This window comes from Cibotium barometz, chromosome 11, assembly GCF_041138505.1.
Source record: "Cibotium barometz isolate CiBa-2024 chromosome 11, ASM4113850v1, whole genome shotgun sequence".
NCBI lineage: Eukaryota > Viridiplantae > Streptophyta > Polypodiopsida > Cyatheales > Cibotiaceae > Cibotium > Cibotium barometz.
Window position 1 is genome coordinate 53,667,521 of NC_141056.1, and position 72,089 is coordinate 53,739,609.

At 39.7% G+C, this 72,089-nt stretch overlaps 1 protein-coding gene across 1 annotated transcript; it reads left to right on the forward strand.

Annotated features, from left to right (window-relative positions):
- Positions 1 to 39,069: 39,069 nt before the first annotated feature.
- LOC147634330 (alpha-glucan phosphorylase, H isozyme-like) lies at positions 39,070 to 48,638 on the forward strand. Its single transcript, XM_086805482.1, has 15 exons — positions 39,070 to 40,068; positions 40,250 to 40,429; positions 41,188 to 41,364; positions 41,644 to 41,729; positions 44,416 to 44,605; positions 44,687 to 44,779; positions 44,885 to 45,069; positions 45,172 to 45,289; positions 45,528 to 45,659; positions 45,920 to 46,138; positions 46,450 to 46,653; positions 46,739 to 46,897; positions 47,342 to 47,605; positions 47,856 to 48,046; positions 48,169 to 48,638. Exons 1-15 carry the CDS (start codon positions 39,850 to 39,852, stop codon positions 48,293 to 48,295), a joined length of 2,544 nt encoding a protein of 847 aa, XP_086661608.1. The 5' UTR covers positions 39,070 to 39,849; the 3' UTR covers positions 48,296 to 48,638.
- The last annotated feature ends 23,451 nt before the right edge of the window (positions 48,639 to 72,089 follow it).

Consider the following 72,089-nt stretch of genomic DNA (forward strand, 5'->3'; position numbering starts at 1 on the left):
TGGAATACATCATGTACCTTGAGATGGGGAGGCAGAAGAAGTTTGTAGGCTAGATCGCCCACTCTCTTTATGACAGCATACGGTCCATAGTATCTGGGAGAGAGCTTCTTGTACTTCCCTAAGGATAAGGAACTTCTTTTTGGTCGTACTCGAATGAAGACCATATCTGATTCTTCGAACTCTCTCTCATATCTCTTTTTATCAGCATACTGCTTTTGCCTGTCTTGGGCTGCCTTTATATCTTTACGGATTGATTGCATCTGCTGGTCTATGTCGTTAAGCATTTGTCTTGCTCCGAAGAGCCATGGCTATTGAAATGTGAATGTGAGTATCACCAGTGAGTGTATGCCAAATGCAATGCAAAAGGGTTGCTTTTGGTGGCAAACCCTTTTATAGATCCCTACCTATCCTTTTCACAAAAAGATTTGGCCTTTCAACATGTGATGTAAATAAAAATCATGGGTCTTCTGGAACTTGGCCTTTTGCATAATTGAAGGACGCCCTACACTATGATGTGTCATGTAAACCATAGTTAACTTCAACATGTAATCAAGATTGTACAGCCAAGTCCTTTCCTTTTAACATATGATCAAAATAAAAATCAAAATTTCGGCTCTTTTACTTTCAAGGCCACCATCAATTGGAACTTGGTCCTTTGCATTAAAACCAAGATTGTACAATAGAGTCCTTCCCTTTTAACATGTGATCTTAACAAAAATCATGTAAGCCGAGTGGGCAATCATTGTCTCTCTAACAAGTAGCATTCCTCACTTTTACACTCTTCAACATAATTACACAAGTTTGCATAATTCTTTGTGTATAATACTCTAAGAGCCCTAGAATTTTCCATAATAAACTTTTTTGTAGGCCTTATTGCACAAGAAGATTCATTTCTATGTAATTTTCCTTAGTAATTGTAATTTGTTTGGTAATACCAATGTCTATTGAGCTAAAAGACACTTGTATAAAGAATACACATGTCATCATATTTTTTACTAACGATTGACACTTAATTATGATTTAATAAAAATAGATATTCTATCAAAAGAATTTGAGCTATTTTTTTGACTCTGATCAATGGGTCAGACCAAGTCAACGGTGTAAGGATCTTGTCCATACAAAGCTTTGAAAGGACTCATCCCAATGCTCTGATGATAAGAAGCATTGTAAGCGAATTCGACCGAATGCAGATGACTTAACCATTTCTTGGGTTCCCTGCCACAGCATGACCGAAGGATATCTTCTATTACCTGATTCACCCTTTCCGTCTGGCCATCAGTTTTGGGGTGATAGGCTGTGCTGAGATCCAAGAAAGTTCCTACTGCTTCGAAGAACGCAGTCCAAAATTTCGATGTGAATTTGGGATCTCTGTCACTTACTATCCTCTTTGGTAAACCATGCAATCTAAAGATCTCCTTAAGCAAAACTCTGGCAACATCCACTGCAGAGTATGTTTCTTTCACTGGAATCAGATGGGCAACTTTGGTTAGCCTGTCAACTACCACAAAAATGGAGTTGTAACCTGATTGCACTGAAGGTAATCCAGTGACAAAGTCCATACTGATGCATTCCCACTTCATTTGTGGAATGTCTAGAGGCTGCAATTTCCCTGGCATCTTGACTCTCTCTGTCTTGACTCTTTCGCACATCAAGCATTTTCGCACATGATCAAGTACATCCTTTTTGAGTCCTGGCCAGAAGAAGCTTTTTTTCACAGACATATAGGTTTTTATAAACCCTGGATGTCCAGCTATCAGGCTATCATGGGCTTCTCTCAGAATTCTCCCCTTTATTCCCTCATCATTGGGGATACATAGCCGATTATTATAATACATGCATCCTTCATCCAGTTTGTACCCAAGAACTCGACTCATTTCCTGAGGAGTCTTTCTTTTCTACATCAGAAGGGTAGCAATAGGGGCAAAGAATTTGTCCTACATAATTTTATCCTTTGCTTCATTAATCAATGGATTTGACACCACTGTAATTGCAAGCAAGGAGGCTTTTCTGCTAGAGAAACATTATAAATTAAGCATAAATGGAAATTTATGTATTTCTTCATTACAATACATTAAAGAACTTCAATAGTATTCAAACGCCATTCAAATTAATGCTTCTCAAGCTTGAGAGGGGTTGAGAAGAGAAACATTTGGAGTTTTAAGAAAAAGAAGACAATAATCCACACTTTACCTCCTAAATTACTTGATTCTTTGATCACAGTAGAGGCCCCCAACCAATCAATTGGTTTGGTATGTTGTTGAGAAGAGAAACATTTGGAGTTTTAAGAAAAAGAAGACAATAATCCACACTTTACCTCCTAAATTACTTGATTCTTTGATCACAGTAGAGGCCCCCAACCAATCAATTGGTTTGGTATGTTGTTGGAGTCTCCAAGGAAGATTGAAGAGAGAGTGAAGCTCCAATCTCTTCAATTTGTAGAGGGTTTTTAGAGGATAATAGAAAATAAGCTTAACTTAGAGTAATACCGGCATAGTTTAGTTCACAGATGAGATTATATTCGATGGAGACATTGATAGTGGTAACATTAAAGAGGCATTCTCTTTCCTGTTGCATTAATGTCTTGGCCCTTTCCCATAGCGACAAGTTAGTAAATTGGCTTGACTCCCCCTCTCCCATCTGCTATACAAAATAGTCCGGATGAAGCTCCATGGGGTCCTCCAAGAAGTGTGGAATGGGTTCGACATCCACCTCATATTCTTGGTATAATATCAGTACGCTCCTCGAAGATTACTTGATTAAGGGGTGTCACCCTTGGTAAAGGTGGTTGCATTCCTAAGACTAGTGGAGGTAATGTGCATTGTGCATGCCCTTTGCTAGGAGTTATTGTGCGGGATTGCTTGATTTGTTATAGGACTGAGGGCTAGTGTTTGTGGTGGTATCGGCAAGGCTAGTTGAGGTCTTGTTGTACTAGCAATAGCATGTAGGCGTGTTCGGTAATCTCGAGCTTCGTGACACAAAAGTCACAGTTACCATTGTAACGAGCCCTTAAGATTGGAAATTTCGGTGGTATGCCCTTGATGACAAATGGAAAACCAATGAAGCTCTCTCCTTGGGCATATGTGTACATTATCCAGAGCTTTGTTGGTGTTCATTTCCTCTTGGAGAGCTTTTAAGAAGTTAGTCCAAGTCATTTTGCTAAAGGTATTACCTTTAGCCTACAGGTTTTGTAGTGGTGGTGCTACTATCGATGGCTACTTGATGCAATAGACTTAGAATTTGAAGCTTTGACTCCCCTGATCATCAAGATATCCTTCAATTGGATGGCATGAGCTATGATGTCCTCCCATGTCATGATACCTATAATGACCAAACCATTAGGGATATCTTCATGTTTTAGCTCATGGATGAATCGATCAAGAAGTTGATTATTGGAGAAGTGCTCTTGTAAAGCCCAAGAGAGTTCAAATGCTTGAGATGAATGATAATATCTCTCACTGACTCATCTTCTTCTCTCTCTCAGCTTTTATGTAACTATGAATCCACACTCCTCCACAAAGCTCCCTCACGCACAAACTTCTTTAGGAATAATTAGTGAAAGCTCGTAAAGTTTAGACATTCTTCAACTCTCAGGGTTCAATACCAACTACCAACCTTGCCATCAAGTGTAAGGCTAAAGGTATTGGTCTTTAGTACCTCACGCAAGTCAAATTCCAGGAGGTATGTAAGTTGTGGTTCTTAGTGGTACTCCAATAGGTATTGCTATAGTAGCACGGTATGAATGTGTGTATCCTACAAGGTGTGATGGCATCGCTCTAGGTCTAGGTACTAGATATGGCATATGAGCACTAGAGTGAGAGGTAACATGAGGAGGTGGCATCATGAATGCTATGCCCATGTAACAAGTGGTGTGAATGAGTTTGTGAGCAGGAGTGGTGTAAGCAGTAGCCATTGCATGTAGTACAGGGGGTGTTGTAGTAGCTACTATGGTGATGAATGGAGGTATGTGGATAGTTCCTATGGGTGCAGTCTCCGGCACATAGGTAGGGTTGTGGGTGTTTTTATACTTCGTTTGGGTTGTGCGGCCTCTCCATCTCACAAGTAGGGTTGTGGGGGTTGTTGTATTTCTTTTGGATTCTAGGATAGTAGCTACATCTGTGGTCGGATCATGACAAGCATTTGAAAATGTAAACCTAGCACTAGTTGGGTCCTGAACTCCAACATGACTTTAAACCCATTTCTAGGGTTAATAAGAGCTTCTGCCATTATCTTACATCAAGGAGTTAAGGTAGATAGACCGAAAGGTTATACATTCAAGATATGAAGCAAAAAGAGGTTGAAATTAGTGTTCTTAAGTGTTTTGAGAGCATCTTGATGCATCAAAACACCTAGTTACATCAATTTCTTCATCAATTAGAGAAATTTCGATCTCTTTTGCTTAATTTTACATAAAGAGAAGAGACTAAAATTAAGAGTTTAATTAATCTCTAATTATAAACTAATTTACACATTAGTTGATGCACATAGCTTAGCAATTTCATGCCTTATCCACCCACTGATGTTCTCAATGGTATGAATTAATTATTGATTAGTGGTTAATTAGAGTCCTTAATTAATTCAAAAAGAAAAAAGTTAAAAAAAGAGTTAATCTTTGATTAATTTCTAATTACACTTTTACACAACTCATTAGTGGCTAATGAGCATTGAATGTAAAGATACCAATGAGTTGTCAATTTCGATTTTGGGAGTCATTATGAAGGGTGTAAGGGGGTGTCATAAAAGTGTTGACTTTTTGTATTCCCACTTACCTTTTTGGAAAAACGCCCATATCTCCCCGATTTAAAATTCAAAAAATATTCCCTTCACACAAGGAAACTCAAATTTCCCTCTAGACTCCCCAAAAAAAAACCATGAAACCCCATTTCACGACATGAGACACTTGACTTTCACGACATGAAACAAGTCTACGTGGAAAAAAAAAAGAGTATAGAAAACAACCCCGTTTGAAGTCTCATATCTCCTAAACCATGAGGCCAATGAACGCGTGCTGTGCTCATTGGAAAGCCTGCATCGAGCCCTTCAAAATTGGTATAAGCGTATAAGGGAAAAATCATCGTTTTGGCCTTTGACCACCATCAGCCTCAAAATTCGACCAAGAAATCGAGGCAAAAAAACGGGCCTCAAAGCACTAAAAATCACCCAAAATAGCCTAAAAAAGATCACGTACCATATTTGGGCTACTTTTTGAGTGTCTAAACGATAAAATCATGAAAAAAATAAAATAGATAAAGTTGTAGTACTCTAAAAATACCACAACTCTCTCATATAGTGTGTTTTCACATTGCTTTTGAAACACATTCAAAAAGAGGCTACAAAATAGGAAAAATGTTTCCGGAAAAAAAAATCATCTTAAGACAGTGATGGAAAATAGATTTTGAGACCTCTTCCATTTGGGATGCTACTAGCATGCACTTTTTTTTTACAAGTTTATCCTATAGGAGCGTTCACATGCACTTTTAAGACCTCATCTTCCATTTGGGACACTAGTGGTACGTACTTTTTTTGAAAAAATATCTCTAAGAGGTCGTTCACGTGCGCTTATTAGCACCTAAGCAAATTAAGGCAAACGGACCCTTGTTTGACCTAGAGAAAGGTGCGCCAGACCTCTTGAGGCTGTAAACGGGCTGTAAGAAAACCCAAAAAAAAAACCACATATGCTTGCTCATTAAGGAGCAATTGGCAATGATATGGCAACAATAAAGGGATCATGTGGGCCCACACCTAGAATGAACCCAATGGCTAAAATCTTCGAGCCATTGAGATCCATGCCCCAAATGCATCTCCCAATCCCTTTTGCCATGCCAACCCAACGAGCGTGTCATCGAGTTTTGCACCCCCTGTCACACAACAATGCCTTTGAGATTCGGTCCCTTGCCTAGCCCTACCACAAGTCCAACCCTTCGCAACCCCTAAATGCCCAAACCTTGGATATATTGACTAATCTAGGAAGGGGGGTTTCCCAAGGACTAAATGAGGTCCTAACCACATTAACACCCACACATGGCCTTAATGGCTCATCCAAACACACGACCATATAGATTTCCAAAATCATGGGCAAATATGATGGAACAACTGATCCTGATCAATTCATGCAAATGTTTGAACAGAGATCTGAAGCCTTTGGAAATCCAAACTGCCCCACCAAGGTACATGCATTGAACCTTTGCTTAGTAGAAAAGGCTAGGTCGATGGTTCATCACATTGATGCCTGTGATTAAGATAAATTTTAGGACCTTGAAAATAGCCTTTATCTACGGCTTTTAAAGACAAGGTGATCGATGGAGTGTAACAAGAGAACTCTATTCAATTGAGTGAAAACAAAACGAAACCATTAGAGATTTTATCCTTCGGATAAAAATCTTGGACTTACGATGTAAGCCATAGGAGAAACTAAATGATGCTCAATTGAAAAGATGTTTTATGATGGGCATAAAGAAAAATAGCTTATATAACTTGATCATTGTATCCAATTCAAAAACATTCGATCAATGTTATAAAGAAGCAATACGTTTAGATGACAACATGATAGAGGATGATCATGATATGAGATGTTTCTCATCCAAACCAAGTGAAGTAATGGCTAAAGAAAAATTAATCTCGAAATTGTCATTCCCTGAATTATACACAGCCTTGCTTAAAATCTTTAAACCGGAATCTCCAAGAGAGGATGAGCTCCCTCAAAACCAAACATCCTTAATGTCTCTCAAAGTGATGGGCGAAATGCCTTGTGTTCATTGCCATCACTACATCCATCCCAATCCCCAATGTACGTACCCTATGCCTATCTTTTTGTACTGCATACATTCTAAAACCTTGGATCATGACATATCTCAATGTCCTAATTCACCTATAATTACATCAAGACTACAACCGTCCTTACCTCAAATTGAAACTTTTCAAAGGTTCTAAGTTGCCTAGGAAGCAGTTAAGCAAAAACTTCAGTGTTTATATTGTCGTGGACCACACAAAGTGGTAGACTACACAGTTTGGAATACTTCCATGCCCATAGTCCACTGACGCTTTTGCAACCTATATGTGAACGATGTGGCATCGATCACATATTCCAAGATTGCCCAAGGCGAGTTGTTTCAATGCAACCTATCTCGCAGAATACAACTCTTAACATCTTGAGTGTGCAAAATGGGCAATTGTCCATATATGGTATCCTTTGTTGAGATGTCAAGCTCAACATGAGCTGACACTCATGAGGCGCCTGCATGAGCATTTGACATTTACATCACTGGCAAGTTTGTTGGTAACTGGCACCAACATCTTTGCCAAAGATTCTACAGCTGGACTACACCGACTAGTCCACATCTACTCACTCCTCTTAGCGTGTTCACATTGTGGACCACTTGTATATACTTTATTATGTGTGTTAGTCACTTTATCTTTGTTGTAGATCTCTTTTGTTATGTGAAGAAGAAGAAGAATTTTCAGCCTCTCACTTTGTGTGTTCTCTTCTATCTAGGTTACTTTAGCTATGCTACTCAAACAATCGATGGAAATGTGAAATTTAGATTCCATGTTACCCCAGATTCCCTTGAGTATGATGTCATCCTAGGTGGAACTAGGGTACGTGACTCATGGTATTCAATTGACAAATCTATGCAAAACAGTCACCTTGAACACTCCTACAGGCATTGTGAAATTTCTCTTACAGGAGGAAGAGACCTTGGAGGAGCTGGAACTTCCAACATATCTTACTCAGAATATCCCAAGAGTTATGGTTGGATTAGAACTTTACAATAAAATCACCACAGTACAAGCACAACTTTATCCACAATGAGAACACAATTTCATGACCCTCGAGTTATGGGATTTGTTATGTCAACCAACACTCAAAGAAAATTCCATTCACAAAAGACATCAACATGCCATGTTTGGGGTATTGTAAACAAACAATGTATATAGAATCTAAGTCCCTTACGTGTAAGTTTTTTGTGGTTGAGTATGTGCTGGAAGCAGATTTGATCTTGGGGGATAAATGGACTAATGTTGCCCAACCACCACTGTGCTTTGCTAGTGATAGGGTCATCATAATGGTCAATCACACAAAGTTGACAATTGTAAGGTTCCCCCCTTCCAAAATAGGGGAAACACTTAAGATAGTCCACTAAGTCTTAACTTGGAGAAAATTTCCTACACATCAACACCTTGACCATGCAGAGATTTAAGGATACGATTCATAGGTAAGACCTAGTCCTAGCCGCTGGCATAGTCTCCCAGAATAGAGTTGCTCGAGAATCTATTTATCTAGCGTAGGGCTTTCACTTAATCTGTTGGAAAGCTACCCGACTAATCGAGTCCACTCGTCCGTGGGATGGTGCCTTCAGGGCATTCTATCCTTCCACTTTCCACCCTACTCACATGTCAATTTGTTTTCTAATTAATCCTACCACAATGTTTGACATAAATAAACATGATCCTTAATTAAGGCCCTTTCACAAGGTTCGTTAAACAGCCTCTTTCCATAGTACAATAATGCCAAAGACAAGATTTATATAATAAAAAAAGTTTATACAAGAATCAATTCCATACAAGCCAAACCGGCTCTCTTATTATTTTCCTTTATACTGTCGATGATCTAGAATTTGGCCTTCCAGCCTCTACATGCTACGTAAAACCCTACGAGACCAGACACCTCATCGTCGATCACACTGGCGAGGACTCAAGCCGGCCTGTTGCCCCCTCCGGCTCCATCGCTCGATCCTCCCACCCCTCAAAGAGGGATGTCTATGTACTAGGGTGGACTAATTCACTGCACTAGCTTGGGCCCTCAGAACTAGGCAGCATCACAATCACTCGCCTCAATCGTGTGGCGAACCTCATTCTCCCAATGGTATAAGGGATACCATGGGCCAAAACTAATGTCTCCGTCGTCCGGCTACACAAGCACAAGAACAGGGCAGCGTTAAGGCAGGGAGAGTTGTACTTATATCTTAATTTAACCAAGATAACAATCCATTTACTCAACTAAACCATAGGACTAGAATCCATGTTACCTTCTTAAGAAAACAATCCTTTTCCCAAAGATTTTAGCATTTCAACTTAAGATTGTGATAAGACATTCTTTATTAAGGCATATGCTGTTGTTTAAAAGAATACAAACTTTAACTAGTAAATCAATCAAATAGATCACTATTAACAATTAATAGAGAAGCTGGGGCCATAGCTCAACCCCTAAGAATGATATATAATTGAAAAACAAAATATATATATACCTTATAGAAATTTATCATTTATCGTTTTGTCTTTGCTCGTTAATAAGAGATTCATAACTTAATATATGATAATAGAGAGTCTTTTAATACCTTCGCTTACGATTGAAATCATCCGATCATCCCCAAGCTTTATCTCCTCTGACTCGTACTCTAACTTTTCTCTCTTTCGAAGGTCTATGGCAAAGTAGCTTTTCTCTCTTTCGAAGGTCTATGGCAAAGTAGCTTTCTCTTGCAAGGCTACGGCATACTATTCTTTCTTTAAAAGAAAAGCTAGGGAGTAGTAGTCTCTTCCTCATAAAGGTCATAGCAATCTAGCTTTCTTTTCCAAGAGATTAGATAAGAATGAAGGCATATATGCATCTCAAGGTCTAGAATCACCTTGTGGCTACTAGCTGCATTCTTACAGTTTCTCTGTGTAGAGACCTTGACAGAACCAGCGAATTGTTTCAGCCCCATAACTCTCTGAACAAAACTCAGAGTATGGTCGTATAACCAATCAAAAGAACTGGAAGGCATCTAATCTAATCTATAAGCCAACGTGGGTAGAATAGGTAAAAACGTCTGTATATAGCCGTAAACGTGCCATCTTTAGAAACGCATTGCTTTTCCACATTTTTAGTATGTATGGACTCTAAATATGTAAAAGTATTCTAAATACAATCTCCTATCAACTAAATTCAAATTTCTGTTTTTGGAGATACTTATCTCTTAATAGAACTATTCTTGTCTTCTTGTTTTTTTAGGATTTTTGGAGCTAATATTTTTATTCTATAACTTTCCTAATGTTTCTAGCCTTATTGTCTCACTCTTCTCTAAGTGCACTCTCTTTCCTTCTTGAAATCTATATTAAAAGAGACACATACATGGCTTGGGAGTGACCTTACAATCTCCCCCACACTTAAAAGATTCGAGATGTCCTCATCTCATGAGCTGGGGTAGTATCTAAGTAAATCCTCCTGTCTCTTCCAAAGTGGTGTCCCCACTAAGTAGAAATCTTCTTTTATCTAAACATTGTTCCTAAAGAGTCCCTTATTTCATGTGTTTGGCTCGTTTTGTTGTGCCCCCACCAAAAGGTCTTTATTAGTGTAAAGCTAATTAGCCTTATTATCCTAAGTTCATGCATCCATATACTTCTCATAAGATATGAACCTTTGAATTCCTTATTCTATACCCCATGTAATATGGTACTTAACAAATTGTCATGGAAAAACGTAAGGGAATCAATCCTTTACGCAATCTAGCCTATGATAGCAATTGCATAATCTTAATATCGTCTTCTAGAATACCTCTATTCTTCATGTACATTACTTCACATGAATCTTGCACCAATCCTCTTCTATTTACTCATAGAAATACTTGTTGAATTTGGTTATCTTTAACCCTGCTATCCCTATTCCTTGACCTAATTTTACTCTAGCTCATGATTCCTTGTAGCCAAGGGAGGGCTTGATGTTCCTCTTGAATTAGGGGACCTCTTCTTGATTAACATGGAAGGACTCATGTCCTTCTCGACACTTTCTATATATAAAAACTTTATCATAGTCTCTGGCTATAATTATGGTTTCTGAAATAAAGGATGGTTTTGCATTCTTGACGAGATTATTCAATGGTAGATTAAGCTTCCAAGTTGTAAGATTCCTCCCCAGCCTCTCAAGATGTCCAACATCTTCCCCTGTAATCAAATCCCTCTTCAGAAATATAAAAGATCTTGTTTCTACCAATTTTGGCCTAGAGAGAGAGTAAATATTCTAGAGAGAGAATATTCAGATCTTAAATATTTTTGGATAGAAAAATACCTCATTTTATTAAAATAAGTTTCCCTAAAACAGAAGTTCAAAAAACATTAGAAATTAAGTATAATCTGTTCAAAAGGTATTATCCTAGGATTCAAGATTTTTTTAAAATTTTAAATTAAGGTTCCTATGGACCAATAAGATTCATCCAAATGTAGGAAGGAGATAAATAGAAGAATCAAAGGAAAATCCCTCAAAAATGAGTAAATACTCACATAAAATGCTAAGGACAAGGTTAATAGTTAAAAAAGAGAGATATTTAGATGAAATGATACATTTTTGACACCTCAGTATGGGGGAATTCCCCTCATGAAGGAGGCGCCTATTTCACATGCTTGAATGAGTTTTAAACTCCCAAATAATGAGATATTTTTATCTCTCCTCTCTCCTGTTTCAACTAGATCTAAAAAGAATACTAAACTGACCCAAAAATGGTCAAAAATTGACCAAACTGATCTGGAAAATTCTAGAATCGGTTGGCTTGGTTAGAAGCTCACTTTTTCCTATAAATAGAAGCCTTCCCCTTTGTTGAAACTCAATAGTGTTTTGCACTATTACCCTGCCTCTCCCAAGTGCCAAAAACTATGAATTTTACTCATAATTCATTAGTTTTTTACCTTCCCTCTTCTAAAAGATTGGTGTGCCACTCTTGTTTCAAACAAGAGTAGAACCCTCAAACCATCAAGCCAAAGGAAAGCTCTCAAATTATCTATGTAAGTTGGAGATTCTTCTCTTTTCTATTTCTTTTATGGTTTTTTATGATTTTTGTCTTCTCTAAAATGAAATGATGTTATGCCTCATTGAAAAAAAGGCATTCCCCTCTCTTCTTTAGTAAATCCAACCATTCTTTATCCTAGATGATTGATTATTGGATAAAATCAAGTTTTTTCATAATGTTTCTCTTAAATAAGTAGAAAATGTTTACAATAGAATGATTTAGATACTCTTGGTAAACTTCTAATTAAATTTAGGGAGTTGAAAATTAAAAAATGGTCAGCCATACAAAGGAGGTTATGGTGAAATTTTGTGAAATAAATTTTATCTTTTATTAATCAAAAAGAGTAATCCCCATTGTTAGAGTATTCTAAAAGTGAGGAAAGATGTATATTGATTAATTTTTATAAAAGAATGATTTTCAATAGAATTTAATTCTATTAGAATTTAATTCAATAGAATTAAATTCTATGTATAAAAAGATACATATTGATAAATTTTTTTAATGAAAGTGTTACTTTCTTCATTATGGATTTTTATGCATAAAATAATGCATAAAAGTATTTTTTTTTTTATAAAAGAGTTACTTTCATCATATTGATTTTTATGCATAAAAGAATATTTTATTATTATAAAAGTGTTACTTTTATCATTAAGCATAAAAGAATATTTTTTTATTATAAAAAAGTTACTTTTATCATTATTGATTTCTATGCATAAAAGTATGCATAAAAGAATATTTTTTTATTATAAAAGTGTTACTTTTATCATTATTGATTTCTATGCATAAAAGTATGCATAAAAGAATTTTTTTTAATTATAAAAGTGTTACTTTTATCATAAATGATTTTTATGCAGAAATGGGTGCATAAAAGATATTTTTTATATTAAAAGTGTGATTTTTATCATAAATGATTTTCATGCATAAATGGATGCATAAAAGATATTTTTTTATATTAAAAGTGTGATTTTCATCATAAATGATTTTTATGCATAAATGGGTGCATAAAAGATATTTTTTATATATCAAAAGTGTGATTTGCATCATAAATGATTTTTATGCACAAACATATGCATAAAAGATATTTTTTATATCAAAAGTGTGATTTTTATCATAAATGATTTTTATGCACAAACATATGCATAAAAGATATTTTTTAATATTAAAAGTGTGATTTTCATCATAAATGATTTTTATCCATAAAAGATATTTTTTTATATTAAAAGTGTGATTTTCATCATAAATGATTTTTATGCATATTAACATATGCATAAAAGATATTTTTTATGTTAAAAGTGTGATTTTCATCATAAATGATTTTTATGCATAAATGGGTGCATAAAAGATATTTTTTAATATTAAAAGTGTGATTTTCATCATAAATGATTTTTATGCATAAACATATGCATAAAAGATATTTTTTATATTAAAAGTGTGATTTTCATCATAAATGATTTTTATGCATAAATGGGTGCATAAAAGATATTGTTTTTACATTAAAAGTGTGATTTTCATCATAAATGATTTTTATGCATAAACATATACATAAAAGATATTTTTTTATATTAAAAGATTGATTTTCATCATAAATGATTTTTATGATGATAAAAGTGTGACTTTCATCAGAATTAGATTTTATGCATAAATAGATGCATATAGAATGATTATATTTGAATAAGGATTCTCATAATCCTCTGTTTAATATTTGCAAAAATTAAAAAAATGAATAAGTAGATAATCTGTGAGAAGAAATGCTACCGTTTCATATTCACTAAGATGGTAATGAGAAAATTCAATTAAACTATCGAAGTCGGAGATCGAGATAAATGATTATTTTATTCTTCATAAGAAATTCATATTTTAGAAATTTGTAAGAAAATATTCATATAACGAAATTTAGAAAAAGAGAAATTGAAATAGTACCTTTCGAGAAAGATAGTTTAGGAAGAACCTTTCCAGACCCAAACTCTGATTGAGATTATTGACCAAGACCTAATTCCTTCGTCAATGACGATGTGCTCAATTCAGGAAAAATGTACTCAAATCCCCCACCGATCCGAAACTAAGTTCAGACTTTTTGATTTTGATCTGAGGATCAAGTTAACAGAATTCAAGGAATTCTGTTTGGAATTCAGACCTAGATCTAGAAGTATTGAGATACGGATTTAAGATTATTCAAATGCTGGGAGGGAGCATTTGGCATATATGTTTATCTAAGGGAAGTTCGGTTACAACAGCTGGTGGGGAGTGTTCGAGGGATAGCTCACGCGACAAAAACCTGCCTAGGTCTTGACCAGCCTGGGTATGGTAAAAAATGGTGTGCTTCCGGTACGATGGGCGAGGGCTGATAAAGCGATCCCTGAGTGAAGTACCAGGACACCTAAGGAGGATCTTGGAGGGTTCTGACCAGGCGATGCACGGGCTCGTGGTGCTTAGGACACCCATTCGTATGTCGAGGAAGATATGTTGATGAAATGATTATTGTAATCTGTGTTACTGGATCTCGTTTGCTGACCAACGGAGAGTCCAAAGTGGTACTGTTTTTGTGAAACAAGGGATTGAATGGAAATTTTTAGTTATGAAATCTATGATCATATCTGTTTTGTCAATGGATTATTTTTTTATATTAAAGTTTTAAAGAGGAGTGTGTGCGTATCTGTTTTCTAAAGCTAAAGTTAAGAACGGCATTTCAATTACGCAGCAAACTAGCAAAGTTCAGATGACCAAAACGAGCATGCCATAGTTTTGCATCTGAAACTGCCTTTTCATCTGCATTTGCTGAATCTTCCACACACTTGTCATAAGAATTGAGCCTATATAGCCCACGAAACAAGGTGCCAGATACAATAATCGTATCACCAGAAGTCAAATCATGAACAGTACATCTGTCATCCACAAATTTGACTACAAGTCCAAGTCTAGCAAGCTTAGAGATAGACAATAGATTCTTCTTTATCTCTGGCACATACAAAGCATCTGAAAGTGTGAAAGCGCTGCCATTTGCAGCCGTAAGCATAATTTTACCAACGCCCTTCACTGGGTAAGAAGCATTATTGGCACATGTGACAGTATTCCCATTAGGAACAGCCTCAAGAGAAGTGAACATATCACGATGCGAGGTAATGTGCTTTGTAGCACCACTGTCAAAATACCAAACATGAGAGTCAACAGAAACTGCCAAACATGCATCATGTACAGATTTGTCATACTGGCAATACACGCTAAACACCCATTCTATATCCTGCACAACATTTGCAGAATTTGCATTTGTAGAAGCATCCGCTATTGTGGCTGCATTTGACTCTTTCTTCTTTGCCTCTTTAGCCTTTAGCTTAGGGCAATTTTTAATGACATGATCATTTGCCTTACAATAGTTGCACCTGGTCTTTTTCTTGCCTTTATCAAGAGCCTTCTCAGACTTATTGTTGCTACCTGTGGAAGGAGAAGAAGTTGCAGACCTACTAATAGGAGAAGAAACAGTGGAAAGGGCTGCCTTACCACTTCTTCTCTACTGCTGCTGGGCAACAATAAATGCTTGATCAACTGCATGCTGCCTGGCCCTGTTTTGCCTGGACTGCGCTTCTTGCAAGAGCTTGTTGACTAAAGTATCATACTTGACAGCATGAGGTCTGTCCTCATTAAGAAGTCTCCACGTGGAAGCAAAAGTCTGATATGTCTCAGGTAAAGCATCAAGAACAGTCTGCACAAGAGAATGATCAGGAATAATCTCACCTGCAAAAATCAACTGTTCTTTGAGATCTTTAATCTCAGCAAGAAAAACATTCATGTCATCATCTTCTTGCATAATCTTCAATTCTAGCTCTTTACGTAGGTAAGCGATTTTTGCCTCGTTACGACCTGCATACAAACCAGCTAGAATATCCCAAGTCTATTTTGCTGTTTTAGCTGAACGAATATGTGGGGTGATGTTACATTTGACAAAAAGTGCAATCAAGGCATGAGCCTACGCATCTTTACCATCCCAAAATGAGCTTGTTCAGCAGTGGGTAAAATAGCAGCAACAGTAGAGCTGCTAGAACCTGCAACATCCTCAACAGATCCTACATCCACAGAACCTGGACGTACATCCATACCCTGCACAATGTTCCACACTCCTTTTGCAACCAAAACATGCTGCATCATGTATGCCCAAAGTGGGTAGTTGCTGTCTCCATCCAATTTATCATCACCAGATAACATGCAAAATACATCATTGTTGTTATCAGCCACCATGGCCACTGAGACTGAAACTGATACAAAAGCTACCTGTAAATGAAGCAAAGACTGAACAGAAAACAACTCGTGCTATGTAGCACGGTCCACAATAGAGTACGTATGCCTGTTTTGCAGAAAACTGCACTGTCGAAATTTCTGCAGAAAATGACGAAAACACCTGTGCAGAACTTGAAATGCAAAAACGGAGCCCGAAACGACCTCAGATGCGATTTCTGAGAACGCAAAGGCCTTCGAACTTATTTGCAGAGTATAGGGACCTGGAAGCGCTCATGAAAGCTCACCTCAATCGGAGAACGTGAGTCGGAGGGTGCTGGCGGCGTAGCCCTGGGAGCCGATGCCTGCTCTGATACCAATTCTTAGAATTAGGGTTGCAGGAAAGCACACAAAGCTTGGAGAAGAAGAAGCAAGAATGCACACAACACACAATGTATTAGATTGTGTCAATGTACAAAAGATTAGTTAGCCCTAGAGTGATGGGCGTATATACAAGCCGGGGGAAAAAACCTCCTAAAGAGGGAAAAAGTGCCCCGGCTGTCCTAAGTGTGTTCACACACATCACTGCCTATATATATGGCAACAATAGAAGGAATATCTTTGGATAATTTAATTGGTAAAATCACTAAATGGATATTTACCCAAAACTAGATGTTTATCTGAAGGGAATTCTTGTAAAAATAAACCGAATGAATTTGGTTAGACTGATGGATAGTAAACCCACTTGTCCATCTCTTGATCTGAATAAAAACTTCGTGGACCAATTCCAGTTTTTAATCACAAAGAATAGACTATCGGAACTAAAGTAGTTTTTCCTGACCCAACTCACCAAGAATCTAGTTGGACAATCAGATTGAATGATGGGTAGATTACCCTGATGAGAGATCGAGGATCCTCTATGAAACTGGGAATTATGAAAAAGGATTTTTGGAACCAATCTCAAATTGGAATTTTACTTGCATTGGAACCTCTATTTTTTTTAATTCAAAGGACTGTTTTACGCCAGAATGTTGGTTGGAGGAAGCATTTGGCTTATGTTTTCTAAGAGGAGGTTCATTGGAACAGCTGGCGGGGAGTCGTCAAGGGACGTCGCTCGTGGCAAAGCCTATCGAGGTCTTGACCAGCCTCGGTACGGTTAAAATGGTGCGCTTCCGATATACGATAGGCGAGGACCGACGAATCCATCCCTGAGTGAAGTGCTAGGACACCTAAGGAGGATCTTAGAGGATTCTGACCAGGCGATGCATGGGCTCGCGGTTGCTAGGACACCCATGCGTACGTCGAGGAAGATTTCGGATGGACTAAAAGGAAAGATTTTTTGGAACCAAATTTTGATACTGGATCTCGTTGGTTGGCTAGCTTGTCTTCAACGGAGATTCCAGAGGATATTATTGTAATACGATGGACTCGGAATTTTGGAACATGATGATCATAAATATTATGATTTCTATTGAAGGATTGTTTTTGAAGGATTGTTTTAAAGCCAGTCGAATCTATTATGGTAATTTCATATTGGGTGTGTACGTGGTATGCCTACCTTAATTTTTTGCATGAATCGCTGGCTAGGGGGCCTGGGAACTCTTTTCCTCAGTACCCTGGCAAAAACACAACCAAATCTTTATAAAAGAATCCCACCAATATAGTGGTCGAGTGGTTGGCTAATGGGTGGTTGGCTAACCCATAGGCTGGATCAGAGGATTCCTGAGAAACAACTAGATACGATTAGTTACGTTAATTAGTTTAAATCCTGAGAAGACCTTATTCTGTGGGAGGGGATCAGCGGGACTGTGCCTGGTAAATGAGGAAAAAAGTGGTGATTCCATGGACCAAGTGCAAGTCTCTTCTTGATCTGACTATGTGACTTCAGGTTTGGTCAGATCAGTTTAACTAGTTAAGACTTTGACTCGTTAGAGTAATTCCCTCGTTAGAAGATTTTTCCTATGGCGGAATCGCTGGTGCCTTTCGGGCGAGGGGAGTCTTCTGGGCCGGTCTTAGAGGGATCGCCCAGGCTAGCCTCTCGTCCCGGACATCTGCACAGCAGTCGAGGCCCCGAGTGTATCCCCACCTCTCGCGGGAGGCCGACGCCGCTTCCGCCGCGCCGGTAGGGCACCGCGGAGGGGGCAGGGACCTCACAGCAATCTCCTGAAAGAAGATGTTGGCCCCATCAGTGTGGATGCCTAAGTTTAGTCTAGAATTAAACACAATGTTTCCCCTCATGTTTAGGCTATCTGGCCCTACTCTTTGGCAGAGGTTGTGTCTAAGTGGCTCGAGTTACTATTGTGGTTAATCTTTGTTCGCCATTGCACAGAACCTCTATTTCAAAAGCTCTCATTAGCTTCAATATGAGCTTCTATCCTCTGTAACTCGTGTTGTGTTCTCCCATTAGGAACAAATCTTGTCTTAGGCACTACTCAAATGGAGCCTATGAGACAGGTACATCAAGGTCAGTTTGATTGGGAATATTTACAATATAGAATAGATCTCCTATGGTCTACTGAGTTCTATGTGGGATAGCTTTGGAGCTTACTTTACCCTCCCCATGGGTTGATAAGAGTTTAAAAAAAGCAAGTTTATAGGCTGCAACAATAGTAATCATAGTCCATTGGAAATAGCTAGCTACTCTTCCCAACTAGCTTGCAAGCAGGAGCAGAGGCTGCTTGGGTGTTTTCCTCTCTTCCAAAGTTTTCTAGTCCTTCCATCGAGCTTAGCTCAGAGGAGGTGTCATTCACCGCTATTCTAATGTCTTGCACTACGCTAAATTGGGTCGCAGGGCTAAAGAACCATACCCTAGGGTAGGTGCGCATGTTGTTCCTAGATCATATGATTCCGGAGTTTCTACTCCCTGGGGCAATAGGGTGGAGTCCTAGTTGAGAGGCCGACAATGTTAGGCTTTCCATATTTCAAGGTTATGCTACGAGAACCCTACTCTATTTGCTAAGCATAATGCATAGCTTCCTTGCTTGATTCGGTTTACTAACAAGTTTGGGATGGAGGAAATCAACTAACAAACTCCCCATGAATGTGTTTTTTTAATGCAATTTCATGTTATTCATTTGCACTTCAATTTTGCATTGTTATTTCAAATTTTAGCACTTTTTTCTCTTTTATTTGCATAAAAAAGAAAACAAAGTTACTCAATTGAGCACCTACTTGGAAAAATTGGGTGAGACAAACACCGCCATTGTGTGCGGAGCATGCCAATTAGTCTATTTGCATGTGCACACGAATCAATAAAATTTAAGCATTAATTTGATGTGTGTAGCAAAAGGGGGTTTTTTAAATAAACATTTTTGGTTTTTTACCCAAAAAAAAAAAAGAGAGAGCAAAAACTCTCATTTGGCTCTCGAATTGTCAAAATAGGGAAAAACAAACATTGCCATTGTGTCTAGAGCATGCTAATTAGTCTAATTAGTTATGTGTGTGTGTGTGCATGTTTTGGTAACATTTATCCTTGATTGGGTACTTCATTTAAAGAGGGTTGTAAAATTGTAAATTTTTGGATTTTCGTGAAAAAAAAGAGAACACAAAATCACTCAATCAAGTCCTTAATTATTGGAATTGGGCAAAATGAACATCACCATTGTGCTTGAAATGTTTGATTTTGTCTGATTTGACCTCTTGGATCACAATTTTGGATTTGTTATTGCATTAGGAGGTGGATTGATCTCTCTTTTGAATTTAAATTTTTGGTTTTTTGCTTAGGGAGTTATTAATTCCTAGTTCCTAATTAGACAGAGGCTAGCTTAATTTGGGGGAAGGGAGAAGTGGTCAAAGTCTTCCTAACCATACCCCATGGGTCGTCCACACACACACTCTCTCTTATTGTTTATGATTCTCGCTCATCCAATCTCTCTCCCTCCCAACTCCCTAACTCTCTCTCTCTCTCTTTGCCTACTCTCTCTCTCTCTCTCTCTCTCTCTCTCTCTCTCTCTCTCCAATCTCCATTTCTAGCTCATCCAATCTCTCCCCCTCCCAACTCCCTAACTCTCTCTCTCTCTTTGCCTACTCTCTCTCTCTCTCTCTCTCTCTCTCTCTCTCTCTCTCTCTCTCTCCAATCTCCATTTCTCTCATCTCGTTCCGTAGTCTCTATGGCATTGGGACATCTATAAGAAAAGTGTTGCCTTTTGTTTTGGCCAACTTGCAAAAAGGGGGGTGGGAAGCCGTTTTAAAGGGCCGCGGCGCACTAAGGACAACCCTCCCAAAGGGAGGTCGGGGCAGCTCAGGCCTTAAATTTGACGCCCGTTTGGGCATCCAAGGCCATTCGAAGCGTCATATGAAACCTCAAAACGAGTAGCCAGGCTTCACGAGGAAGCCCAATTATATGTATAAGGCTTCAAAGGACACCCATATAAATGACGTAGGCTTCACAGGGTTACAGGTATATATATGTGTGTGTGTGTGTGTGTGTGTGTGTGTGTGTGTGTGTGTGTGTGTGGTCACAAAAAACAAGCACAGAGATAAGCCTGGTTGCCGTCAATATTAAGGCCTGGGCGCTGAACCTTCTAAAGCTTTAAAAGGGCTTATATTAAAAAAAACGCAGCTTTAAAAGAGCGAATAAATTTAAACGTTGCTGGGAGCTTTGCGCGCACCGTGAGGAGCATGCTGCGGAGCCTGGGAGTAAAATCGTCTTTGCTGGCATCTTTGCCGAGTGGAAGGGAGGCTCTCAATTTAGCACTGCTCTGGTCGTGTGTGGAGGTGGTACTCAGGCTTTTTTTTACAGGCACGGTGACGGCAACCAAGCCTTTTGCCCAGATATACATATATCGAGGGATTCTAGGTACTTTTAGACTAGTTGTTTGGTCTGAAAAGCTGCACACACTTTGAAGTTTGAGCACAAGCGTGATAGTGCAGTAGAGAAGATACATGTGTGGTAATGTGGGAAGCTCGAGTTTTAAGGCAGAGAGTCATTTGAAGCCCAAGATTTTGACACAAGGTGTCACCAGTACATCGAGGAAGCCCGACATTGGGCTTCAAATTTAAGGCCTGCCGGGGCTGGCCCAAGTTCCAACTGGGTAGCCTATTGGAGTAGGTGCCCATAAGCACAAGGGCCCAGCTCATGTCACCAAGGACCTCGACCAGCACACGTGTGTAGTTAAGCGCACAGCATCGGTAGAGGTGTCAGGTCTCCACCACTCACTGAATGTTGAAACTTGAGGTTATTCAATCTTCCCATTTCATTTGTCTCCTCTCTCAACACACACACACTTTTTACATAACTCCCTCTCTCTCATGCTTTCTCTGTTTTTCTCTCTTCCTCGCGTCTCCCCCACACACACACCGACAAAATCGCTCTCACACACACTACATGTCACATGCATCAAATTTTTTTTAAAAGGGTATCGAAAGTTCAAAAAATCCCGACCAATGAAAAGGAGGATGTTTTTTTCCCATGCCGATTTTCCCTTTGGAAATCGAAGGTTGTATCCGATGTTATGACTAAAATAGGTTAAATTCCTTTAAGGCTAGCCTCAATGACAGCCGGACTTTGACAATTTGAATCGGTTATGTCAAGGCTAATCTCAATGATAGCAGAGTTTTGAAAGTTTCAACTCGTCCTCTTTTACATTGAGTGGCTTATATATATATATATATATGAAAAATGGGACCCACAGCTGCTCCTTTCGGCCCTTGACTGGGTGGGCTGACCCTACAAAGAACCTCATTTCTTGAGATGAGAAATCTACTGAATCTGTGGTCGCATGTGAACCGGGCTAAACGTGACACGTTCGAATAGAAAATTTATGAGCAGTTCTCACATGTCCCAACACGCTTGTATCGTCTTGCAGCCAAAAACTCTGTGTTAGCTTGCGTTCACGCACTGTACGCAGTATTTTGGCCACAAACACTCTCGGCTTGGTGAACATGATCAAACAGAGGAAGAACTAAACTGAGTGCTTTTCACACTAAGGACCCACCACTTGACTGAAACAAGCCCATTAGGCTACGTTCACGCGCTGCGTTCCCTCCAGCATGCGTGGCATAACAAAAGCCACCCCTAGCAGTGTCAAACTCAATTAAAATTTTGCAGTTTGCCTTGCAGTAGCATGTATTAGTTGGCTAAGATTTCATCGGCCCAAATTCTTGAGATTAAACCATGTTCATGTATGCATGCAACCTGCGCATGCGACCAAAAATCATAGAACTAGGCATTACCCACTTCGAGCAACTTACTCGGACAAACCATTTAATTGGGATTGTCATCGAATTGGCCAAAGTGAGTGGAATTTGTTGGTGGGTGACCGCCGCCATCGACATCGTACAAGCTATAAGGTTCTCTGGCAGGGATTAACATCGGTTAACAACTCCTATTTTTGTTATTATGAGGGAGTATTCTATTTGATATGGTTCCCTCTTCTTCTAAAAGGGAAAGGTCTGTGTACTCGAAGTTGATGGTGCAAGGAGTCACATCATGTTGTGTCATGACATGTGAGGGGAGAATCCCAAGCCCACCCAAAGCACAATGTATAGATGTAAGAAGTGTACATATGATAGTATGAAATGGGTCCTACATGGCGAAAGCAACGTGGTGGCCAAGAGGATAAGCGTGCAGGTGCGCTAATAGAAAATGGAAAGTGCATGGAAGATCCAAGGAAGATGGGTGTGGCGAATTGTTCCATAAGAAATTGAGGCGGCAACGTGGTTCAAGAAGCGTAATTGAGTTTTATTTTTTATGGGACTCTCCAAGACGCGGTAGCTAGAGATCACTAGAGAGAGAGGATAGTGTCGATTGCAGTGGAGTGGACTCCTATAGTTCCATTTTCTTCGTGAGGGTTGCAGACTAGAGCCGAATCAGAGAGGCTCTAAGGGTCAAATCTCGAGGTTAGTTGATGTTTGAGGAAGGTTAGAGAGCCTAAAGGACATTTACCTAACTAGGTCCAAGGGGAGGAATTGTGAGTCAAAATCCAAATCGGCTAAAGGTTAGCTGGAGCTATTCAGGTCAGCTCTGCTCATGATCAACAGTGTTGTGAGGTAAAGATCAGGGTGGTAGGAGCCTTAGGCTGACTTGGGTAGATGTTTAGAGGAATCAATTAAGTCTGTTTGTGGTGGACAAGGTGTCCAATTGGGTCAGAAGATTAGCAGGGAGTTAGCTAAGGGGTGCTAATAGGTTCAATGAAGATCTGGAGCAAGGTTTTAAGATTGGCTGACATTGGAGAACAATCTCAGAGTTAGGCAGACAGATTTTTGACTAGAATCAGTAGTCTTCTTCCAAATGAGGTTACAGTCAGAACCTGATCTATTCTATCTCAGCTAGAGAGGATTTTGATCAACTGGATGTTAGCTATGGTCAGTTGAGGCATATAGGTGTATGGTCAGAGTTGCTGGAGGACAATGTTGACCTGAGAAGACAACTCCCCATTCAGATAAAAGCAATGTTATCCATGTCCTCTTTCGTCATAAAAACCTAGTTATAGCCTGAAAACCCATCCAAGAAACTATACATCTCATGACCAACTACATCATCAAATAGAGTGTGAGCAATAGGCAAAGGAAATGGTTTGAAATGGTTGCTGCATTTAGCTTCCTATAATCTACACACACCATGTTCTTACCATTTTACTTCAGTACTACCACAATCGGTGATAACCAAGTCACTTTATCAACAAGTTTGAAGAATCCTACCCTCAACAACTTATCAATTTCTTCCTTCACCAATTTGGCGTAATTTGGATTCGTCCTATACCAATGCTGGATCATTAGAACCGCATCTATCTTAAGATTAATTATATGCTAGTATATAGTAGGATCTATACATTTCATATCGGAATACTCCCAAGAAAAAATGTTTTTGAACTCCATCAACGGATTAAACAGATCGTCAAGGAACTGACCTCCAACAAAGACACTTACTTTCATCGGTTTTGGTTCTTCCTGAGAGCCAAGATTCAGCTCTTGCAAATCATATGCACAAACATGGGAAGACTTTTGCATATACTACTTAAATCTCTGCTCAGCCTCCCTAATGGATTTTTGATCATTTTTCGCCAACTTCTCACCTGGATCATCCAGGACTGATTCAGAACTCTGACCCGGATCTTCCATAATCGTTTGTGAGCTCTAACCTGGATTAGTAGACTGAGCTGAGATGGTTTAAGAAAACCCCCCATATTCCTGCAAAATCTTCTCAGCATCAATCTCAAAGACAGGCACCACTGTTGGATTAGTAGCCAGATACATATCCTCCTCTCATGAGCTACCAATGGCCTACGGCATTGCTTTAGGAGAACCTTATGTTCCAAGGAAAGCTTAATTTCCTTCTTACCAAATTGGATCAGAGAACAGTGTCAGCACCCCAATCATGGTTAAGCTTGGCCGATCTAAACTAGGGTATTCCCAACAACATATATCATATGAATGCTCTTCACTATCCATCTTGAGAACCACAAAATTTACTCTAAATTTCCAACCTGCCACTCTAATGTCCTGATTCCTCAAAATTCCAAGCGCGGTCGCAGTCTCCTTTAGTCTGCCATTTTAACCTTAAATGGAGCTAGCTGTAAGACACCCAACTTATTATTCCTATAAACCGCCTTGGCCAATATGTTGACTCGGAACCACCATCTAATAGAACCTCCTTCAATATTTTACCCCTTCAATTCAGCCTGGATGGTTGCTACTTTATATTCCACCACATCAGTTTCTACCTGGGTCAACAAGGCTATTGGATCCTCCTTCGGACTACACAGATTTTTTGCCTAACTCCTTCTACTTCATCCGATGTCAGAAGTTTTGCTACCAGATTCTCTTGAAAACTAGGGATTAGATTCGGTACTTGCTCAAAGGTTAGATGAATTTGAGACTTTAACAAAGCTTCAAAAAGTTCTGACAAACCACTCCTACCTTCCCTCATGTGGGTAGGTTCCTACTTAAAACCTAATGGACCGCTATTGCCTTCAGGCACATCTTGAAGGGGTATCAGGAGGAGGTACTACTTTTCTTTGGATCATCCTATTGATCTCCTTCTCAGCACCCCTTTTTGAACCTCGTCCTATTCCAGCCAATCCAGTGGTCCCTTAACTTTCGTTGTTGGTCACTGCAAAAGCTCGCGCTTCCTCCGAACACTCTTCAATCTAAACAATCACAATTATAGTGATCTCTTGAATTTGTTTTAAGAGAACCAGCTACCAATTCTCCCGTTGCCCCTAACACTGAAGGGTGACTGCACCTCCAAGTATAGCAAATTTAGACAATCTTGGACGCTCCATGGAGTCACCTTCTGAATGCATCTCCACCAACACCGCATTCGCTGAAGTTGGTGGTTGTTGTTGTTGTTGAGGCACCGGACGAGTTGGTCTGAACCCAGCCTGATTTCTGACCACTGGCATCCGGACCAGTTGGTCTGAACCCAGCCTGATTTTTGACCACTGGCATCCCTCTTTCATCCCTATTCCTAACCCATAGCAGACAAAATGGCCCAACCCTGTGACCTCTAAGACAACAATAATCACAAGTTTGCACCCCTGGTGGACCCTCTTTTGCTAACCTTGTGATCTTTGCCAATTAGGTCTATTCTGGAACCTTTGTGGTGGCTGATTAAATTTTTTACCTTGTTGATCAAGCATGACCTGATTTGCTACTACTGGGAATCTATTCTACTCCCACTAAGGTAGCTGGAACCCTTCCTCTAAAGCTAGGATTATACCAACATCCCACTGTTTCATGACCTGGTTTTTAACATATGTCACAAAACTTCTCCTTTACACTTGCTACACTAAAGCCTAACATCTTCAAGCTTTGTTTTATTTGCTTCTCCAAAGCAATTCCATCCACTTTTGTGGGAGACCTCTTCCTCTTGGTCTTTTTAGCCTTCCTAGGAGAGTGTTGCCTTTTCTTCTTATCCTCCTCATTGGATTCATCCGAACTGAGATCAATATTTGCTTCTTCCAAACTTGAACTTTCATCCTTAAAATCCGCATCTGAATCTGAATCAAAGGGATGCTCCTTCTTCTTTTCCTTTGACTTTCATGTTCCCAACCTCTTCTTAACTCTGGTGGGGTTTCCCTAACTAATTCATCGAGACCACTAGCAATATCCACATTTGCACATCCCCTTTAATTTCCTTTCTCAACCCTTTGAGAAAATATGTAGCCAACATCTCTATTGAAGGTCTCTCAGCTGCATCCAATCTCTGGAACAAGCTCCGAAACTTTTGTGCATAATCTTCCACCAACATGCTTTTCTGCTTCATCTTTTTCAATTTCTGAAGGATATCATTTGTTGTTTTCTCCTTCTTGAATCTTCCTAGAAAGGATATCTTCAACACATCATAAGTGTTAAAATGGGCTTACCCATATTGGCATGGGAGCATGGGAACAAGCTCTAGTGGAGCATGGGTGTTCGGACTAACCTTAAGGGTTAAGGTTAGGGTCAGGCATCCAAGGGTCACACATGGGAAATGGAGAGTCAAGAGTCACTTGAGGGCCCTCCTATATAATAGGGGCATGGGGCACACTCAAGGGAGGCTTGCGGCTTGGAGGCTTGGGAGGCCAAGGCTATGTTATCTTGAGGCTTAGGCTATGGTCTCTTGATGTTAGCTTGACGCTAGGTTATGTTATGCTCTCTTGTGTAGAGGATCATATCTACTCACCTACCATTTCACACTGTTGGAATTAGGGTTGCAGGAAAGCACACAAAGCTTGGAGAAGAAGAAGCAAGAATGCACACAACAGACAGTGTATTAAATTGCGTCAATGTACAAAGATTAATTAGCCCTAGAATGATGGGCGTATATACAAGCCGGGGGAAAAAAACTCCTAAGGAGGGAAAAAGTGCCCTGGCGGTCCTAAGTGTGTTCACACACATCACTGCCTATATATATGCCTATATATATGGCAACAAATCTCCCCTGGGAGTGATGGTGTGAACGAGAGCTGGCACTCATGTATAGGGAAGTGCCATGCCCAAAGTAGATCAGTCCACAAGGGGAGCAAGCCCGAAAAGCTTCAAACTTCTCACGAGGAAGCGCCTTTCTGAAAAGATTGGCGAGATTGTCCTGTGTTGGCACATATGCCAAGCTGATCTCTCCTGCTGAGAGCCTCTCCCTGACATAGTGATAATGCACCTCAATGTGCTTTGTGCAAGCATGAAAAACTGGGTTTCTCGCAACTACCAAATGCACTCTGACTGTCAGTGTAGATAGAGGTGGCAAACTCCTGTCCAACACCCAAGTCAGCCATAAACCGTCTGAGCCACACACACTCAACCGTAGCTGTGAAAGCTGCCCTGTACTCAGCTTCACAACTAGAAGTGGCCACAGTAGGTTGCTTCTTGCTCAACCAAGATATGCATGAGCTACCGAGCATGAAACAAAAACCACTTGTGGACACTCTTGTGTCATGGCAACCAGCCCAATCTGAGTCCGAAAAAGCACGTAAATCTGGCGGCAACGATCCCCCCTTGGGAAAAAACAACCCAAGATGTATGGTGCCACTCAAGTAGCAAAAGATGCGTTTAACTGCCTTCCAATGCTGAGACCCTGGGCTATGCATAAGCCTGCTCACATGTGAGACTGCAAACTGAATGTCCGGCCTCGTAATGTATACATAAATGAGGCAACCAACAGCTGTCTGATAGAGTGTGACATCAAAGTGATCTCCAGCATCATGAAGACTCAACTTCAAACCTGTCTCCATTGGAGTAGCAATAGGCTTGCAATCTTCAAGGCCAAATCTCTGCAACAATGTCTCAATATACTTTGTCTGACACGAAGCAATACCTCCATCACACTGCTTAAATTGTATCCCCAAATAATGATGCAAATGCCCCAAATCTGACATCTCAAAAGAGGCATTCAAATCAGCCTTAAAATCAGCAATATGACTCTCATTTGGTCCTGTGAGCAGCATGTCATCGACATAGAGAGCAATGATTAGATGTACATCATCCACACGTTTAACATACAAAGTGCTTTTTCTGTTGGACTATTTTGAAAACCATGTGCAGTCAAATATGCATGTATCTTTTCATACCAAGCTCGTGGAGCTTGCTTTAAACCATACAAAGCCTTTTTCAACCTGCACACTTTGTTTTTCTACCCTCTTTGAACAAAACCACGAGGTTGCGATACATACACCTCCTCATGCAAATCTCCATTCAAGAACGCAGTCTTTATGTCCAATTGATGTACATTCCAACCATTATGAGCTACCAATGCACAAATGCTACGAATGGTAGTCATACGGCAAGTGGGAGCAAAGGTCTCATCAAAATCAATGCCCTTTTCTTGAGCATAACCTTTTGCAACAAGTCTAGCCTTATCGCGATCAACACTGCCATCTGGCTTTCGTTTCAACTTAAAAACCCACTTACATGCAATGACCTTTTTACCAATAGGCAAATCACACAAAGACCATGTACCATTCTTCATTATAGCATCATATTCAGTTTGCATTACAGCCAACCAATTTTCTGATTTTTGTGCCTCATCAAATGAAAGACGTTCTTCCTCTTCACACATACTAGACATAGCCAAAGCATAACAATCTGATGCATAGGAGGCATGCTGAAAACTTGAACGAGTACAACTAGAAATAGATGCATCAATTTTACTATCACGCAAGGTTTGCACCAGCCATTTAGGCATACCTCTAGCCTGCTCATTTTCAGCCCTATCCTCATACATCCTGTAAATCTGCATCAGAAATAGGCTGATCTATGATGTCGTTTGAAATCTGCATAGGCTGAATATTTGCCTCATTAGGACTTACATTTGAATTCCCACCTGTAAACAGAGGCAACAACGTATCAAATACATCCCGTGAGCTCACACCTGTCTCTTTGGTACATGATAACAAAGGCTGCATAGCATCTTCCACAAAAATAACATCTCGACTAATCAAGATACGCTTTGACTGCGGATGATACAATCTGTAACCCTTGCTCTCAGCACTGTAACCAACAAAAACGCATTTGACAGCCTTATCATCCAATTTTCTATGTTGTTGCACAGGCACTAAAGCATAGGCCAAGCAACCAAAGACACGCAAGTGACCAATAGAAGGCTTCCTGCCATGCCAAGCTTTGTATGGAGTAACACACTGCAAGGCCTTAGTGGGACATCTGTTGAGTACATATGAAGCACACATGACAGCCTCAAGCCAAAACGCATGTGGCAAAGCTTGGCTCTTGACCATACATCGTGCCATCTCCATAAGTGACCTGTTTTTCCTCTCAGCAACACCATTTTGCTGAGGAGTATACGGCACTGTACATTGGTGTTTTATCCCACGACTAGCCAGAAATGCATCAAACTCTTTAGACATGTACTCCCCCCCTCGATCAGAACGGAGGGTGCCCACATTACAATTGGATACATTTTCAACCATAAGCAAAAACTGTTTGAAGCACAAAAACACTTCGGACTTTGCCTTCAGTGGATATACCCATGCATGCCTTGAGTAATCACATCAATGAAAGTCACGAAGTACAAGTGTTTACCAAATGACGGAGTTTGCATAGGCCCACATACATCACTATGTAAGTATAAGTTGCAATTTGCGAGTGGCCCGCACAGAACCATCCTTTGGAAACGCAGAACGCTGCATTTTGCCCGAAATACAGCTTTCACAAACATGTTTTAATGGTGCCTCAAGAGGGGGCAATGAAGCAACCATATCAAATTTCTACAAACGCAGCAAACTAGCAAAGTTCAGATGACCAAAACGAGCATGCCATAGTTTTGCATCTGAAACTGCCTTTTCATCACAGAAACTGCATTTGCTGAATCTTCCACACACTTGTCATAAGAATTGACCCTATACTGCCCACGAAACAAGGTGCCAAATGCAATAATCGTATCACTAGAAGTCAAATCATGAACAGTACATCTGTCATCCACAAATTTGACTACAAGTTCAAGTCTAGCAAGCGCAGAGACAGACAATAGATTCTTCTTTATCCCTGGCACATACAAAGCATCTGAAAGTGTGAAAGCGCTGCCATTTGCAGCAGTAAGCATAATTTTACCAACGCCCTTCACTGGGTAAGAAGCATTATTGGCACATGTGACAGTATTCCCATTAGGGACAGCCTCAAGACAAGTGAACATATCACGATGCGAGGTAATGTGCTTTGTAGCACCACTGTCAAAATACCATACATCAGAGTTAACAAAAATTGCCAAACATGCATCATATACAGATGGGTCATACTGGCAATACACGCTAAACTCCCATTTTGTATCCTCCACAACATTGCATTTGTAGAAGCATCCGCTATTATGGCTGCATTGGACTCTTTCTTCTTTGCCTCTTTAGCCTTTAGCTTAGGGCAATTCTTAATGACATGATCAGTTGCCTTACAATAGTTGCACCTGATTTTTTTCTTGCCTTTATCAAGAGCCTTCTCAGACCTATTGTTGCTACCTGTGGAAGGAGAAGAAGTTGCAGACCTACTAATAGGAGAAGAAACAGTGGAAGGGGCTGCCTTACCACTTCTTCTCTGCTAGTGGGCAGCAACAAATGCCTGATCAACTGCATGACGCTGCCTAGCCCTTTTTTGCCTGGACTGCGCTTCTTGCAAAAGCTTGTTGACTAAAGTATCATACTTGACAACATCAGGTTTATCCTTAGTAAAACAAGTCTCCACGTGGAAGCAAAAGTCTGATATGACTCAGGTAAAGCATCAAGAACAATCTGCACAAGAGAATGAATAATCTCACCTGTAGAAATCAACTGTTCCTTGAGATCTTTAATCTCAGCAATAAAAACATTCATGTCATCATCTTCCTGCATAATCTTTGATTCTAGCTCTTTACGCAGGTAAGAGATTTTTACCTCGTTACGACCTGCATACAAACCAGCTAGAATATCCCAAGCTTGTTTTGCTGTTTTAGCTGAATGAATATGTGGAGTGATGTTACGTTTGACAGAAAGTGCAATCAAGGCATGAGCCTGCGCATCTTTACCATCCCAATGAGCTTGTTCAGCAGTGGGTAAAACAAGAGCAACAGTAGAGCTACTAGAACCTACAACATCCTCAACAGATCCTACATCCACAGAACCTGGACGTACATCCATACCCTGCACAATGTTCCACACTCCTTTTGTAACCAAAACATGCTGCATCATGTATGCCCAAAGTAGGTAGTTGATTTGTGTTGATGATTTGTACGTGGATTGTTGATATGGCGATTGGAACGCATGTTACTACTATTCAATGGACGAATCCACGTTGCGGGGGAATTTCGTGAGTTTAATGCTAATTTTTTCCTATTTTTTGTGGTTTAACGCTATTTTTTCCTATTTTTTTGTGGTTTAAAATAAGTATTAATAGAAATTTTTACAAAAATACCACATATTTTATTGTGGATATTTTTGGTAGAATGTATTCCCTAAATTTCTAGGATTTTTTTTCTAATTTTAGAAATTATTTGAGCATTTTTATGGTTAAAAATGTATTTTTTGCGGGTTTTTTCGCGTATATGCTATCAAATTTCTACCGATTTTCTGTTGAAATGCAGTAGAGGGTAGCATGTTGATGCATGGAATGCTCTCCCGTGTGCGTGGGACCCTCTTCGCCTCTCAAATTTGATTTTCTCTTCTATTTTCCTCCCACGTGTGTGAACGCCTTTTAGTTGGCATAATTTGATTAACTTTTAATCATAATTAACTTTTACTTATGATTAATCAAAAAAGATTAATTAAAAAGTTAATCAATCTCCTCTAACAGAGAAGGAGAGGGTGGTGAGAGAATGGAGTGGAGAAGATGGAGAGGAGTGGAGTGAGGAGTGAAGAGGAGAGGAGAATCAACCTTCTCTCACTCTCAACATTTTTCGCGCAGGCGAGGGGGGGGAGGGCTGCGCTGCAGCCTGCCGGGCAAAATTCGCCCCCCCCATAAAAGGTTTTTTTAAAAAACCTTAGTTATAAAAGTTTTTTTTAAAAGCTTACAAAAAGCTTTACTAAAAAAAAAGAGGCTTTAAAATATATTACAAAATAGTTTTTATTTTTAAAAAATCTTGAAAAAGGGATAAGAGATATTGGAAATTTTTTACCTCTGAGATATTTTATTTTCCCTCTGGAAATTTATTTTTTTCTTGGAATCTCTTGGCTTTCCGCATTCCCGGGAAACCTTTTGGCTTTCTGAATTCCAGAAAATCTTTTGATCTTTCGGATTCCGGAAACTTTTGATCTTTCACATTCTGTTTTTTTTTTGTCTTTTCATTTTCCCGAAACTGTTGGCTTTTCGTATTTTGGGAAAACCGTTGGATTTCGAAATTTATGATCGTTCGTATTCTAAATGCGTTCGGGGTAAATTAAAAATTTAAAAAAATTCATGAAAATTAGTGGAAAATTAGACAAAGGTTATTTTAAATTTTTGGAAAAGGTGGGGTTGGTGTTTGGCATGTGGTGTGTCCATTTGGGCGTCCGTGACCATTCAAATTCCTTTAAAAATATATATTTTGACCCAAAAAATGAGAAAATCCATTAAAATTGTAAATTTTCATTGGATTTGAGAATTGTCGGGTGGAATTGGAAATTTCGTGAACAACGGGATTCTCAGGAAAAATTAGGAAATTTCTAGAAATTATTTTTAAAAATCTTAAAAATTGGTATTTTTTTAAAATATCAATGGTATTTTGGCAAAATTAATTGCTAATTTTTTTTTAAGAAAAATATAGGTTTGGAATGCTATAAGATAGGTTTGGTGGAATTCAAAATTATCGTATTTTGAGGCCCTATAAAATTAGAAAAAATTAGAAAAAAATCATGATAATTCTTTTTCTCAAGAATTTATAAATTTTGAGGATTATTTAATGTTGAAGTACGTTTTCTCATGTTGACATTAGATAGATGCGGGTTATTTGCATATTATAAATACGATTATACCTCGTATTAATAGTTATTTCTATTTGGATTAATTCTAAACGATGTTTTCATGAATTTTTACCATTGTTTAGCCATTCTTTTTGGACATGTTCCTTAATTTCTTTTGATGGCTATAATCTGCGTTCAAAGTGTGTTTCACCTTTGACACTTTTCCATGATAATTTATTTTGCACTTATTTAAGTGTGGTTTATGCTTTATTTCTTAAGCCTAAGACAAATTCTATCATGGGTTAGTTGATCGGTTTGTTTTGGTGGATTTTATTGGATGTTTTCCAAGTTTTATATGGACTCATCAGGTTCTACCTAGATCACTTGTATCTAGGGGTTTTTTAATGAGTGTTACGCACATGTGTTTCACTTGCTTAATTTGGAGTTTTTCTTGAATGTATACTCCGAATTGATGAGTTGGCTACCAATTTTAATGCTTCTTTTGGCGCATGATTAATGTTCATTAGATGGTATGCATTGATTTTTATGATCAACTATGGTTTTCATGGATTCGAGGAGCTTCTATGATTTTATCCATGGTTTTATAAGGATCTTTTGATCTTTTGGATAATTTCATGTGCTTTGAGGGTAGCATTTGCCTTTGTTTTTTGCACTTAATTTTGGAGTAAATTTCTTGTACTCTTGTACATATTCCATCTCGGATACCTAGTTACTTATGTATCTAGGTGAGTTATTTTTCTACCCTAACTTTATTGTGTTTTGGGTAGTTATCATTAGAAAGGCGCCAATAATTCAAAATTCTTTTCTAATGATGTACTCGGAAAGAATTATTCCTTGATGTGGTTTCAGGAATATAGAGAAAGATTTTAGTATGTGAAAGTCTGGGATAAGGCCATTTTATTCCTTTTATACAGGATTTTATTCATATTTCCTAGACGACATACTAGGGAGTTTCAGATTGGTATGTATGGGTGGTATCATGGTGGTATGGGACACTAGTGATCCCTCATATATATTATCTTATGGGATAATTTAGGCTCAAGATTGTTACTTTGCTAACATCACTTAGCATGTTGACCTCAACATTCAAAGACAATCTCATTTTTTGACTTCACTTGAAGTTGTAGTGAAGACATTTTCTAGATAAACTTATTTTATCTCTAGCCTACATGTATTGATGAGTGTAATCTTGTCGGCATATTCACTTGCTGAAATCTTTTTCTTTAGAGTTCAACGAGTTTATGTCGCTGGAAAAGCATCAAATTGGGAAAAATATCTTCCGATGATGGAATTTGCCTATAATAGTTTTAAACATCAGCTATTGGTTTTAGTCCGTTCATGCTTATGTATGGGTATTAACCCAGGGCACCTATTGATGTTGGTCTTAAGGACATTGAGCTTGATGCATCGCAGGATTTCTTGCGTGATATGCAGGAAATGCTGACCGAAGTTCGGGACTCTATCAGGAGTGCTCAGGATAGGACACGTTTTTATGGTGATAGGGGATGCTCATCTCGGTCTTTTGAACCAGGAGCGTTGGTTTATTTTATGTTCCTAAAGATTCTCAGACTTTGTCAAAAGGAAAATGCTCGAATTTATCTCCTAGATATTGTGGTCTATTTCGAGTTATACATCGGATTGGCATGGTTGCGTATGAACTAAAACTACTTCCATAAGTTAGAGTTCATCCAGTCTTTCATGTCAGTAGATTGAAAGGGAAATTGGGAGGTGAGGATAACACAGTTACTCCTCAAGAACTCGTTGAAGTCAAAAATTTATCCTATGTTCCACATGAACCTGAAAAGGTACTTGAATTCAGGGAAAGGAAACTTTGTAGTTGACTAATCCCTGAGGTTAAAATTATGTGGAAAGATAGGGAAATAGAGGTTTTGACTTGGGAGTCGGTTGAGACTGTTCAGTGCAGTTCTCCTTCTTTTCATTGCAAGAGTGCAATGTTTTGAGAGAGGGAAAGTATGTTATATGCACATTATGTGTGCATATACTAGGAGGCTAACCCACATTAGGCTTGTGAGCATGGGAGCATGGGAACAAGCTCTAGTGGAGCATGGGTTAAGACTAACCTTAACAAGCTCTTGTGAGCATGGGAGCATGGGAACAAGCTCTAGTGGAGCATGGGTTAAGACTAACCTTAAGGGTTAAGGTTAGGGTCAGGCATCTAAGGGTCCACATGGGAAATAGAGAAGAGTCAAGAGTCAAGGGAGGCTTGAGGCTTGGAGGCTTGGGAGGCCAAGGCTATGTTATCTTGAGGCTTAGGCTATGGTCTCTTGATGTTAGCTTGAGGCTAGGTTATGTTATGCTCTCTTGTGTAGAGGATCATATCTACTCACCTACCATTTCACACTATAGCTACATGCTATTGGATTGGAGTTATACCTCTTGATGGTATGGGACATCAAGGTAAAGGTATGATGTATTTCATTATATTTCATGTGTGCATCCCTTGGGCTCGGGGGTGGTCGGGTGGATGAGTTTATGCCTGATTTATGCATGTTTATGCATAACAATTATCTAGAGAGATCTTAGGGTTTTAACATATGCTCAGCTGAGGCATATAGGTGTATGGCCAGAGGTGCTGAAGGTCAGTGCTGACTTGAGAGGACAACTGGATCAGATAGGGAGGTTGGGAGGGTGTTGAGGTATCCCCTTGAGTCAGCTGAAAGGCTGGGGACAGCAGCAAAGTTTATTGGTACCCTTGGAACTAGGGTTTTAGTGTCCCCAGTTCTAATCCCATAGTGTTGTTTTCTTCTTGTGTGTTTGTAGGTGGTGTAGTAGAGGCCATCACCCAGCTACCACACATGCTTTGGTGACCCCACTGAGGACCAAAAGGTTATTTAGGGCCTTGATTGCCAAGTGGGAGACCACTTGGGAGTCAGCTCCAAGCCTTTTGATGTGATCATGGACTGTCCAAGGTTTAGGGGAGTTGATGAAGAGGATCCAGCTAGGTGCATCCGTTTTACCTTTGAGGAATAGGGATTGTGAAGCAGAATGGTTGAAGGATTTTTCTTTGTTTCTGGAGGATCATGCATGTAGGTGGTTTGAAGATTTGCCGAACGATGTGAGAGACATTTGAGCATTGTTGGAAGCAAGGTTTCTTCAAAGGTTTGCAAAAATGTTGTCTCCAAATGAAGCTTGGAGGAAGGTAGTCATGAGGACGTGTGATGATGAATGTGTAGCTAATTTTTGGCAAAGATTTTAAAAAGCATGGCATTCATGGGAGAGAGAAATTATGCATGCTAAAGAGGTGTCTTTGCCTAAGTTGTATGGTGGTTATATGAAGATGCTTAAGATGTAGAAATATCAGTCAGTTGAGCCCTATCTTGAGAGAGAAGTTATGCATGCTAAAGAGGTGTCTTTGCCTAAGTTGTATGGTGGTTATATGAAGATGCTTAAGATGTAGAAATATCAGTCAGTTGAGCCCTATCTTGAGAGAGAAGTTGGAATCTAAGAGACTTAAGAGATTTAAAGAAGCTCTTGAGATTGCTTGCGGGAAGGAGAGGAAGCTGAGGTTTTATGCTGGTTTGAGTCGCCCGCCGACTATTCAAGATTTAGAGTTTATAGATGAAACTTATGATAGAGGATTGGTCAAAAGGATTGTAGGTATAGGAAGAAGTTGGGATGTCAGATTTGGTGGAGGATCATGTTGTGTGTCATGTTTCTGTGAGCCTCGATGCAGTGTCATGTGACCTAGAGTTTGATGATGAAGAGGTTGCTGCTAGCACAGTGCTTGAGTGTGAAGAGAATGAAAGCTTGGTTGAGAGTGAAGGTGATCAGCTATTAGATGATGTGGAAGACAATGCATGTGACAATGTGGATTTAGGTTAGGTGAGCTTGGATGAGGCTGAATATGTTGTGCAAGGTATGAAGAGATGCCTAAGGTCTTGAAGTTGAAGATGCCAAAAGGAGGTGGCAGTGAAGAGATAGAAGTGTCTGAGGTTTTTTAGAGTGATAAGAGTGTGTGGACATGGCTACTGACACGTGCTTTTTGTTTTTTTCCTTCTTTGTGTGATGATGATGATTTGTCTTCCTTGGATGGTTTGGGAGATGATTCCTTTGAGGAAGAGAATATGGAGGTTGTTTGCTCTGAGCTTATTGAGCACAAGGGTGTGAGTGACATAACTTGTTGACATGGCTGATAGGTGCTTTTTGTTTTTTTCCTTCTTTGTGTGATGATCATGATTTGCCTTCTTTGGATGGTTTGGGAGATGATTCCTTTGAGGAAGAGAATATGGAGGTTGTTTGCTCTGAGCTTGCTAAGCACAAGTGTGTGAATGGCATAATTGGTTGATAGAGATAGGTCATACTTTGAGTATAAGGATGAAGCGGGAAATGTTGAGCATTGTTCAAGGAAGACCTTGTAATTGTGCCTCATAGCGGGTTGTTAGGTGCGGTTGTTGTAGAGAGCATAAAGGATATTTTTTTGTTTGATAATGATAATGCATACAATGATATTGGTGTGAGTGCTTATGAGAGGATTTGCAGGTATAGAAAGCGCAAATGATGGGTCATGATAAAGAAGATGATTTGGGTGTTTTTTTTCACAGATGTGTGCCTTAGTTTGGGCAAATGATGCCATTTAACCCAGGGGGATGGGCTACCATAAAATCTCTTTGTGCATGGTATGTGTTTTCATTGTGGCAATTGGTCTTGGAAAGATGGAGCTGTAGGTTGCCAGGAAGGAGACTTGCAGCAAATGAAGAATGAAAACATGAATGTTTTCATCCAGGGGGTTGGGCTATATGTGAGGGGAATCCCGAGCCCACCCAAAGCACAATGTATAGATGTAAGAAGTGTACACATGATAGTATGAAATGGGTCCTAGATGGTGAAAGCAACGTGGTGGCCAAGAGGATAAGCACATGTGCGCTAATAGAAAATGGAAAGCACATGGAAGATTCAAGGAAGACGGGTAGAGAATTGTTTTAGAAGAAATTGAGGCGACGGCGGGGTTCAAGAAGCACAATTAAGTTTTATTACGGGACTCTCCAAGACGTGGTGGCTAGAGATCACTAGAGAGAGAGGAGAGCACTAATTGCAATGGAGTGGACTCCTGCATTTCCATTTTCTTTGTGAGGGTTATAGGCTAGAGTACTTGCATTTTTTCAAGTTTGCAGAAGAGGAGAAGAGAATGCAGTGAGAGGGGAGCTGTTTGGATCAGAGTAGAGACAGAGCTAGAGACCAAAGTCAGCCCAGGAGGTGTGTCCCCTGGGACTTTTGTGCAGCGCCTTTATTAGAGACTTGATCCATTTCGATTCGTCCTCAACAACTAGCTGTTAAAGCTTATGCTTTGAAGTGTTGTCGCTAAGGTCTTCCTGAGGGGGATCCTTAGGTTTTGTGTTTTCTTTTGAAATGTTTGTGCCGCCCAAGTCTCAGGGTTGTTGAGATGCTAATATGATTTTGTATATGAATAAGATAGAGAGTTGGGTTTATGATTTTGTATATGAATAAGATAGAGAGTTGGGTTTATGTCAGTTGTGTCAGTTTGTGAATGGATACATAGTCTTCTGTTTTAATGTTTTAGCTGTGATATGTGTGTTGTTTTCATTAAGTTTATGAAGGTTGAACCCCTGAGGGTGTCAATCTGATGATTGGGAAGCTATTTCTGGGTCAATTTTCAGTCAACATTTGTTGGGAGGGTACAGAGTCAGTTCTGAGTTAACTGAGAGAAGTTAGTCACGGACATTTGTAAAAGGGGTCTTACATACAATGTTCAAGAATTTGGTCTTTGCAAAAGCAAAACAACTTGGGTTTGATCATTCCTCACGCATTGTTGTTGTGCATTAATTAACTGAGAGAAGTTAGTCACGGACATTTGTAAAAGGGGTCTTACATACAATGTTCAAGAATTTGGTCTTTGCAAAAGCAAAACAACTTGGGTTTGATCATTCCTCACGCATTGTTGTTGTGCATTAATTATCCCCCCTTCGGCTTGTTTCAATTTTTAGGATGTCGGCTTTGGATGTGCAATCTTTCCATGTGCATCTATCCTTCATATAGATGAGTAACATTGCTTAGTGCTCACGCATCCGTCCGTTTGCCCACCGTGGTGAGTCACCCCTCCTTCCCTGCCTGCCCAAGGACTTTGCTCTACATTTTAAAGACCAAGCAAAGTGTTTGGTTGGGTAAGTGGGACAAGAGTCCTTGGCCACTTTTAACTAGGGACAAGAGTGTTCGCTCTCACAAAAAAATCTGGGCATATGCCATCGATGATCCATGGCCAATAGACAAGCCATTAAAAAAATATATACGCAAAGGGGGATATGCCATGGCCGATATATGTAAAGATTTAATACCAAAAGGGGCATATGCCATGGCCAATACATGTAAAGATTTAATACCTCCAGGAGAAACCAGGGCAAGAAAGAAAAATAAGGGCAAGAAAAGACTCGAGAAGCAGAATAAAGGGAAAAGGGAGGCAAAGGATCTGGCTACAAGGAGGGAGGGCCATCCATTTCGATGACACCGTAGCTACATCCATCGCCATCGCCAATCACTCATCTGTTGTCTTTTTTCTTCTCGTTTCTTTCTACCCCACTCTTTGTCTGTCCCGGAACTTGCAAGTAAGTACGTTTTTCACTGTTTGCTTTTAACTGTCGCTCAAAAGCAGTTGGGAGCTGGGACTCCCTGAATCTCCTCTGCTTTTTAGCGTTTATCCCAAAAACTACAAGCAAAAAGGACACCCTTTTCCTCCTGTGTAATGTAGCATCTCTTTCCCACGTTCATCTGAATGCTCAATATTTGCTGCAGCCCATCTCAAAAGCTGAGCTTAACCAAGCATCTGGGTATACTTTTCACCTCATTTCGGGTACTCAGTCTCTCTTTTTCTTCTTGAAAGCCCCATCACCCATTTCAGAATGTGAGCTCTCTCGGTTTTTTCTCCTGAAATTCCTATCGCCCATCTCAGAATTTGAGCAAATCTGCTCATCTCAAGCATTTGGGTCTTCTTTGATGGGTCTCTCTCTTTGCCCTTGAAAGCCGCCCATTTCTTTCAAGAGGCCCATAATCAGGAGCAAATCTGCTTTCATTTGCTCTCCCTTGAAGGCTTTGAGGTTGGCTTTGTGCTTACTCTTCTCTTTGCAATGGCCTCTGGATCTGATGCCAATGGAGACTTTGCCACTAAGGCTACCCCCTCTTCCACAGTGCCTGCCATTGCCCACCCCACCCCTGAGGATGCCTTTGGTGTAGCTGCAAACATCAAGTACCATGCCCAATTCTCCCCCCACTTTTCTCCCATCAAGTTTGAGCCAGAGCAGGCTTTCTATGCAACTGCAGAGAGCGTTAGAGACACTCTAATTCAGGTTTGTTATTGAAGCTTCCCTGTGGTCTAATCACAGCTTTCCAACCTCTTCGTTTGTCATCAATTTATAGTTTTGGGTCATACTGAATGGCAATTCAGCGATCTGTTCTGCCACATTATGCCTTTTTCGTGGGTAATTTAGAGACTCCCGTGTTAATAGTAAGGTTTTTATTTTCTCACAGAGATGGAACGAAACTTATATCCACTTCCATGAAACGGATCCGAAGCAGACTTACTACTTGTCTATGGAATACTTGCAAGGCAGAGCGCTTACAAATGCTGTGGGCAACCTTGGTTTGACAGATGCCTATGCTGCAGCTCTCAACAAACTTGGTTACGAGATGGAGAGCATTGTTGAGCAGGTGGCTCCTGTTGCTTATCTCATTTTCCATGCATTTTAACTGTTAGTGTAGGTCATCTGGGATATTTAAATGAAACCTTTTATGTGCTGATGTTCATGCAGCTATTCATTATGCTGGCTTTAAAGCCTGTTTCAAGGCTGTGTGCAGAAACAATGCTTGCCCGTTAGTGCAGACACATCGAGGCCGCCTGTCGGGCAATCTCGGGGCAGATTCAGGCTACCTGTGAGAGATGGACAGGCAATCCTATCCATCCAAGTCCTAGAAGTATATTGAGAAGTTCTAGGAGAGTTTTATCACAGGAGCTTGAGGAAGCGTGCGTAGGTTGATTACACGTAAAGGGCATCCCTAGTAAGAAGACCCTTCATGACCGCTGGAAAGGCAAGCTTGACCATTCAAGCAGGGATGCATGTGTATCCAGCCTTATTTTCATTGGTAAAGGAGCCTTGCATATCTGTCCTCCTGCGAATAATCAATTCCATTCACATAGTGGCTAATTTGAACCACTTTAGGTTTGCTTCTATAGTGCAGTATTAAGATTCTGTAGCGGCATGAAGCTCTAACCCATATGTTGGATTTTCCCTCAAGGAAGTTTTGAAGCTAGTTGATGGGAGGTGGTTCATCTGTGCACCTTTGAATCATCGAGTATCACTACGTATAGTTTTGTAAAGATGGAGGAGGCGTGTTCTCACACTTTTGGTTGTCTTGCTAATTTTACCACGTCAACTTCCTCTCCTTATTTTTGTGTTTGTGATCTTCAGGAGAGAGATGCGGCTCTTGGAAATGGAGGTCTTGGAAGACTTGCCTCTTGTTTCTTGGACTCCATGGCAACCCTGAACCTTCCTGCTTGGGGTTATGGACTTCGGTATAGGTTTGGTTTATTCATGCAGAAAATCACCAGCAAGGGCCAAGAAGAGTATGCAGAAGATTGGCTGGAGGTACTTTTCTTCTTACACCTTCATCACTCAGAAGAGAGAGAGAGAGAGAGAGAGAGAGAGAGAGAGAGAGAGAGAGAGAGGATCTTAAGGGTCTCTGAGACCAGAATGAGTTACAATGGTTCCATGAGGTAACTAGATCATGGGGCAAAAAAAGAAACAACTAGCTACATATACAATAGTGATCATGTGAAAAGACAAGATAATCATCTCTGAGAGAGAGAGAGAGAGAGAGAGAGAGAGAGATCTATGTAACTCTTGTGCTCTTTGACTGGCCTGCAGAAATTCAGTCCCTGGGAAGTTGTGAGGCATGACATTATGTATCCTGTGCGCTTTTTTGGTGAAGTCCAAGTTCAATCTGATGGCAGGTAATTGGCACATTATATATGTATGCACAGAGAGAGAGAGAGAGAGAGAGAGAGAGAGAGAGAGAGAGAGATTTTATAAACGTCTACTCAAGACTCAATGGGTCTATATGACCAAAAAGTGTTACATATGTTCCATGTGTAAATTATAAACGTGGAAACAACAAAGTGCGAAGGAAAAGAAAATGGGTAGACCTCACATGTACAATGAACGAACGCGGCTCATCATGTGTCATCCTTTTTTGATATAGTATACACTGGTTGAGGTGGTGCTGCACTATGGTGATAGAAAATGTACCCTAATTGGGATGCTCATGGACATGGTCTTCTTCTGCAGTTGCCTAAAGGGCAAGTTACGGGGGTGTGTGGGCCAGAAGGGCAGTATTTGGGCAGCCAGTGCTCATGGTCAGGACAGGTGTGGGAAGACTTTTGCACATTTATCGTAGTTGTGGAGATGATCAGCCCTGAAAGCACCTATAAATAGGCAGGTAGAGGGTCATCCTCAAGTGTGAGAGACAGGGTTTACAGGCTAGAGACTCAGGCAGCAACAAAGGCATCTCATCAGCACTTTGCATAGTCTTGATATACAGATCCCAGATAATATTTTCATGTTCTGGCATTATACCATAGGTTAGGTTCTCTATTGTGTACTTGTAGTTCATTATGCATGTGATTAGCATTTCTTAATGATTTTTAAATAGCATTAACTTTCTCTCAGAGCCTAGGGCAGTCCTTTGTCTAGGTGGTTACCTAGGGAGTCCTACAACAAGCTTGCGAAGGGGTTTGCAGGCAGTTATGGGCAGCCCAGGTCGTTTTTGCATGTAGTCCTTGTGCTAGGTTTTTTTTCCCAATTGTTTTCCATTACACCATGGTTTTTCCAACCTTAGGGACAATAACCTTTGCTGCATTAATTAATTTCATGTACTCTTTCACACATATAGCCCTATTTAATTTTTCTGCCACGTGAACCTTATGAATTGTGTCCCAAACAATTTTGCCCTTTAATTAATTAATTCTTTCAACTCTAATTTACACATTTCTTCAAAGGCTAATGTGCACACACGTGTGTACATGTGCATATGTGCACACAGGCACTCCTAGGTCTTAATTAATTTTTCCATGTATGTGACCTTTAGTAATTATGGTCAAAACCAATGCTCCTACCTTAGTAAAATTATTTACAAGGCTTACTCATAATTACACGTGCACACACCCAAATTTGGACATCTTCTTTCTCCTACATGTGCACACGTAAAGTAACAAAATTTTTATTTGATGATTTCTACAAAGGGTAAGAGGGATCTTACAAATAGGTGCTTGGAGGTGCTGAGGACATGGACCATTAGTTGAGACACAAGTTGGGCACCATATGAGGGCCTTTTTGATGACTTTTTGGGATCATAAAAGTCCTTACTGATTTGAATACGACTTGTTGTCAATTCCCTATAGAAAGGAAGGTCAAGGGTCATTCATATGCATCTCCTTGCACATGCCACACATAGATGTCAATACCACTGGCTAGAAAGCAATCGCCAACTCCCAAATTCAAGCATCTAGAGATCACCACAGAACCTGTGGATCAGCAAGTCAACTTTGTATGCATCAATAGATAGGTATGCATAACCAGGACCTTGGTCAAGATCCAAGTTCATCATTGTAAATATTCATGTTCTGTGATATACAATAGATTAGGTCTATCTCTTCTTTTGTATTATGCTTTGCTAAGCTTTGATTAGCAGTAGCATCTCATTTGCGTAGTGTTAAGCATACGTTTAAGTCTTTCTGCTGCGTCACTCGTGTGACATCTCTGGTCATGCATAGCCTGTATAGTCGTGCCTCCTGTGGTATGCCCTCTGCTCTCCAGTCTCTATCCGGATGAAGTGGGAAGACTCTGTCAGCTGACCAATGGCAATCCTCAAGGCAAGGGATGTGCGTATATAGAACGCCAGGTTTTGCAATGAAGCCATCCTCCGTAACTTTCAATTATGCTCTCTGTAAAACTAGAGCTTCATGGGAAGGCTGATGGAGATAACCATGTTTGGACGTGTGTGTATAGATTGCCAGGTTTCTCAATGAAGCCAATCTCTATAACTTTCAAAATTGCTCTCTGTAAAATAAGATCTTGGGAAGCCTGATGGAGATAGCCATGTTTGCCTTCTGTGAAGGCCAGCTAGGTCTAGGCAGATGATGCAGTTGATTTCCTGCGAAGAGAGATCTAGGACAGTGCATTTAAGCCTTTCTGAAAGAAGGGGAGGCGATCCACCTGGAGACCATAGGAATTGAACCTGAGGGTGATGGGAGAAAACCAACATGTATGATGTTCCTCCTTTGCCAGCTGCCTGGAAGACTGAAGTGCCAATCTTAGGTGACAGTCTCTATCTGGCGCGTATACATTGGTACTCGTAAGTGATGGTCTGGAGACTTGAAAAGAGCATCAAGGACCAAGGGGTTCACCCTAAACTCAGCAAGGATAATCTCATGTGGCACTGATGTCTTACTCCGGATCATGCTGGAAAACATTATCACCTGCAATCTCTGAATCCTCCTCCAGTTTGCCTCATCCAAATCTGGACCCCCAAACAAGGTACCATACATCACTACAAGTCTCACCAAGTGTCAAACAACCAGCTCTTAGAGAGAGAGAGAGAGAGAGAGAGAGAGAGAGAGAGAGACCTGCAATGTTGAGCAGGCGAAAATGGGTTGGTGGTGAAGTGCTGCAAGCTCTGGCTTATGACATACCCATTCCTGGTTACAATACAAAAAATACTATAAGCCTCCGAATCTGGGATGCAAAGGCATCTGCTAAAGACTTTGACTTGTATGCTTTCAATGAGGGGCAGCACGACAAAGCAGCATATCTACATTCGAAGGCCTCTCAGGTACTGGTATTTCATGCATGTAAGGAGATTGTTTTTGTAATTGATGTAATCTTAATGGGTAATGGATCATTAAAACTCCAGATATGTACTATATTGTACCCCGGGGATGCCACAGAAGAGGGGAAGCTTCTTAGGTTGAAGCAGCAATACTTTTTATGCAGTGCTTCCTTGCAGGTATCAAATTTAAGCTCTCAACGCTTGTTTCTATACATGTACACATTTAAACTATGAGCTTCTCTAATTTGTAATGGAGCTTGAGGCTTGCAAGTGTTTTGTTAGGACATAATTGCAAGGTTTAAAGAGAGGCGCCTGAAAAACACAGCTCTGGATTGGAAAGTTTTCCCGACCAAAGTTGCTGTGCAAATGAATGATACACACCCTACATTAGCTATACCTGAGCTAATGCGTCTCCTCATGGATGTAGAAGGGCTGGGATGGAATCAAGCATGGGCTGTAACAAGCAGGTGTGTACCATGTGCCTTTGAGCTTTAATGTGAGGCTGATCACTTTGGATTTGATTAGATTGAAACATGTGGGTTCTTGTGTGGCTTTGTACATGTGCTCAGCACTGTGGCATATACAAACCATACAGTACTTCCAGAAGCACTGGAGAAGTGGCCACAGAGTGTGATCGCAAAGCTTCTGCCTCGGCATATGGAAATCATAGCTGAAATTGATAAGCAGGTTTGCCATCTCATCTGTTATCGAAAACTTAAAGATGCAAGGTACATCGGAGCTGCAGTCGTGTGAGAATCACAGCCTAGTGTGTTAGGCCTGCTAGGCAGGGTGTTTTACAGGCTCTTGCCCAAGTCCCTGAAGAAGTCGTTAGTTCGAACCCCGACGTCTCCTGGAAAAAAAAGAAAGAATAGACTGGTTTGTCTGAAGACTGATACAAATTTTATTTGATTATTTTGCTGTGCAGTTTCAAGCTCTGTTACACTTGAAAAGACCAGATCTTGAACGTAAGCTTGCTGATTTGAGAGTGATCGACTATTCAAATCCACAGAAGGTTCTAGTCCGTATGGCGCATTTGTGTGTGGTCTCCTCTCACACTGTAAGTCTGTCTTTAGTTTACTGCAAATGCAGATCCGTGCATGTGTATGTGCATGCACCTGTGTATATACATCTGTCGTAAGTGCCTGCAAGCGTGTGTTGAATGTGTGTGCGCTTGCGTCTGAATGTTTGTGCACATTTGTGTGTGCGCATGCGTCTGAATGTTTGTGCACATACACATGTGTGTATACGTGCATATGTGCTGTGTATGGGTTTGCTTGTGCATGGATCTTTGACAAGTAATACTGACTGTTATTCCAGGTAAATGGTGTTGCTGAACTCCACAGTAATATCTTGAAGGATGAACTCTTTGCTGACTTCTACTCATTGTGGCCAAGCAAGTTTCAGAACAAGACAAATGGGATAACACCCAGACGTTGGTTGCGCTATTGTAGCCCTGAGCTGAGTACTATTATCACGAAATGGTTGCGAACAGATGAATGGGTCACGAACCTTGACCTTCTAACAGGGCTTCGTCAGGTATGTGATGTTTCATGTTTAGCGCAATTAAAATCTGGAGACTACAAGGGAGAGCACTCTATAAGGGGAAAGGTCGGCTGAAGCGCACAGGATTTGTATCAACCTAAAAGCCATTAAAAAGATTTGCAAATTAGTCTGGATAATGTGCAAGGGGCGGTGGGGGCTTGGACCGCCATATGGGTTATGGCTTGTAACCAGCCTTACTTGCTCTTTCTTTTGTCTACATGCTGTTTGTGCTGATGCTCCACATCTTACCTGCAAGAGTGCCATCATTCTATTTTCTAAATAGATGTCTTGTTGGAATGTGCTAGTTTGCTGATGACAAACAGCTTCAAAGTGAGTGGGCACAGGCTAAGCAAACCAACAAGATTCGTCTGGCAGATTACATACTTGAGGTGACCGGAATTGAGGTGGATCCAAGCACTTTGTTTGATACCCAAATCAAGCGCATACATGAATACAAGAGGCAGTTCATGAACATCATGAGTGTGATTTATCGATACAAGAAAATCAAGGTAAAAAAATAATAAACTTTTTTGAGCATCCTTGGTGGTGTGGAGCTAGATGGTCTGACATCTTGCCTACACTTTCAAAATGAAGGAAATGACTCTGCAACAAAGAAAGGCAGTTGTGCCACGCACTGTAATGATTGGCGGAAAGGCCTTTGCAACGTATGCTCAGGCGAAAAGGATTGTCAAGCTTGTAACCGACGTTGGAGCTCTTGTGAACAAAGACCCTGAAGTTGGGGGTCTGCTCAAGGTTGGTAAACAATCCACACAACTGCCTTAGTAAAAGAGAGATTTAAGAGAGTTTTTTTTGTTTGCTTAGCGACTGCTTGAAAAAATTGGCCCAAGTAAAAACATCTCATTTTTATTCTCTCTTTTTGGTTCTTTAGTAGATGGTGGTATAGTTTTCTTTCTTTCTTTCTTTCTTTCTGCTTCTCTCTCTCTCCTCTCTCTCTCTCTCTCTCTCTCCCCCCCCCCCCCCCCCCCAAGAATGTCCTCTATAAAACCTTTCTTTTATTTGTTTGGTGAGATTACTCTCTCTCTCTCTCTCTCTCTCTCTCTCTCTCTCTCTCTCTATACCCTACAAAGGCAGGCCCCTTATAGAGAAATTTTCTTCTCTGATGAGTTTATGTAAAGCACCACGCCCAAGGTGAAGAACTATAACTTAGCTTGAATGCAACCATGGTGGTTTTTGCAGGTTGTTTTCATTCCCAACTACAACGTAACGGTAGCTGAGCTTGCCATTCCTGGGAGTGAGTTATCACAACATATAAGTACTGCAGGCATGGAAGCCAGTGGGACGAGCAACATGAAGTTTGCTCTAAATGGGTGTCTTATCATTGGCACTCTTGATGGAGCAAATGTGGAGATTCGGGAGGAGATTGGAGAGGAAAACTTCTTCTTATTTGGGGCACGGGCTGATGATATATTAAGGCTGCGAAAGGAGAGAGAAGAAGGCAATGTACGGTGATGTTGGGATTTTGTGGGATTTTCCCTCGTTGAAGTTGATGGTAACTGAGGCTGGTTACAGATGTTCCTCCGCCCGCCAGAGTGGGAAGATCCATCTTGGCCGCCTGTCAATGATGGACGAGCAAGATCGCTTGTCAACTCCCCGCTTGTCCCCAAGGGTGGGGGAAAATCTGCACCTGACCTGAGCTACTATCATGAAATTGTTTGGGTTCTAATTGCAAACTTACATGCTACCTTTACAGTTTAAGCCGGATCCTCGCTTCCAGGAAACAAAGGACTTCATCAAGAGTGGTGTGTTTGGTGACTATGACTATCAGCCTCTTCTTGATTCTCTGGAGGGTAATAGTGGGTTTGGAAGAGGGGACTATTTTTTGGTTGGTTATGACTTCCCATCCTACTTGGAAGCTCAAGCCAAGGTTGATGAAGCCTACAAGTAAGTGTTCTGATTTCACAAACTCGCTATCAGCCTCGGTATAAAGCCGAGATATTACCCTTGTATTTGTCCTGCTATATTTTGTGCACATTTTCAAACTGCTGTGCCAACTGGTCTTGCAGGGACAAAGCGAAATGGACCAAAATGTCTATCTTGAGTACTGCAGGGTCGGGGAAGTTCAGTAGTGACCGGACTATTCAGCAGTATGCGAATGATATTTGGCACATTCAAGAATGCCGAGTTCCATGAACAGTTGCCGAAAGGGGAGTCCTTGATAACCCACTTGAGTTGGAAGGGTGGTATCCCCAGGTGTGTGAGTGTGACTCTCCTCCCCCCCCCAAACAAAAAACCACTAGAATTCCTTGTATATCGACCCTACCCCTGAGAATGCTGGGCATCTTCAGGTAGCAGCTATGACTGATTGTGATGCACTTGTAACTTGGCTGCGAGTGTGAAGGTCTTAGACCCCACGTTGGAGAACTTCAAAGACCTTATGTTGGCGAACCTTTGTCATCCCTTTGCAATTTTGGCAGGTTGTATTCTTGATTTTTCATGTTAAAATCTACGTACATGAAGAAGGGTGCATTTGGCTCTGCCAGGTGAGTCTCTCTCTCTCTCTCTCTCGGCTCTTTGGCGACCCCAGACCATGACGATATTAATACAATCCTCTCTCTTAATCAAGTGCCCTTGATTAAGAGAGGATCTTTTAAGTATCTCAAAAGGTCCAAGTTGTTAACTTCCCACACAATCTTCCAACAAGTGAACTCAATTGCACCATTGATGGCATTGTTACACTATAAATGAACATGAGTTGCAAAAAGTAACAATGCAAAGACCTCAAGCCAAAAGAGAAGAAGCAAACAAAAAAACAGAAGCACACAAGGCAAATATGCGTTCACATTCTTGAGGCTTACATGGTTCTATAGCTAGTTGTTGAAATACTAATTGCACAACAATTCATTGTAAGGCTAATTCGTAGCTTGATCGAACATCCAGCTTGGAAGCAAATCGAAGGCTAGGCATATAATGGTTGCAAAGTCTGATTCCATTAGCGAATCTTAAGGGCAAGGCCAACACTTGGCATATAATGGTTGCAAAGTTTGATTCCATTAGCAAATCTTGAGGGCAAGGTGTAGCAATTACTAGCTTTATGTAAGGACTTAAATCTTGCCTTAAACCACAGTTGCTTAAACTGTTAAAGGATTGGAGAAAATAAGCATTGTTGGTTTTTGAATATGGTCAATACACTAAACAATGGGGGTAAGTTGCCTTGAGACAAAGGTGTGTGTCTAGATTGAGAAGCACTTGACCACACTAAGGTATGCATATTGATTTTATGAGGTGTGCATTTGAGTTTATGAGGTGTGCATTTGAGTTGTGTGGGAGTTGTCACAAACTAGCTAACCTAAGGGATGAGCACCATGATTAAATGCTAATAAAGATCAACTCTTAATCAAAGACATTAAACATCACTAATTTTTATATAAATTCATATCCTAAGGAAATGACAAAAAAGGTGCTCCAAGATCTTCTACTGATAGAAGATGAAGTTGGCAACAAAGGCCTTCAACAACTCGAGAATATAATGTTTGGAGAGGTTCATAGACACATTTTGCCCACCCTCCAACAAATGTGCATTGATCAAAAGCTAGGACGGAAGGGCAAATCTTCTAGGTAGGCTCTATGACACTTTGAATGAATCTAGGGGATAAATATGGTAAGCAACACTGTTGAACAAATCGTTTTAGGAACAAGGCTCTAAACAAAAATATATTCTTATCTCCCTATAGATATGTTCATAGACACATGAGCCACCACTCTGATCAAGCTAGGGTTAATTCAGTCTAGAAAATGGATAAATGTAAAGTATGCTAATGGAGCAAGAGGGTTAATTACATAATCAGTTGTAATAGTTATCTTGATCAATAACCTAATTTTTCTAGTTAGGTTATATGCCCATGAAAAACATGATTATGATGTTCTTACTGGAACAAATTTCATGTTCAACTTTGAGATGAGGATGAAAGGAATGGCCACCCTCACTAGCACAACTTTCGTAATAGTTATCTTGACCAATAACCGAAATTTTTAAGTTAGGTATATGCCCACGAAAAACATGATTATGATGTTATGATTGGAACAAATTTCGTGCACAACTTTGAGATGTGAAGATTTGAGGATGAAGGGAATGGCCTCGATTGAGGATATGGACAACCGTAGCCACAGCCTCTCCCCAAAGTGGACGAGGAAGGTTACGATGCTCCAACATCGTCCTCACCACATCTCCACCATAGTTCGGTTCTTTGGCTCATCCACTCCATTATCTAAAGGAGGCTCAATATTGGCTAGCTCCTGCTTGATGCCATTCTTTGCACAAAACCACACAAAAGCATTGGAAGAGAACTCCCTTTCTTTGTCAGCCGCCCGAACAGTCTTCACCTTCAATCCACTCCTTTTCCACCAAAGCATACCAGTCCTTGAACCGAGTGAAGGCTTGGTCCTTATGTGGCAGAAAGTACATCCATGTGAACTTGCTACAATCATTCAGCATGAAATACAAGGCTCCTCCCAAAGATGGGGTCTACATAGGCCCACATAAGTCAGTGTGAACCAACTCCAGTGGTTTCGAAGCCCGCGTGGTAGCTTGCTTCAGAAAAGTCTCCCCATGCTGCTTCCCATGAAGGCAAGAACTGCAGTGTGAAAAGATGCAAGGGGAGAAACGAGATTGAGCTCTTGCAAGTACACACACACTCACAAACCCTAGAAGAGAACACACAAGGTGAGAGACTGAAAATTGTTCTTCTTCTCCAACAAAAGAGGTCTACCAAAGAGATAAAGTGACTGACACACATACTAGAGTATATACAAGCAGTCCATAATGTGAACACACCAAAGTGAAGTGGGTAGATGTGGACTAGTCGGTGTAGTCCAACTGTAGAATCTTTGGCGGAAATATGTCAGTGGTAGCTACCAAACCCGCCAGTGATGTAAATGTCAAACGGCCATGCAGGCGCCTCATGAGTGTCAGCTCATGTTGAGCTTGACATCTCAACACTCCCCCTCAAGCTCAACTCCAGCTCGTGAACTCCAAGCATATCTCAAAATCTGCAGAGCTTCTCAGCTCCCAAGGCCTTCGTGAAGATGTCAGCGACTTGATTCTGTGTGGTGCTGACGTAGGCCAAGTCGATGTTGCCTACCAAGACTCTCTCCTTGATGAAGTGGTAGTGTACCTCAATGTGTTTCATCTGCGCATGGAAAACTAGTTCCTGACCAACTGTATATTACTAAGATTGTCACAATATATGACAACCTTTCTCTCCACATGCAACCCCAAATCAACACAAGTAGCTTGCATAACCAAACTACCTCACACGTTGCCACCATAGCTCCTCTGTACTCTGCCTCTGTAGTACACGACAAGGCAATTGTGCGCTGCTTCTTGTTGCTCCATGTCATAGTAGCAAAACATAAATCCACTGGTAGATCTCTTGTCTGAGATGCTAACTGCCCAATCTGCATTAATGTACCCATATAGCTCCAATGGTACACCTGCTGCTAAAACAATGCATAATCAACAATGGGCCTCAAATACCTAAGTGTGCGTTGCACACTGTCAAGATGTGGTTTGTGTGGAACCTACATAAATTGGCTCTCTAAGCCAACAGTGTAACTCAAATATGGCATGCTAATCACAGGACATGGATCAAACTCCCCACAATCTTCGTGTACATAGTGGAGTCTCCAACACATAACTTACTTCCTCACCGAGCTTGCCATTTTGATCTAATGACACTGAGATTGGCTTACAACCAGCCATACCATACTTGGACAACATGTCCAATACATACTATCTCTAATACCATCAGGTGCGTGAATGACCTCAATGCCCAAAACGTAGCGTAGATCTCCCAAATCCTTCATGTCAAACTTCCTTTTGAGAAGACTTTTGATATCCTCAATCTCTTCCAAGCTGTCACCCCCAACAATAAGATCATCTACATAGATGGTGATGATCACAATACCCTTATCACTCTTGCGCACATACAAAGAGTGATTTGCACCTGCCATATGAAAACCAATAGTGACAAGATACTCAACAATCTTGTCATGCCATGCTTGTGGAGCTTGCTTCAGCCCATACAAGGCCTTACGAAACTTAAATACATACTCTGGGTGACATGTATCCTCAAAACTAGGTGGCTAATCCATATACACTTCTTCTTGCAAGTCACCATGCAAGAACACATTTTTTACATCCATCTGATGTAAAAACCAGCCTTTAGCTGTAGCCACCGTAATCACAGCTCTCACAGTTGCCATCTGATGTAAAAACCAGCCTGTTTGCGCATATCCTTTGGCTACCAATCTAGCCTTGTACTTGCTCATGCTACCATCATTGTTATGTTTCACTTTATACACCCACTTACATCCAATAGCTTTCTTGCCTTTATGCAATGGCACCAAATCCCAAGTCTCATTTCCATACAATGCATCCATCTCCTCATCCATAGCGTTCTCCCAATACACATTTCCAATAGCCTCATCAAAACACGTGGGCTCTACAACCTACAACGTGCCACATAACCATTGTAAGTCAACCTCTGCACAGGGTTTTTGATTCTTCCTGATCTTCGTAACTTTGCATTCATGTCTTACAAAGCCTTCTTTACACCAGGTTTCCTCATTGTTGGAATTCAAAGATCCTCATCAAGGCTAATCTCTCTAAGCCAGTAGAATCTCCATCAACAAGAGAATGCCCTGCAGAAATATCAGGCATACCGAGGGGCTCAACCACTTTCTCTTTGCCTATGTGATATACCAACTATATTTCCAAGAGTAGTATTATGACATAGCTTGCCACTCCATGGTTCATCAACAGAACTGCTGCATGAGGACTCTCCTGGTCCACTAAATGACTATGATGCTGACTTGCATTCTGTGCATTGACCACATTTCCACTTACATTAGCCCCAATAGCATCTTTTTCAGCAGCATACCAGCTACTCATCTCATCAAGTACAACATCCTTGCTTACCCTCAATTAACGTCGTGTAGCAGGATTATAACATCTATATTCCTTTTGCTCAAGGGAATACCCAATAAAAACATATTTTTCTGCCTTTGGATCCAGCTTAGTACGCAACTCATCTGGCACATGCACATAAGCAATACATCCAAAAACTTTCAAGTGAGATGAATCAGGTTTCTTGCCAGTAAACTTCTCCTCTAGCATTGCATCATGTATGGCTACAATAGAAGTCATGTTCATGATAGAAATTGCTATAGACACAGCCTCAGCCCAATAGCTATGCGGCATATTCGTCTCTGCCATCAATGCTCGTGCTATCTCTGCAATGTGCTTGTTTTTTTGCTCACAGCAACTCCATTTTGCTGTGGAGTGTATCTACATGTAAACTGTCTTTGAATGCCATTCTTCCGCAATAAATTAGAGAACTCATTAGATAAGTATTCTCCCTCTCCATCTGACCTTAGGACTCTGAAATTCTAAAAATGAGTGAAAACTTCACTCTTCTCCTTCATGAAATACACCCACACTTTCCTCGTGTGGACACTTTCATCAATGAATGTTACATAGTACCTATAGCCACCCATAGACATAGTTTTTGTAGGACCCCATACATATGAATGCACAACATCTAGTACATTTATGCTCACATTTCTGTCATGTGAAAATACATGCTTTGTTTCCTTTCCAACTTGACATACTTCACATACTTTTTTGCATACCTTCAACCTTAAACTTAGGCAGCCCTATCAAAATTTCTTTAGTCTGCATAGACTTCATTCTTTGTACATTTAGTTGGCCAATTCTCTTATGCCAAATGTTTGTATCTACAAAAACTCCTGAACCATTTGCAAACATTTCAGCACTTATTTCAAGCATATTTATATTCAGTGTAAACATTATGCCCACTCTTTTCCCTTTTGCAATCAACTTGCACTTATCTTTAAAGTCTTCTACATAATAATCATCAGGGTTAAACTGCACCTGCAAACCTTGCTCAATCATATCTGGCCAACAGAAACCAGATTCTTTGTAATTTCTGGAACATGAAGTACATTTGCAAGGCACTTCACCTTACCATCCTGCATAGACAATGGAACATCTCCAACATGGGCAATCAGATGAGAAGTGTCATCCCCTGTTTCAACAAAACTTGGTCTATGAAGACTTACCTTTGCCCTTGGTGTTGTTGCGACCTTTCGATCGTCGCTAGCCAGTCAAAGCCTCAAAACCTCTGCGCTTATGGAGGGTTTAGAAACTGCTCCTCCTAGTCCAAGAGCATCGGCACAAGCTCCTCCCAAGTAATGGTGCTAAGCCTCCCGCTGGTGACTAAAGAGGAATAGAAAGTTGAGTACTGAGAGAACATATGAGGAGACAATAGGGTGATGGCCATGTCCTTTAATGATATCTACTTCCCAACCTAAAGAACCTTCTGCTGAAGATCCTGGAGTTTGTTGATGTGCTCCTGCATTGTCGTGTGAAGACTTTACAGGATTCATCACTCGCATCTACACTTCCAAGGAAACTCTCTTCATGGGTGATATCCGATTGTACAGAGAGGCCAAGTTTTGCCAAATCCCTCAACCTAGCAACACGTGTTTGATATGATTGATCACTTGGGGTGGTGTGAAGTTGAGGAAGATGAAAGAGCACACATGGGCATTGACATGACCCCACAATTTTGCATGGGCCTCCCACTCTTTTGTGGCTGACAGTAGAGAAATTTCCTCCTCCTTAGGATCTGGCCTTGGAACTCCAACCGTGATGAAGTTAGCCAAATTATAAGATTCCAAAACAGACTCCATCCTCACCTTTCAAATGCCATAGTTTTTTTCGTCCAACTGGCAATCCAGGGAACATCGAGAGGGTGGGGATTTTCACAGGTTTATCCGCCATCTCGAGCAAATCGCAATGATTCACGTGGTCTTGTGTCAAGGGACGGTGGGTGGGAAAAAATTAGAAGAAGAGGCTACATTTTCTTGCAAGGTAGCTATCTAGCAGTGACACCTGCCTTGTACGTGCTTCTCCACGTCCCGTACGGCCCGATCACTCTCCAATCAGTACCAAACACGGCAGCCCCAAAAGTTCCCACCATCTCCAAAGCTTTAAGAAACCTTGAGCTCTGATACCATGTTAGAATGTGTAGCAAAAACGAGATTGAAAACTCAGAGCAGAATATGCCAAAGTACAAGAGAAGAGATGTGCTATGAAACTCTAATCTATACAGTCTATATCCGGTACAATGATGTGGGGGGGGGACAAGATGCCCATATATATATGGGCTAGGGCAGCCAATCGGCCCTGTAAAAATAGGCCCACAGCCCCAACATGGGCACCATGACCAGCACCTGCTCGACTGGCCCCACGACCAACATAACCTGGTCGAGTGACCCATGACTAGGTTGGCCTGGTCGTGGCCTCATAGGCCAACCTCTAGGCAGGCCTCCATAGCCAGCTGCCTCCTATAGGCCGACTCCTATAGGCTGACCATATAAAAAATAACCCCCCCACATACGCCTACACAATCGGGAACAAATAGGAAAAAAATATGGACATCATCGGGGGGACTCCTCCCATGGGTGGGCACACCCACATCACAGGCCCTCACTCCCTATGGTATAATATACTACAAACAGGAGATGAATGCTAACACTTTGTCCCATACTTATTTTCTAATGGCCTCATCAAAACAAGAAGGCTCCACATGCTTAACCATAGATGTCATATATGCATAATGTAAAGCATGCCCACTCTATGTGAATCTCACTCTTTGTGATGTCCTCAATGGATATGGGTCACTTTGAACTCCCTGACCTCGAGCATGTGGTGGTACATACGTGTCATTTCTCACACCTAGAGTTGTTACCATTGAAATTCATAACTCATCATCAAGACTTTCCGAACTTGATGAGTCATAACAACCTGTATTCCCAATACCAATGTCTTCAACTTTCTTTTTACCCTTTTCCAATGCACTACTCTCAGTGCTCACCTCATGTCTCAATCTTTCTAACCATGGGCTCACATTGTCACTACTAGATGTCTCATGTGGGGGGCCAGACATACTAGTCCTCCAAAGTTAAATGAACATCCTCATTTTTGCATCAATGTCATCAATCATGACACTCTGACTTTGCTTATACCAACTGGCCATCTCATCAAATATCACATCTCTACTAATGAGAACCTGCTTTGCCACTGGGTTGTAGCATTTGTATGCTTTTCTATCCTGCGCATACCTAATGAACACACATTTATTAACTTTTGGATCTAACTTCCTCCTCTTCTCATATGGCACATGCACATAAGCAATGTATCCAAAAACTTTCAAATGTCCAATGTTGGGCTAAAACCTGTCATCCTCATCTCAAGAGTACTCTCATGTATGGAAGCTATAGGTGTCTTATTCAAGATGTACACCGTTGTAACACATGCTTCTATCCAATAATACAAAGGCATACTCTTCTCATTCATCAATTCTCTTGCCACTTCACCTATCACTCTATTCTTTCTCTAAGAAATCCCATTTTTTGCTAAGGAGTATACCTGCATGTGAGCTACCATCTAATACCATGCTCTCTTAAGAACCCATCAAATGCATGTGAGGTATACTCACCACCACCATTTGTCCTCAAACATTTAATCCAATGACCGTATTACTTTTTCACAAGTGCTTTGAACTCTTTAAACTTGCCTAACCTTTCAAGAAATAAATCCATGTCATCATGCTGAAATCATCAATAAATGTAATGTAGTACCTACTCCCATTTATTGATTGTGTTTGAGTGGGACCCCAAATGTCACTATACACAACCTCAAGTGGTCTTCTACTCATTTGACTATGTGTGGGAAATGGTAACCTTGCTTGTTTCCTTGACATGCATCACAAACATGTGTACTCCCATCATATTTGAATCTTGGTAGACTACTATTTTGTACCACTATTTCTCAATTTGTAGCCATGCTTAAAGTTCTCAAAAAAGCATCCATTTCTCATTGAATCTCACATGTAATCCTTGTTCTACCATTTATCCACCAAATTAAAATAAATTTTCCAAGAGGCAATTGGAATTAATTAAAAATTATTTAAAAGACCTTAGCCTAAGGGTCAAGATTTTCTGAAAATTTTGGATTATGGTCCAATTAAGCTTCCTATGGACCAATAAGATTAATGCAAGTGTTGGGATGAGATAAATCCAATGAATAAAAGTAAATACCCAAAAATGAGTAAATGCCCACATAAGATGAAGAGTTGACTGAGTACAAGATTTATTAGTTAAAAATTATGAAATATTACTAAAAAATGAGATATTTTGGAGTAATCATTCATTTTTGACAGCTTGGTAAGGAAAGGGGGAGCCTTCAAGGAGGCACCTATTTCACACATGTGAAGGAGTTTTAAACTAAAAAATATTAAGATATTTTTATCTCTCCTCTCTCCTGGATCAAACCAAATAAAAAAGGAAGCCAAACTGGTCCAAATCTTGTCCAAATTCAGCCAAACTGAAGCTGGAAAATTCTAGAACTTAGTTGGATTCAGTTAGTGGCCTCCCTCACCTATAAATAGACCCTAATTCTTTTGTATTCTCATCTGTGAACTAGACCATGCCAGTATTACTCTAAAATAAGCATATTTTCTATTATCCTCTAAAAATCCTCTACAATTTAGAGAGATTGGAGCTTCTCTCTCTCTTCAACCTTCTTCGGAGTTTTCACCAACATGCAAAACCAATTGATTGGTTGGGGGCCTCTCCTAAGACTAAAGAATCAAGCAAAACAAGAGGTAAAGTGTGACTTTATGATTTTTTTTTCTTCTTCTAAATGTTTTTCACTTCTCAACCCCTCTCAAGCTTGAGAAGTATTCAATTGAATGATTCTTCAATGCAAAGGAAGCTCTCTAATGAATTTTAGTGATAAATCATATAAAGTTTACATTTATGCTTAAATTAAAATATTTTTTAAGCATATCTCTCTCTCCCCCAAAGAATGGTCATTCCTATGACCTATTCTACATTCAAATGATGCTTCTCATGGAGAAATTCTTAATTTTAAAAGTAAACTTTATGCTAGTCAAATTAGAGGCTAAAGAAATGGCTTTTTAATGCTTTTATGCTACTTAATTTATGAACAACTTAGGAATCAAGTCCATAATTGGATATTGATCCAAATGATAGTTATTATATTATATTATATTATTAAACTTTATGCTTTTCAAAATTATTAAAAATTATCAGTAATAGCAGACAGCGGAGCTATGGTAATTTTTTTTAAAAATTAACACATGAATCATTTTCATGCATAATATGAAAAGGGGACTTCCTACCATATTCTAGGATTAGTCATCCTAGGTTAATTGAATAATTCTCATCATAACCATGGAAAAATTAATTTTTAATGTTTATACATAAATAGTTAATTAGAAAAAAGAGAAATTTCTAGTAATTCATTTTTATGATAAAAGATAAATTCCCATGACAATGGAAATCCATGTGTTCCAATGAAGAAAGAGAAAATTTGGAATACTAAAATAATGGATATTTTATATAAAAATTAAATTAAAGAAGAATTTTAGTTAAATTTATTATTATGCATAAATAAATTTAAATTATGAAAGAGGAATTTCCACCATATTTAGAATTCAATCATTTAAATGAGAAAAGTGAAATTTCTAGTTTAATGGAATTAATGGAAAATTTTAATTTAAATTTTAAGAGAAAATTTAGTTAAATTTAATTTTTATGCATAGATAAATTTAAATGATGAAAGAGGAATTCCCACCATATTTGGAATTCAATCATTTAAATGAGAAAAGTGGATTTTCTAGCATAATGAAATTAATGGATATTTTTATGTAATTTTTAAGAGAAATTTTAGTTAAAATTATTTTATCCATGAATAGATTTAAATGATGAAAGAGGAATTCCCATCATATTTGGAATTCAATCATTTAAATGGAAAAAGAAGAATTCTTGGTATATATTAGAATATTAAATATTTTTATTTAATTTAAAGAGAAATTTTAGATAGATTTAATTTATGATAAAAAAGAAATTCCCATGATAATTGGATTGGGCTCATTAAATGAGAAAAAGAGAGATTTCAAGTGTATTAAAAAAAATAGATATTGGTATTTAGTCAAAAGAAGAATTTTTATGATATTTAAGAAAATAAGGTTTTGAATTAATTTTTAGTGTCAAAAGATGAATTTCCACCATAGTTCTACCTAAGGAATTAAGGTCGAGAAATTATGTGGCAAAAAGAATATATTTAGATATTTTAATTGGTAAAATCACTAAATTGGTATTTACCCAAAATGAAATGTTTATCTGAAGGGAATCCTTGTTAGAACTAAACCGAATGAATTTGGTTAAACTACGAGAGGGATGGACAGTAAACCTACTTGTCCATCTCTCGATTTGAATTAGCAAAAACTTCATGACCAATTCCAGTTCCTAAATAAGACTACTGTTGAACTAAACTAGTTTTTCCTTTGACTGAACTCACCAAGAATCTAGTTGGATAATCAGACAAAATGATGGGTAGATTACCCTGATGAGAGATCAAGGATCCTCATTATAAAACTGGGAATTATGGAAAAAGCGGTTTTGTGGAAGCAATCTCAAACTGGGAATTTTACTTGCATTGGAACCTCTATTTTTCATTTCAACGACTGTTTTATGCCAGAATGCTGGAGGAAGCATTTGGCATGTGTTTTACTAAGAGGAGGTTCGTTGGAACAACTATCAGGGAGTTGTCCAGGGATGTCGCTCGCGGCAAAGTTTGCCGAGCTCTCGACCAGCCTCGGTACGGTTAAAATGGTGCGCTTCCGGTACGATGGGTGAGGACCGACGAAGCGATCCCTGAGTGAAGTGCTCGAACACCTAAGGAGGATCCTAGAGGGTTCTGACCAGGCAATGCACGGGCTCGCGGTTGCTAGAAAACCCATGTGTACGTCGAGGAAGATTCGGATGGACTAAAAGGAAAGATTTTTGTGAATCAAATTTTGATACTGGATCTCGTTGGTTGGCCAGCTAGTCTTCAACGGAGAGTCCAGAGGATACATTTTGTAATACAATGGACTCAAAATTTTGGAGGATGATGATCAATAATATTATGATTTTCATTGAAGGATTGTTTTAAAGTCAACTGAATCTGTTATAAATGGTAATTTCATATTGGGTGTACGTGGTATGCCTACCTTAATTTTTGCATGAATCGTTGGCTAGGGGGCCTGGGAAATCTTTTCCTCGGTACCCGGGCAAAAACACAACCAAATCTTTATAAAGGAATCCCACCAATACAGTGGTCGGGTGGTTGGCTAAACCCATGGGCCGGTTGGGGTAGGCTGGATTGAAGAATTCTTGCGAAACAACTAGATGCGATTAGTTACGTTAGTTAGATTAAGTCCTGAGAAGACCTTGTTCTGTGGGAGGGGATCAGTGGGGCGGCTGTGTCGTTAAAGGAGGAAAACAGTGGTAATTCCATGGACTAAGTGCAAGTCTCTTCTTGATACCATGCGACTTCAGGTTTGGTGAGATTAGTTTAACTAGTTAAGACTTTGACTCGTTACAGTAAATTCCCCGTTAGAAGATTTTCCCATGGCAAAATCACCCGTGCCTTCCGGGCGAGGGGAGTTTTTTCGGGCTCAGTTTCGGAGGAACCGCCGGGCTAGGGACATCCACGGGCGAGGCCCCGAGTGTGGATCCCCGCCCTGCGCGAGAGGCTGACGCCGCTTCCGTCGCCGTCCGAACCTCGGAGAGGGGGCAGGGGTCTCACAGCTTGTATCAGAGCTTTGTTGGAAGCTAATAAGGAGAAACAAATTCTTATCAAAAATTGATAAATAGAAACTCAAAAAAAGCATTTACATATTGTATTTTCATTCCGTAAGCTTCATTAATGAAGAATTGTTAATCAAAGAATTTGATTTTATAGATGAAAGTTCCACACTTATCTGGTGTTCCCGACCTCACAAGACATACTGCGTTCGCCTTCGAGCATCTCATGTCTTCCGCTACAACTCGAACGAGCCGAGCCAGACTCGCATGCCATTTCGAGGATCTATATTTTCCTGACTCGGAGAGACGGCAGCACAAGTGGTTTGCAGGGCAGTATGTCCAGCGTGCGATGCTGAGGTAGAATCTCTCATTGGCCATGATACTGATGAAGCTGAAAGTGATACATGGTGTCATTTTATATCACGCCATGCCAGGCCTCAAAATTTTAGAGTTTCCTGCCAAATCTATAGACTCCTTAGTCGCTTTATTCCTAAAAGGAGAAGATAGTAGCTCCCTTGGCAGTAAGGGAACGTTTGTATCAGGGCATGGCTATGGCCCAGTACCGTCGTCTTATGCGTCTCCCGAGGAGATTTTGATTTCTAGAGCCGAACTGCTCTATGTACATATTCCAATCTTTCTATAAATAAAGAAATATTTTGTGAAAAAAATCCCTGTTGTATAAGTGATTGTTTATGGACGAACTGATAAAGTAAAATCTGTTACCAGACATATGTCATAGATCTCCAATAAGATCATTTATCTTGTTTAAGAAATTATTTTCGGAACCTGTTAAGTCTTAGGATCTTGTGGACGATATCAAAATAAAAATTTAATAATATATCATTTTTGGGAGAATCATGAGACGAGGAAACCGTGGCCGTCAACCAGACCCTCTCTCTCTGAAGAGGAAGAGCTTGACCCCGACGTTCGCTCTTCACAGAACTCAGCTATAGGACCCTTCAAAGGAGAAGGGGAGAACCTGGGCAAGGCTGTGGAGAAATGGTGGAAGCTATGGAAGAGTATTTTGATGTCACATGCTATGGCTCTTGCCAGGCTGAAAATTGTGGAAACAGCCAGGGTGGCATGGAGGAACCATTGTGACACTAACCATCTGGACAGGAATACTCAGTCCTGGAACGACCTGAAAACCTAGAAAACTTATAAATTGAACTGGATTTTTACATGGATATCCCAAATTTGTCCTAGCATTCCCTGGACTCTCCCAGAGTCAGGATATAATCGCCTTTGCCTTCAAAAATCTCATCAACTCCGCTACAACCCGAGAAAGCAGAGTGAGACTCGTTCGTCACTTTGAGAATCTATACTTTCCTAATCCAGTAGAGCGACGTCAACATATGTGGTTCTTTGGTGGAGGGCGAAGTATTAACGTCAATACCAATCAACGTCAAAGACTCAGATAGAATATTTCGCTAGCCATGATCTTGATAAGGCTAGGAGTTATTCATTATGTCCAACTCTATAATCATTCACCCCAGAATTTTAGAATTTCTTGCCGTATTTTTAGACTTCTTAGCCGCTTTATTCCTAGGAGTAGAATTGCAGCACCTTTATCAGTGATGAATCGTGTATATCATAGCATGTCTCCATCGCAGTATCACCTTTTTATGCGTACGTGATTGAGACACTGACTTTTGGAGCCGAGACGCTCTATGTATATATCAAAAACTTTTGATAATAAATGATGTTTTGCAAAAGATTCCAAATTGATTTCGTGGTTGTGAATATTGGTTAATAAAATTATCAGAATGAGTCTTGTTTTTAAGAATTATGATGGAATATTTATTTGTTTAAGAAATAAATCTCAAAAATTAAATAGTCATAAATCTGATGTGACAAAGTTAAGTTGACAAAAATCTCGTTTTGTCAGAATCATGAGGCGTGCGGCCCGTGCTAGGCAGCCCGGATCCTCTTACCGATGATGAAGCCGATGATGAAGAGTTGGATCCGGACATTCTTAAAGCCCTGCACCAATCCCAACTTGGTCCATTCAAGGGTGAAGGGCAACAATTAGGAGAAACAGTGGAAAAATGGATCGAGGTAATAGAAGAATATTTTGATGTAACCGGTTATAATGAGAGGAGCAAGATGGCTCTCGCCAGATTGAAAATTGTGGAAACGGCCAGGGTCGCATGGAGGAACCATTGCGAGACAAACCGTCTCGACCAAAATACCCAGGCTTGGTCATTAAAGCATACCTCAGGAAGAGGTTCTGTCTTCCGGGCTTCCTGGGAACCAAAATGAATGAGTTCTTGGAATTGAAGTAGGATAGCCGGATAATTGAAGAATACCATCAGGCATTTGCCCTTCTCCTCAAATATTCTCCACTTTTGGATGAAGAGTAGCTAATGCCAGATTTATTCGAGGGATGAACGAGCCATTGGATACTTTAGTGAAAAATGCCAAACCAGTCTCAAAATGGCAAAAGCTGTCAGAATGGCAAAGGACTTTGCCAAAGCATTTGTTGTTAAGGTCCCGCCAAAACCTGCACCCTCAAACTTTAAAAGGTTGCAAACCCCGAGAAGTGCTTCAAACTTTTCACCCCCAAAGTGGCAGCAAGGCCCTAATCAGAATCAAGATGCTGGGAGATTCCGAAGTGAAGGAAGACCCTTCCCTCAGAACAGCAGGAGCCCCACCTTTCTCAAGAGGATGAGCTTAGAAGTGAGAACAGGTGTTTTGGGTGTCAACGTTTCGGTCACCAGCTTAAAGACTGCCCAACTCCTGCCATGTCAAGAGGACAGGGAAGTCAAGGACCCAGAGTGCACAGACCAGCCACTTCGTATCAGTTGCCACCGTCTCGCCAAAATCAGGGCAACAAAATCAGGGCAATCCCAGGAGGAATCCAGCTCAGCCATCTACCTCTGTTCAGAGTAATCTCAGAACTCCCTCCCAGAACTGGGGTAACCAAAGAGAAAGAGTCACGTCCCAGTCCAGCAGCAGCCAGAGCAGTTACGATAGCAAAAGTAGTGGAAGAGGAAAGAGGTCAAATTTATGCCGCAATTAAAAACCAAGGGCCAAATCATCAATTCTTTGTCATCCATACTCCAGCTGAGTATAAGGGTAAGCCATTTAAGCTTTTGATTGATTCAGGCAGTACTCATTCATTTATTTCCCTAGGATGCTTGCGTAAGCTAGTCTTAGAACATAAATCAGGGAAACCTATGCAAGTTAAATTGGCCAGTGGGAAGATTCTTTTCACTCACCATGAGACAGATCGTATTCAGTTTAATCTTGATGGGAATGTAACTGACTGCTAGTTCAGAGTCTTACCTGGGAGTTTTCGATGGAATCGCTGGAATGGATTGGCTCCACTCAAATCAAGCTGACATTCACTGTCACAATTGGAACCATTTCCTTCCGTAACCTTCACGGGAACAAAGTTCAAGGAACCAGAATTTCAGGATCCCTAGATCTGCAATTAGTAAAAGCTTCTAAGTTACTAAAAGGACTTAGAAAGAAGCAACTCATTTATGTTGTCAAAATGAATCCGGTAGACACAAGGTTAAAAGCTAAAGGACCAAAATGGTTAAGTGAGTATGATGATTTATTCCCAGCAAAGCTAACTGAGATGCCTCCGATTCGGGAAGTAGATCATGTGATAGAATTGACCCCCAGATCTCAACCAGTAGCCCAACGCACGTACAAAATGCCAGTCCCTAAAGCCATTGAAATCAAGGAACAGCTTGGGCAGCTGTTAGAACAAGGGTTTGTAAGACCGAGTGTTTCACCTTGGGGAGCGCCAGTTCTCTTTCAACGAAAGAAGGATAGAACGCTAAGACTCTGTGTAGATTACAGAGGTCTCAATCAATAGACAGTTAAGAATAAGTATCCTATCCCCAGAATTGATGAGCTTCTAGACAGGCTAAATGGAGCCCAGATCTTCACAAAGATAGATCTCAAATCAAGGTATTACCAGATCAGGATTAATGAGCAAGATATCTCAAAGACAGCCATCAATACTTGATATGGGCACTATGAATTTACTCTATCTTAGTGAAGATTTGGGCTCCACTTAGCCTGTCCAGAAGCTCATCAATTCTGAGGATAGGTAACTTATTCTTAAGTATCAACTAATTGAGACCTTTGTAATCCACACAGAGTCTTAGCATTCCATCCTTCTTTTTCTGAAAGAGAACCAGCGCTCCCCAAGGTGAAACACTGGGTCTTACAAACCCTTGTTCTAACAGATGCCTAAGCTGTTCCTTGAGTTCAATGGCTTCAAGGACTAGCATTTTGTACGTGCGCTGGGCTACTGGCTAAGCTCTAGGGATCAATCCTATCACATGATCTACTTCTCGAATCGGAGGCATCTCTATTAGCTCTGCTGGGAATAAATCATCATACTCACTTAACCATTCAGGGTCTTTAGCTTTTAAATTTGTGTCTACCGGATTCATTTTGACAACATAAATGAGCTGCTTCTTTCTAAGTCCTTTCAGTAACTTAGAAGCTTTTACTAATTGCAGATCTGGGGATCCGAAAACTCCAATTCCTTGAACTTTGTTCCCATGAAGGTCATGGAAGGAAATGGTTCCATTGTGACAGTGAATGTCATCTTGATTTGAGTGGAGCCAATCCATTCCAAGGATTCCGTCAAAAACTCCCAAAGGTAAGACTCTAAACTGGAAGTCAGTTACATTCCCATCTAGATTAAACTGAATACGATCTGTCTCATGGTGAGTGAAAAGAATCTTCCCACTGGCCAATTCAACTTGCATAGGTTTCCCTGATTTATGTTCTAAGACTAGCTTCCGCAAGCATCCTGGGGAAATAAATGAATGAGTACTGCCTGAATCAATCAAAAGCTTAAATGGCTTACCCTTATACTCAGCTGGAGTATGGATGATAGAGAATTGACAATTTGGCCCTTGGTTTTCAATTGCGGCATAAATTTGACCTCTTCCCTCTTCCACTACTTCTGCTATCATAACTGCTCTGGCTATTGCAGATTGGGGCGGAACTCTTTCTCTTTGGTTACCCCAGTTCTGGGAGGGAGTTTTGAGATTACTCTGAACAGAGGCAGATGGCTAAGCTAGATTCCTTCTGGGATTGCCCTGATTTTGGCAAGACCTTGATTTGACTGATACGAAGGGGCTGGTCTGTGCACTCTGGGTCCTTGACTTCCATGTCCTCTTGACATGGCAAAAGTCGGGCAGTCTTTAAGCTGGTGATAGAAACCCTAACATCCAAAACACCTGTTCTCACTTCTAAGCTCGTCCCTCTGAGTCCTTGAAAAAGGTGGGGCTCCTGAGAAAGTGTTTTGAGGGAAGGGTCTTCCTTCACTTTGGAATCTCCCAGCATCTTGATTCTGAATAGGGCCTTGCTGCCTCTTTGGGGGTGGAAAGCTTGATGCAATTCCTGGGGTTTGGAACCTTTTAAAGTTTGAGGGTGCAGGCCTTCGCGGGACCTTAACGACAAATGCCTTGCCTTGGCAAAGTCCTTTGCCATTTTGACAGCTTCTGCCATTGAGACTGGTTTGGCATTTTTCACTAAAGTATCCAATGGCTCATTCATCCCTCAAATGAATCTAGCCATCAGCTGCTCTTCATCCAAAAGTTGAGAATATTTAAGGAGAAGGAAAAATGCCTGATGGTATTCTTCAATTGTCCCGCTATCTTGCTTCAATTCCAAGAACTCATTCATTTTGGTTTCCAGGAAGCTCGGAGGAGGACAAAACCTCTTCCTGAGGTAAGCCTTAAGATATCACCACGTCTAGGTATTTCGGTCGAGACGGTTTGTCTTGCAATGATTCCTCCATGCGACCTTGGCGCCGATTCCACAATTTTTAATCTAGCGAGAGCCATCTTGCTCCTCTCATTATAATCGGTTACATCAAAATACTCTTCCATTGCCTCGATCCATTTTTCCACTGTCTCTCCTAACTATTCCCCTTCACCCTTGAAGGGACCACGTTGGGATCGGTGTAGGGCTTTACGAATGTCCGGATCTAACTCTTCATCATCGGTAAGAGGATCCGGCTGCCTAGCACGAGCTGCGTGCCTCATGATTCTGACAAAATGAGATTTTTGTCAACTTAACTTTGTCATCAGATTTATGACTTTTTAAATTTTGAGATTTATTTCTCAAACAATTAAATATTCCATCATATTTCTTAAAAACAAGATTCACTCTGATAATTTTATTAACCAATATTCACAATCACGAAAACAATTTGGAATCTTTTACAAAACATCATTTATTATCAAAAGTTTTTGATATATACATAGAGCGTCTCAGCTCCAAAAGTCGCTGTCTCAATCGTGTATGCATAAAAAGGCGATACTACGATGGAGACATGCTATGATATACACGATTCATCACTGATAAAGGTGCTGTAATTCTGCTCCTAGGAATAAAGCAGCTCAGAAGTCTAAAAATTCGGCAAGAAATTCTAAAATTTTGGGGTGAATGATTATAGAGTTGCACATAATGAATAACTCCTAGCCTTATCAAGATCATGGCTAGCAAGATATTCTGCCTGAGTCTTTGACGTTGATTGGTATTGACGTTAATAGTTTGCCCTCCGGAGAACCACATATGCTAACCTCGCTCTACTGGATCAGGAAAGTATAGATCCTCAAAGTGACGAGCGAGCCTCACTCTGCTTTCTCGGGTTTAGTGGAGTTGATGAGATTTTCGAAGGCAAAGGTGATCATATCCTGACTCTCGGCGAGAGTCCAGGAATGCTAGACAGATTTGGGGTATCCATCTAAAAATCCTACCTGATTAAACCAGATAGAAGGAAAACTATTACAGACTTAACTCGAAAAAATCAACGCTTTTTTCTAACCGCAATCAGGCGCAGCCGTTGATCTACTCATTTGAGAAGTCTTCAGGTTATTATTTAACTACTCGAGTTCTAAGCGTATTCCTATTATTCAATTTCATTATTAAAACTCCACTGATTCCAGCCTCAGCCCATGGGTTAGCCACCACCCAACCACTGGAATTGGTAGAACGAGACAATTACTCATCCACCTATAATTGAATGCCTTTCTTAACTTTTACTTTCGAATACAGATACGCACACACTCCTCTTTAAAACTTTAACTTATAAAACAATCCATTGACAAACAATTAAGATTTACAGATGTCATAACTCAAAATTTCCATCCAGTCCCTTGTTTCTCAAAAAAACCAGAATCACTCTCTGGACTCTCCGTCTCGTCGAGACCAGTTGGTCAGCAAACGAGATCCAGTAACAGATTACGATAATCATTTGTCCATCATACATATCTTCCACGACATACGCATGGGTGTCCTAGGCACCGCGAGCCCGTGCATCGCCTGGTCAGAACCCTCCAGGATCCTCTTTAGGTGTCCTGGCACTTCACTCAGGGATCGCTTCGTCGGCCCTCATCCATCGTACCGGAAGCACATCATTTTAACCGTACCAAGGCTGGTCAAGACTTGGACAGGCTTTGTCGCGTGAGGTGTCCTGTTGCAACCGAACTTCCCTTAGAAAAACACATACCAAATGCTCCCTCCAGCATTCTGGCAAAAGACAGTCCTTTAAGAAAACAGGGTTTCTATGCAAGTTTTCAGTTTGATTTTCTTTTGAATACAATGAGTATATCTTAAATCAGTATCCCCAAAACTTCTTGATCGTAATTCTGAATTCCATAACAGAAATTCTTGAATTCTGTAACCTTGATCCACATATCAATTTGATTGGTCTTAAACTTAGTTTTAGGTTTGGCGGGAGATTTGAGTGTATTTTCTTGAACTGGTCACATCTTCTTTTCTCGAAAAACCGACGAAAGAGTTTGGTCTTGGTCATAGTGTGATTCAAGGTTTGAGTCTGATAAGATTTTTCTTGAACTGTCTTTCTCGAAAAGGGGTGATATTTCAGTTACTATTTTACTGAATTTCATTCATTGAATATTCACTTAACTGATTTCTAAATTAATTACGAATTCCAATGAGGAATAAATTAATCATTTATCTGAATATTTTGACTTCGATAGATTTTTTGAATTTTCTCTTTACAATCCGAGTGAATATAAAACGATAGAAATTTCTCTCTCAGAGTATTTACTTATTCATTTATCAAATACTCATAGAAATTAAACATAGAATTAAAGAGAATTCTAATTTTGATATAAAAATTCTTTATGCATCTATTATGCATAAAAATCAAGTCAATGGAAATAACACTTTCAAAATAAAAAAAATTCTATATGCATCTATTTATGCATAAAATCAATTTTAATAGGAATAACACTTTTGTAATAAAAATTTTCATTGTACATCTTTCTATGCATAGAAATTAAATTCAATAAAAATAACACTTTTATAATAAAAAAATTCCATTATGCATCTTTCTATGCATAGAAATTAAATTCATTGAAAATAATACTTTTATAATTAAAAAAATTCCATTATGCATCTTTCTATGCATAGAAATTAAATTCAATGAAAATAACACTTTTATAAAAAAAATCTATTATGCATCTTTCTATGCATAGAAATTAAATTCAATGAAAATAACACTTTTAATAAAAAAAATTCCATTATGCATCTTTCTATGCATAGAAATTAAATTCAATGTAAATAACACTTTTATAATTAAAAAAATAATTTTCATTATGCATCTTTCTATGCATAGAAATTAAATTCAATGAAAATAACACTTTTATAATTAAAAAATTTTCATTATGCATCTTTCTATGCATAGAAATTATATTCAATGAAAATAACACTTTTATAATTAAAAAAATTCATTATGCATCTTTCTATGCATAGAAATTAAATTGAATGAAAATAACACTTTTATAATTAAAAAAATCATTATACATCTTTCTATGCATAGAAATTAAATTCAATGAAAATAACACTTTTATAATATAAACATTTTCATTATGCATCTTTCTATGCATAAAAATTAATTTTAATAATTAATATCAGTGATATCCATGCATATTCATAGGTGAATATGTACATGGAGTAAATTAGAATATTTCTTTTAGAATGCACAAATGGTGGGAATTACTTTTTTGGAATAACATAAAAATAAACTCTCTTTTTCACAAAATTCTAAAAAATTTTACCATAACCTCCTTTGTATGGCTGACCATTTCTCATTTTAAACATTCTATTTTCAATTTAAATTAACCCCAACTAGATGTAAAGGACTCTAATTTACACAATTTTCAATTTCCAAGAGAGTAAACAATATGAAAAGTTTAATTAATCTTTTTGTTAAACATTCTAGGATAAAGAAAGGCTGAATTGTAAAGAAGAGAAGGGGATGGCCTTTTCATCAAGGCATAGCATTAGAAGTTACTTCAATCAACTAAAAAAAACAAGAAAATCAAGAAAACCATAGATTTAAAATTAAAAAGTAAGAAATTTTAGCTTACATGGAGCTCTAAGCTTTCCTTTGGCTTGAGGGATTGAGGGTTCTACTCTTGTTTGAAGCAAGAGTGGCCACCAATTACTTTGGAGAGGATTAAGCCAAAAACAATTGAATTATCAAGAGAATTCAATGTAAATGGCTCTCGGAAGGAGTAGAATAACAGTGCATAAACACTATTAAGCTTTTACAAAGGGGGAGGCTTCTATTTATAGGAAAAAGTGAGCCTCAAACTAAGCAAACTGATTCTAAAATTTTCCAGATCAGTTTGGTCAATTTTTGACCATTTTTGGGTCAGTTCAGCTTACTTTTTGGAACCAGACTTGAAATAGGAGAGAGGAGAGATGAAATATCTCATTGTATTGATTTAAAATTGGGAGTAATGATGAGGAAAAAGGTGCCTCCTTCATGAGGGTGAATCCCCACTCTTAGGTGTCAAAAATTCAGTTTTTTTGATGTTTCCTTTGGTCCTTAGTCCACTCTTCATCTTATGTGAGCATTTACTCATTTTTTGGGGGGGGGGGGGGTTCTTTATTTCTTCAATTTATCTCCTCCCTACATTTGGATTAATCTTATTGGTCCCTCAGAACCTTAATCCAAAATTTTTAGAAAATTTGGACCCTTAGGCTAAGGTCTTTTGAGCAAATTATAATTTATTTATTTATAATGCACCTTATGAAATTCTTTTTAAACTTCTGTTTCGGGGGAATTTATTTTCATAAGAAAAGATATTTTTCCATCCAAAGATATCTAAAAACTGAACTACCTCTCTCTAGAATATTTTCTCTCTCTAAGCCAAAACAGGTAGAATATTTTCTCTCTAGGCCAAAACCTCTCTCTCTCAAAAGGGAATTGATTACGGGGGAAGAAACTGGACATCTTGAGGGGCTGGGGAGAAATCTTACACGCTTCGTTGGTCCTCGCCCATCGTACCGGAAGCGTACCATTTTAACCGTACCGAGGCTGGTCAAGACCTCGGCAAGCTTTGCCGTGAGCGACGTCCCAACGACTCCCCGCAACAAACCTCCTCTTAGTAAAACACATGCCAAATGCTTCCTCCAGCATTCTGGCATAAAACATTCCTTTAAATGAAAAACAGAGGTTCTAATGCAAGTAAAATTCCCAGTTTGAGATTGGTTCCACAAAACCCTTTTTTTCATAATTCCCAGTTTTATAATGAGGATCCTTGATCTCTCATCAAGGTAATCTACCCATCATTTTGTCTGATTATCCAACTAGATTCTTGGTGAGTTCGGCCGGTGAGTTCGGCCAAAGGAAAAACTAGTTTAGTTCAACGGTAGTCTATTCTTTGTATTTAGGAACTGGAATTGGTCACGAAGTTTTTTGCTTGATTCAGATGGACAAGTAGGTTTACTATCTGTCCCTCTCGTAGTCTAACCAAATTCATTCCGTTTAGTTATAACAAGGATTCCCTTCAGATAAACATCTAATTTTGGGTAAATACCAATTTAGTGATTTTACCAATTAAAATATCTAAAGATATTCTTTCTGCCACATAATTTCTCGACCCTAATTCCTTAGGTAGAATTATGGTAGAAATTCATCTTTTGACACTAAAAATTAATTCAAATCCTTCTTTTCTTAAATATCATAAAAAATTTTCTTTTGACTAAATACCAATATCTATTTTTTTTGAATAAACTTGAAATCCCTCTTTTTCTCATTTAATGAGCGCAATCCAATTATCATGGGAATTTCTCTTTTATCATAAATTGAATCTATCTAAAATTCCTCTTTAAATTAGATAAAAATATTTAATATTCCAATATATACCAAGAATTCTTCTTTTTCCATTTAAATGATTGAATTCCAAATATGATGGGAATTCCTCTTTCATCATTTAAATCT

Coding starts and splice junctions, on each gene's coding strand:
- LOC147634330 (XM_086805482.1), top strand. CDS start 39,850: ATGGCCTCTGGATCTGATGCCAATGGAGACTTTGCCACTAAGGCTACC. Junction 40,069..40,249: donor TTAGAGACACTCTAATTCAG/GTTTGTTATTGA, acceptor ATTTTCTCACAG/AGATGGAACGAAACTTATAT. Junction 46,898..47,341: donor AAGTTGGGGGTCTGCTCAAG/GTTGGTAAACAA, acceptor TGGTTTTTGCAG/GTTGTTTTCATTCCCAACTA.